This window comes from Macaca thibetana, chromosome 9 (genome assembly GCF_024542745.1).
Source record: "Macaca thibetana thibetana isolate TM-01 chromosome 9, ASM2454274v1, whole genome shotgun sequence".
NCBI lineage: Eukaryota > Metazoa > Chordata > Mammalia > Primates > Cercopithecidae > Macaca > Macaca thibetana.
In genome coordinates, this window is record NC_065586.1 from 82,673,307 (window position 1) to 82,733,742 (window position 60,436).

The 60,436-nt window shown below is 38.1% G+C and overlaps 1 pseudogene; it reads left to right on the forward strand.

The window, feature by feature from the left end:
- Positions 1 to 14,353: 14,353 nt before the first annotated feature.
- Positions 14,354 to 38,848, forward strand: LOC126962266 (protein MIX23-like; annotated as a pseudogene).
- Positions 38,849 to 60,436: the final 21,588 nt, after the last annotated feature.

The window sequence follows — 60,436 nt, forward strand, 5'->3', positions numbered from 1 at the left end:
GATATATGTAAAATACATGCATATGTATTGAAATAACCAAACTCAACAGTGTTACCAGAGGGAAGGAGAGTAGGAGTGAGGAGAGGTGGATAACTGTCAAGTTTGGTAAGATATACACTGTTTGAACTTCCTACAGTGAGAATGTACTAATGTATACTGTATACAATTTTTACAATGTTATTGAGGAAAATTACATACAATAAACTGCACACATTTAAATTGTTAAATCTTATCAGTTTAGACAGATATATATATATATGTATACATATATATACACCCATGAAATTACCACTGCAATCAAGATAACAAATCATGAAAATTTTTTAAGTCATTGAATTCCTATGATCTCTTAAATATATAGATATCACAATAAAATGACTTAGCTTTACTAATAAACAGTATCCAGAAAGAGCAAAAAACATCCTTCCCTTTGGCTTTCCCTTACCCTCAAACTCGATTCTATTTACAGAGTTTGGAGACCACCAAAAGCTGTCCTCTCACTGATGCCATATGTCATTCTAAGATGTGTTCTAAAAAGCATTAACCTTCATATTTGCTGGATTTCTATAATTCCATGGCCCTCTTCTGGATAACAGTCTCCAAAAGAGTAAAATAAATGGGTAGCCTAGGACCTTACAGTTCAACGGATTATAGAAATAGCCTAATTTCCTGTGCACCCGCACAAACACAAACACAAATCTTTTCTAAAACATGCCTGAAAGATAGCCATGTATACCAATGGCTAGACGGCTTAAGCAATTAGAGCTAGTGCAATTTTGTTTATGTAAATCAGGGTTATATCAGCCTCAGCACTATTCACATTTGGGGCCATATAATTTTCTCTTGTAGGGGACTGTGCTGTGCCTTGTAGGATGTTTAGTAACATCTTTGGCCTCTAACCACTAGACGCCAGTAGCCAGCCCTCATCCTGGATTGTTACAACCAAAAATATCTCCAGATGTTGTCAAATTACAATCCTCCCCCACCCAGTTGAGACCCATTTGTACAAATTGATGCTGAAAGCTAATCCTCAAAATTAATTCTTATGTGGAATATTTCAAATCAGGTTTATTCATATTTTTACCTTTAACCAGCATTCACTTTCAATCAGTACATGGGAATAGTAGAGAAGTAGTTTATGCCATGTTGCAACACAAAAGATACTGACTGTTGAGTGAGGTATAAATCCAAAGGCAGCATTGAAAACTAACACCAATTTGACTCCTGGTCAGGGATGCCCGTTCTGCACTTCCCTGCCATTTTGGCCTTAACAGAGTATTAACGAACTAACCTGGAGAACTCCAGTCCTTATACTCTCTCTGCCTATTCTGTCTTTGATTTCAAGTTAATTATAAGAGAACAGAGCAACCGAAGAATTAATGAGTCATTTACACTTAACTTTGATATGAAAATTATCATTCAATGACTAGATGTTGGCATTTAGTATTTTCTTGGATTCCATTCAGGAAAATGGAAGAATGTTATCAAGTGTAGCATAAACCTGTTTCACATTTCCTTAAGGTATCCTTTAAAGATTATTTTTAAGGCTGAGTGAGGTGGCTCACGCCTGTAATCCCAGCACTTGGGGAGGCCAAGGTGGGTGTATCACCTGAGGTCAGGAGTTCGAGACCAGCTTGACCAACATGGTGAAACACAGTCTCTACTAAAAAGTACAAAAAATTACTGGGCATGGTGGTAGGTGCCTGTAATTCCAGCTACTCAGGAGGCTGAGGCAGGAGAATCGCTTGAACCCAGGAGGCAGAGGTTGCAGTGAGCCAAGATCGTGCCATTGCACTCCAGCCTGGGCGACAGAGCAAGACGTCATCTCAAAAAAATAAATAAATAAGTAAAAAATAAAATAAAAAGATTCTTTTTAAAACAGGATTTCCAGTTCTATTCTTTTCTTACCATGTGACTAATGCAGAGGGTAGAGGTGATATATATACATATATATCATATATATATCATATGTGTATATGTATGTGTGTGTATATGTGTGTATATATATACACACACAATATGTGGAATTTAACATCCTTCCTTCAAATAAGCCCTTCTACTTTTAACCAAAATGAATAATAAATGGCATCCATAAAGATTTGATAATGTAATCATTGAAGGAATAAAGAGTAGCTAGCCAATTATTTAGTGTTTGGGTAATGTAGCTGCAGATTTAATGACATAGCTTAATGAGGGGTGCTTGAAAAGTTTGATTGTTTCCTAGTGAGCTGAGTTACATGACTTCCCTGAAAACTAGAGTTTATATTGGATTTATAGTCAGTTCCAGTTAAAGCAAAATACAGAACCAATAATACATATGTCCATAATGGGAAATATATGTTAGTGAGTTCTTAGTTTTATAGCTATATATGACCTGACTTTTAAAATAAATTAAAATAATCTCTCATACTCAACTATTATGAATAATATTATAATATAAATATAGCATCCATATACTCTTTGAACACTCTGTGGAAGGCACCATGTTAAGTTCCTCATATATATTAAATTAGTATATCCTTAAAGTTTCTCAAATGTTATTCCCTCAGCTATGGTGACATTGGAGAGATCTACAATTTCTCTAAGTCTGAATCTCCTCATGTGTAAAATGGGAATAACAGTAGTACCTTTATCATTTGGATGATTATGAAAGTTAAATATTTTTGGTAGTAGGGATAAGGTTAAGAGCAATGGTTTAGTATAGTATTTAATTGAAATAATAATATTAATTGTCTTCAGGTAATTTCTAAGTATAATTATTATATTACAATAGCCTTTTCTGTAAAATTATGTGAATATAAGCATATTGTTTCATTACCACACATTATTATTTTGAAACAGTGTCCCTGTGGTAAGTTGTTTAGAAAAATATTATAATAATTTATTTTTCTTTCTTTCTTTCTTTCTTTTTTTTTTTTTTTTTTTTTTTTTGAGAAGGAGTTTTGCTCTTGTCACCCAGGTTGGAGTACAGTGGCACCATCTCAGCTCACTGCAACCTCTGCCTCCCAGGTTCAAACAATTCTCCTGCCTCAGCCTCCCAAGTAGCTGGAACTACAGGTGCACACTGCCACACCTGACTAATTTTTTGTATTTTAGTAGAGACGGGATTTCACTGTGTTGCCCGTGCTGATCACAAACTCCTGAGCTCAGGCAATCTGCCCACCTCAGCCTCCCAAAGTGCTGGGATTACAGGTGTGAGCCTCAGTGCCCGGCAATAATTTCTTCTCATATTTATGCCTTTGGGAAATACCGTCTCACACTGACTCTCGGCTTAACCGTGTACCTTGCTTTGGCCAATGGGAAAATAGCAAGTCTGACACAAACTGAGAAAAGAATTTTCCCAAGAGCAGCAAGAGAGGGCAAGCCCCAGATGCTCAAGCAAATGCTCTCTTGTTGCTCTTAGGAAAATTCTGACCACCTCCATGATAATAAGCCCTGTCCAGCCTCTGGATGATAAGTGGGACATGCTGCAGTTACTTCAATTGTCCCTGCCAACAGGCAGCCAACTATTAGACATGTGGATGAGATCACCAGCCCCTAGTTGACTGCAGGAACCAAGACCCATCACAACAGGACTGAGGCCAAATTGCTGACCCTCAGAATAATAAACAAATAAAATTATTGTTGTTTTCTGTCACTCAAATTTGGAATGGTTTGTTACACAGCAAAATGGGATACTATTCCCATAGACAACATAAATAAGGGTTTTAAAAAATCATAATTCAGGATGTAGCTAATAGTCTAAATTTACAGTTCCAAATAAAAATTCTGGCTTACTAATACAATATTGTCAATAACATTATATAATAATTCAGCCAATAAAATGAAACCAGTTCCATTTGGCTTTATACTCAGTGGTAAACATTGGACAGCGATATGACATAGAAAGGTAGGATCCTCCTCTTCACAGAATAACAATGCTAGCAAAGCTCTATCTTTTGTACTAACTTCAATATAGTAAATGACGGCATTTTTCAGTGCTGTGTTTAGAGATTCTAAGGCCATCTCTGATTTTGATGGGGTGGGAAGTACATACATGTCATGCATTTGCAAGCCTTCCATAGATTAGATGTATCCCTGGAACTTTTTTGCTCGTAAAAAAGTATTCACTGTTTACTTTGCATTGTCCATCTCTCTACAGAGTTCACAGGTAAGACATATTTTTCATGTACTGGCAACTTTTTAAACAATTTTAATTCAAGTTGTGAAACTATTATGGAAATACTGCATACTTGTCCTCATTGAAAAAGTAGGCTTTGTTTTTAAGAGTGCAGCCCTGTGGCAATCTAATCCCACTAGCACAGCTAGGCAGGCCACTACGGTGGCCTTGTTCCCTCACCAAGTAGAAGTGTTACCGCCACAAGAATTAACAGCCAGAAAGAAGGCTCATGATGAAGCCTGCTAATGTCTGTTAGTTCACTCAGACCAAATTGCCTGGGGGATGCTTGCACTCTCTACAGGATGGCCAGAGCCAAGGCAAGAAAATAAATGCACCAAAGAGGTGAAGAAGTAAAATGAATCCTGACCTATGTACTCTAAACCACGAGTTTCTTCCCTTTCCCCAGAACTCTTTAATTCCAATGTCTGTTCTAACCAGCCAGTATGTGATTGTTTTCTGTTACTATTATAAGCATCTTAACTAAAGGTACCACATACAAAACTTCTCTTGTGTTCTCTCATAGTTCCGAATAATCCCCTTCAGAATAGCTTTTATGATAACTATTAAGTCTTCATTAGGTACCAAACACTATGGTAGTACTCTACATAAATTGACATAAAATTAAACATTATAATAATTCCAAGGTAGGTAGAATCCCCTTTTCACAGATTTAGGAACTGAATCTTAAAGAGCTAGAGTCATTTGCCGAATGTTCTACTGCAACTAGGTTGTGGAGCCCATTTTGGAGCCCAGATCTTTGTGACTGCAATGGTAATGTGCTTATCTGCTGTGCATCACCGCCGCCCAGCATTCAAATGCAGTTCCATGTGTGCATGATGTGTTCATTAAAGACATGGACTTGGATACGAACTCCCACATTAGCACCTTTAGTATAGTGATCTTAAGGAATTTTCTTAATCTCTGTGGGCCTCAGTTACCTCATTAGCAACATGCTTTCCACACAGAGTCCCAGAGAGATAAGGATGACTTTCTCAAAATAATATAATTAGAGAAGTGTTTATCAAACTGATTATCTACAAAAGCGTGGTATAAGTGTAAAGGACAGCACTATATGTGGTGAAGGAGCCTGAGCGTGGTAGTATCGGGCTGTTACCACTCCTAGTATAAAGGGAAAAGGGAGTGAGCATGAGAGATCCTGAGACTAAAGCCATCTTGAGAAGACCTGTAACTTTCAGGAGAAGGTCCCAACCTGACCCAGGCAACATCACAATGAAGGGATCAGGAAGTGATCAGCCCCCATTCCTCTCTCCTGTCTCCCTCTGATCTCCAATCTGTGCCTCCCAATAGCCAAACCCACACAAACCACAGGGAGAGAAGCCCCACTGTGGTAGTTCACATGGGCCCACCTCCTGCAACAGAGAGAAGGAGAAGGGTTGAGATCAGAATTACAGGGGCAAATGGAAGGTATTGGGTCACATACTGGAATAATAATACTGCTTTATGGAGTTTTAATAATGATTAAACAAGCTAATGAATATAAAACACAAGAAATTGCATCTAGTACTTAATAAATATTAGCTATTATTTTAATTAATTTATTCATCTATTTAATAGAAGTTTATTGAGAACTTACTATGTTCTAGGCACTGTGGACATGAGCTCTGTCCAAAGGAAGCTTATAATGTAGTCAGGTTCATATGAGTTAAGCAAAGAGGAGAAATCTCAGAAGGAGCCTTCATCATCTCTACAGCTGTTTTCAAGGCATGTCTGGAAAGGTCAGGAAAACTAGTGTAATAAAGAGGTTTTTTTTAAAAAAAAATTTAAACTGTATTTTTTATAGAGATGGGGTCTCACTTTATTTCCCAGGCTGATCTCAAACTCCTGGCCTCAAGCAATCCTCCCGCCTCAGCCTCCCAAAGTGCTGGGATCACAGGCGTGAGCCCCTGCATCCGGCCAGAGAGGTTTTATTTTTTAAGTGGCCCTTAGAATCTTGTTGGACAATGAAACATTCTAATGGGAAAAGTAGCAGGCCCACAAAGGTTTAATCAGTAACAAAATTGCAGCTGTCAGAAGAAGGTGTGGTGTGGAGTACAGCATGGTGTTTGCCAGGACAATTTATCTTCTGGCCCAGCCTTCAAGAACTTTGGACTGCGTCCTGCAGTGATGAAGATGGGAAAGCTGTAAGGAAACAAAAGCTAAAGCCTCATAGGTGCTGGAGTCTTAAGAGTAACTGAAAATAGAGACAGACATTCATCTCCATTTTGCAGAGATAACCTACCATGTTTCAGCTGTGGCAAATGTGGTGCTGGAAAGTCCACAATAAGAGCGTAGCAGAGGCACAAGCCACAGAGCCTTGTTCCCCCACCAAGTGGAAGGAGCAAAGGATGACAGTGAGGGACTCCATGGTACTCACCAATGTAGGACTAATAAAGAAACACACTGCCAAAGCTACATGCTGACAGACCAGATGTGTTTGTTGGTTCCTACTGATCTTCAGGGGAACTCCCAGAAATACATAGGACATATAGGCTACTGCAAGGGTCTGGGGATGGTCTGATGAGCATGCAAGAGAATTACATAGAGAGAGTTTAGAGGAGAGAGTAAACAATCCACTTTGATTGCCAGAGGTCTGAGAAAACCAGCCTTGGGAATGTGGTGTTTATGCCATAAGCAACTGAAAATTTTCAAGGGGGAAATGATGAAGGGGAGAAGTGAGCTTGATGAATATACAGTGCCAAAGTGAAGCAAGAAGGAACCAAAGCAAGGGAAATTACTCCGGGTTTACTTTAACAGCTCGCTAATAGAAAATAAATGCACATGATGTCAGTTTTAGGTGTCAAACACTCATGAATAACACGGCTATCAGAGCTACCATTTATTTAGCACTAGGCTCAATGAGGCATAGGATGTATATATAGCTTTTTCAGCAGCCCTGTGGAATTGATATTTTTATTTCTGTTTTACACATAAAGACACTACAAATCAAGAGAGATGTGGCCCAAGCTCCACATGTGTGGTTGTTTTGAAGCTAAATCATGCTCTTAATCACTATAGGTCCAAAAATTCTGCCAACAAATAATTAGAGAGAAATTTAAAAAACTTTTAGTGAGGTCATTGCTTCAAAAGAGACCATGCACTCTGAATAAAAACATTTTTTCAATGTGACAGTAGTTATAAAATTTGCCCTTATAATTCTCTTCATCACTGGAGGCTGTTAAGAGCAACCCAGGAAAGAGAATGAAAACCCAAACACCATTCTCATTAGCATGAGAAAGCAAATACATATATTTGAGAGACTGAGTTGAATTATGACCTCAAATTAGTAGGTTTGTGTTGACAAGAGCATTGACAGCAGCATGCTGATGTCGCTATGAGTGCTTACGTGTGTTTCTCCTTCCCAGAGGAGAGCGAGTCTTCTCTAGGCCCAGAACACAGTAGGTGCGCAGTCAGTTTTCATAAGGGAATAAGTGAAGACATTAATAAGTAAATGATCTTTCGTCAAGTTTAGAAGTAAATCACCAAAAGGAATGCTAGCAGCCTTTTTCCCAGAATAAACACTCAAAATCCTTATTGATTAGATTTAAATCATAGTGGGTCATCAGAAATACCACTGGGAAACATACTTGTCTGTGATGTTCCTGTGCCCCCACACCATCTCCCACCCCTTCCGTGTCCCCCCAGTGCTATCACACTGACCTCTGGGTCCTTGGATTTGGGGCAGATGGTTTTTCTTAACCACACATTTTTTTCCTCACCTGCTGACAGGCTCACTCAGTGCTGAACAACACAATCAGAACTATTTGATACTGACTGTGTGCTCAGAAACAGTTCAAATCAAAGCTATTTTATCCACTAGGCACTGTAGTGCCACAGAGGCTATGAATTTTTCAAGAGCTAAATATGCATGAGAAAATGTGTTGGCTTTACCTGTTAAATTAATGTATAAATGTACAAATATAAAATGTAGCATTCTATTAATTTTACTTCTTATTAAATTTAGTGGTTTTATATTGTTCAACTTATGGGCCTGTTTTTAGATGTAAAAAGAAGAAGAGAGAAATAATACCAACTAATACATATAGAGGGAATCATAACAGAAGATCACCCTTTTGGATTCCCTAATGTAATAAACAACTCAGGCAAGGATCATCCATGAATGCTACAATCATCAGATAAAAGATTATTAGGATAACCTCGGTATATTTTTTCATATTTTTTCCAATGTACTGACCCCGGCTATCCATCACTGCCCATTACTTAATGATTGCAAAAGGGAAAAATGTACCTTTATAATGGAGAGAGCTGGGGTTACCATGCTTGGCAAGTAGTCAAGCCATTGGTCTCTGATACAACCTGCAATGAGCTTTTGTCTACTGTGATACAATATGAAATTCACATCACTGTGATGTAGTATCCCAGAAATGTTGAAACTGAACTTAGTCAAGGATCTAGACCTAACTACCAGTTGATAAGATATATAAAGGAGATGGAGGCCATCACCATGAAGAAATAAACGAACTCAGAATGGAAGCATCCTAAAAGACTTGAGCAAGTCAATGTCATGAAGAGAAAAATGGTTTTATATTAAAAGATAAAAATGGTCATGCTCAACACAATACTAAAATTTCATTAATCCTGGTTCAAGAAATCAGCTGCAAAAGACATCTGAAAATGGACCGGATATGAGATATATTTAAAGAATTTTCATTAATTTTCTTAAATGTAATAAAGGGACTATGATTATGTAGGAGATGCCTGCTGATGATTTAGGGATTATGCATTATTATATTGGCAAGTTTCAAATATTTCAGCCCAAAAAGAAAAATATATTCATATTTGTTGGTATGGATAAATATAAAAACAAATATGGAAAAATATAAACAACCCTTCACCTCCAGGTGAAGGGCATAAAGGTGTAAATTAAACTATTTTATCAGTATATGTGTTAAAAAAATTCATAATAAAAAGTTGGAGAAAACTTTCTTTGCTTATACGAAGCCTCACCAAAACATTAATATTTATAAAAATGTTATTGCCTTGGAAAGAATGTATAAATTTGACTATTACTTCAAACAGATTTCAATGTAAGCATAGTGATTTCTGAGATACCACAAGCAATGTAAGTTCAATAAGTTATTAATACTAATTTTAAAAGCACAGTCATAAAAATCTTTTCAATATTTTACAGCATAAAAGGATATTTAGTGGAGAACATGTGAGATTGAACCTATAAATTAAAAGGTTCTTTTGTCCTGTGATTTTCTTAAAATGCATCTGGTTCATATTGGACTTGATTATGCAGCACTACTTCCAACCAATTGAAGCCTATCACACTCCTGTCCTTTGGATTTCCAAGATATTAATATCACATCTATTACTAGTACTTATAATATCTATATGCTAGGCACTGTTCTTTACAAGTGTCATCTTGTAAAGTTCTTTACAAGTCAGAAGTTCTTTACAAGTGTCATCTCACCTAAACCTCATAAAATCTCTGTGAGTTCAGTACAACTGTTGTGCCATTTTACAGGGAAGAAAAACTGTGGCTTCAAGTGTAATCAAGTTGCTCAACATCACACTGATAGTCCATAGTAGAGCTGGAAGGAAGGTCTGCATCTACCTGACCCTAAGGCAACTATGCATTGCCACTGGAGGGCAGAGAGAGTCAAAGACACCTGGTGTGTTCACCAGCATACAGAAACTACTAATAGTTGGAATTTTCAGGTAAGAAGGAGAGTCTGTGGTCAGTGAGAAAGATGGACATTTTGGAGCTGGTATCTTTTCATCATGCCACTTGATTCATACCTTGGGACACACTGACACTTCACAACAGAGAGCTGGCCCAGATCAAAAATAGCACAGAGGAAAATGCAATCTAAATTTAGAGCTCTTCAAAAGCATCCCATTTTGTGAGTGTTGAAGGAGGAGTTGTTCCCAAAAGAAATGACCAACATTCTACAAACATAGACGCATGGCACTAATCTTGTCATTTCCCTGTTCATGTTACTTAGTGAATTATTATAGCCTGTAGAAAAACAAAAATTTAAGTAGAATTGCCAGAAAGTTTGGAATCAATGGAGACAAGCTATGGCCAAGAGGCTGCCAGAGTTTGTTTCTGATGCCATCGCCACTGGCCCTGGCATTGGCATCCCCTGGACCCTGGATGCTTGACTGCTGGGTTCCTCTGTAGCGGGTCACTCAGCCATATGCCACTGGACTCTCAATTCTGCTGCAATCACTGCAAGATCATCACTGTCTCTTAGGCTTTTGCCTTGATTAGTCAAGAATCCCAAGTCTCAGTGGGAACATTAAATCACGATCCCAATTTCTATCTGCTAGGGAACAGGGAGAAGGTTCATCTGTTTAAATGTGGTATGTGGGTGTATTAGTCAGGGTTCTTTAAAGAAATAGAACCAACAGGAGATGTGTGTGTGTGTGTGTGTGTGTGTGTGTGTGTGTGTGTGTGTGTAGAGATTTATTACAAGGAATTGGCTCATGTCTTTCCTTGTAATATTTCACCTTTCAATATTATGAAAGGTGAGAAGTCCCAAGCTTGGCAGTCCCCAAGCTAGGGATCCAGGAGAGTCGGTGGTACAGTTGTGTCTAAGTCTGAAGGCCTGGGAACCACGAGAGCTAATGGTGTAAGTTCCAGTTCCAGGGAAGAAGACTAATCTCTCAACTCAGGCAGTCAGTCAGGAGACTTTCCCTCTTACTCAGCCCTTTTTGTTCTATTCAAGTCTACACTTGATTAGATCAAGTCCACCCACATTAAGGATGGCAAATTGCTTCATTCATTCTACTAATTCAAATGCTATTCTCAGCTAAAAACATCCTCACAGACACACCGAGAATAATGTTTGACCAAATGTCTGGGCACTCCATGGCACAATCAAGTTGACATAACCCTCATAATAGGCCTAGAGTTATTTATTTTTGACTACTTGTCAAAATTTTCTGTTCATCCACATAGACTTTATGCATCCTTGCTTTTTTTTTTTATTATTTTGCCAGAAAAGTTCTTTAATTGTGCACACCCAGGAGTGTGTGTGTGATTCTTTTGTTTGCTAGAGGGCGTAAGGGGTGGAGGTGTCAGTTCCAGCTTCTCCACCCATCAAGTGTCCCAATCTGGCTACTATATCTCCAACCTTTACGGCTATAACTGGGACAAGCATCTGAGTGGAACTCCAGGACTTCCCACCTGCTCACCACTCTGCCTTTGATTTCTCTGTTTTTACTGTGATCTAAAGAGTTCTCTGTATTTTGAGTTCAGAAAGGTATTGTTGAAACTTTAGCAACTGTTACCTTTTATCTAGCATATTCTTTGTATTAGAACTTTGGTACCTCATAATTGGATTTTGTTGCTAAAAATCTTCACCTTATATTTTAAAAACTTTTTTTATATTTAAGGCAAATATTAGTGATACTTTATTTATATAAAATAATATTTACTTTTTAAATAAACTTATTTTTAAAAACAGAAACTAATCGTCAAAACAGGTGTTACCTAGACATGACAAATATCAGAAGACTAACAGATAAGGGGGAAACACCTATCTAACACACTGGCTGAAACACAGCAAGCCCACAGTAAGTATTTGATGAATGAGAAAAGAAGAAAAACTACTACTCGCTTATCAAAAGTTTTTCTTTCTTCATCAATTGTATATGCCTTAAGACCAGTGCTATCTAACAGAAGAATTTTCTGTAATGTTAGAAAAGTTATTCTGTGCTGTCCAAGATGGTAAGTACCAACCCAGCCACATGTGACAGTTGAGCATTGGAAATGTGCCTACCGTTACTAGGCAACTAAATTCTTAATACTATTTAATTAGTTTAAATTTAAATGTATATAGCCACATGTCACTAGTGGCTACCATACTGGACAGTGTAGTTCCAGAAGATCACATTTCCACCTACACATTAAATCACCTAAAGAGTTTCAAAATATGTCAAAGCCCAGATGCCATTCTAGACCTACTAAATTAGGACCTCAAGCTGCTGTACCCAGGCATTGGGCTTTTTTGTTGTTGTTGCTTTTGTTTGTTTACCTTTTAATTATGGGAAGTTTACTTTTTCTTTCTTTAAGTTGTCTTTTATATTTAAAAAAAATAAACAAATAAGAAAAATATTGTCTACTAGGTGCGGAATCCAGTCTTATCTCCTTGGTAAAATCCATGGAAAATCTGATTTCTTACTCAAGACCTATGCCCTTGTGGTAAATCAATTGACTAGATTAAACATATTTCCAAATGAACTTCTTATGATTTCAGTTTTTTCACTTGATCAATTTGAATACTGATGGTTTTGCTTCTTGTAGGTCATTTAACTCTCACATATCCTCTGTGAGATAGGCAGAGCAGAACAAAATATTCTATGGAGGAAGATTCATGTGGCAGGTGAGGGGCAAAATTAAAAGTCAGGCCTTCTGGTGGCTAGTGCAGTGTTATTTTTATTCCACAGTGAGGCAAACAGCTATTAGAGCAAAATAAATTAATACAGTGTTAAGGCTGGAAGTTCTTTCCTTTCTTCTGTTTACATTTACCATTCTAAATATGGAGACTGGAAAACACATTTCCAAATCTATTTAAGGGTAATGTTTTATAAATAGAACACTGGTGTCTAATGTTATATGTTTAGTTAAACTTGATTTTACTCAGTCAAAAGTAGGAAATCCTGGATCTATCAAAAATAAACAGGTATACATTGAAAATGTATATCAAAAGCTATAAACATGGCCATTCCCTTTGATCCAGTAATCCTGGGTCTTGAAATCTGTCATAAGATGCAACCAGAGATCAATTAGTAAAATAGTATATATAATTAATGATTTAATTACAGAGTTATCTAAAGTCTTAGAAGCATAGTTATGTTCAACAATAGGGGAAGAATTAAATACATGATAATGTATCCTTACAATGAAATATTATGCTGTAATTCAAAAAATCTCACGTTTTAATACCAACTAATGACACTAGAAATTGTATTAATGTTAAATGTTAAAAAGATACAAAATTTTATATAGTACAATAACACACATGCGTGTAGAATTTAAAAGGACCAAAAGTAAAGTTTTAGAGCAACAGAATTTCTTCATCCATTCTTAGTAGGTACAAGTTAAAATAACAACTTTAAAAATAGCATGGTATTTTGAGAAAAACATGAGCATACTCTTTGATCCAATAATTCCACTACTAGGTATGCCCTGCAGATTTTTGCTTTTTAAACTGAGTTTTGATGAATGAATAGGTTTTGAAAATCAATTTAGTATGTAGCAAGTAGCATTATTTTTTAATAAATCAGTGTGCATAAAAACATACTAAGGGATAATATTTTCTCATGAATTACTTGTTTCAGTTATCCACACACATATGTGTGTTTCAGCGTTGTGACATAAAATGTATTACTTTGGCCATGATTAAGAGAGCTTTTAAGCCTTTGAAACTCTTGTACATATGCCCTAAGAAAGTAATCTTACCAGCATACAAGTATGGAATGTTCATAATGACTCAAAACAAACTTCAAATTCCACTAATAGTGGAAGAGTTTATACAATATTTAGTATATTTGTCCCCCAACTCGCTAAACGCCAATAAAGACAGTAATTGTAACAACAACAATGACAAATGTGCCCAAACATTTTCAAACACCCCTCTGGGGAAAAGGGGATGTTACCATCCTCTACTGACAATTTCAGGCTAATATTTTGTAAGCACTCAACTATTACTTGTTGAATAAATTATTAACTAATACATAGATAAATAAAATAGTTTGTGCCTGTGCTGATAAGAACTACTGGTTTCTAATGATTAACAGGATTGAATTAGACTAAAGTGTGATTGGACCCTGAGTTTTACAATGAAACTTATGGCATTATTTGTTTAATTTCTGGAAGAGTTCTTTATTCAACCACCTTTTCAGTTGTTATTCAAAAAATATTTATCTAGCGTTCACCATGGATTAGCTCTTCCAAAGGATAGTCAAGGTTCTTGGCCTCAAGAAGTTTACATTCTACAGAAAACCTATTAACTGAGGAGCACATGTATGGTAGGATTTTCCTCTTCTGCATATAGTAAATAGTGCTCTTCACATACTATTCTATACCCAGCCTCACTTCATCCTTTCCAGTTGCTCATGTAGAAGAAGAAATCAGAGAACCTGTCTTTTCCAAGGTCTACAAGTAGGAAATCAATGTAAGCTAAGCAGTTTAAAGCATCTCATTTTTTCTGGTCCAACATGGCGGCACCCAGCGGTGATGTGAATTGTGAGGTGTTTCGTAAGTTCCAGGAATTATTCAAGGTGATGAGGAACATTGATAACAGAACAGTACATGAGTTAAACACTATGGTTCCCACAGCTTCCTTTGCAGGGAAAAAATTGATGCCAGCCAAACCTATAAACAATTTTATGAGTTTTTGATAGCAGCTCATGCCAGTAGGGAAAGAGCCATAAAACAATTGTCTAGTCCAGACCTCAGCAGTAGTAAAAAACTTCCAAGAGGAGAAAGATAAAAATTTGGATGATTTAACATTACTAAAGCAACTTAGAAAAGAGCAGAAAAAGTTGAAATGGATGCAGTGAGAACCGAATGTTGAAGAGTGGTAAATGAAAAGATCTGGAAGGTGTTTAACAAATACTGCCAAATTCACTTCAAGCCTCCAAATGTGTCTGGAATTGGTGGGTTCTAGGTCTGACTTCAAGAATGAAGCTGCGGACCCTTGCGGCGAGTGTTACAGTTCTTAAAGATGGTGTGTCCAGAGTTTGTTCCTTCAGATGTGTCTGGAGCTTCTTCCTTCTGGTGGGCTCGTGGTCTCGCTGTCAGGAGTGAAGCTGCAGACCTTCGTGGTGAGTGTTACCGCTCTTAAAGGCAGCGCGTCTGGAATTGTTCGTTCTTCCCAGTGGATTCGTGGTCTGGTTGGCTTCAGGAGTGAAGCTGCAGACCGTCGCTGTCTCGTTCGCTTCAAGAGTAAAGCTGCAGACCTTCCCGGTGAGTGCTACAGCTCATAAAGGCAGCATGGACCCAAAGAGTGAGCAGCAGCAAGATTTATTGCAAAGAGCAAAAGAACCAAGCTTCCACAGTGTGGAAGGAGACCCTAGCGGGTTGCCACTGCTGACTCCCCCAGCCTGCTTTTATTCCCCTTATCTGACCCCACCCACATCGTGCTGATTGGCCCATTTTACAGAGTGCTGATTGGTCTCTTTTACAGAGAGCTGATTGGTCTGTTTTGACAGAGTGCTAATTAGTGCGTTTACAATTCTTGAGCTAGACACAGAGGTGCTGCTAGACAGAAAAGTTCTCCAAGTCCCCACTAGGTTAGCTAGACACAGAGTTAGCTAGATACAGAGTACCCATTGTTGTATTTACAAACCCTGAGCTAGACACAGAGTGCTAATTGGTACGTTTACAATCCTTGAGCTAGACATAGAGTGCTGCTAGACAGAAAAGTTCTCCAAGTCCCCACTACGTTAGCTAGACACAGAGTTAGCTAGATACAGAGTACCAATTGTTGTATTTACAAACCCTGAGCTAGACACAGAGTACTGATTGGTGTATTTACAAACCTTGAACTAGACAGAGTGCTGATTGGTGTATTTACGATTCTCTAGCTAGACATAAAAGTTCTCCAAGTCCCCACCAGATTAGCTAGATACAGAGTGCTGATTGGTGCACATACAATCCTCCCGCTAGATATAAAAGTTTTCCAAGCCCCATCCGGCTCAAGAGCCCAGCTGGCTTCACCTAGTGGATCCTGCACCCTGGGTGCAGGCGGAGCTGCCCTCCAGTCCCGAGCCACGCCTGCACTCCTCAGCCCTTGGGCTGTGATGGGACCGGGCGCCACGGAGCAGGGAGCAGTGCCCATCAGGGAGGCTGGGGCCGCCCTGGAGCCCACAGCAGGGCAGGAGCTTAGACATAGTGGGCTGCAGGTCCCAAGCCCCGCCCCGCAGGGAGGCAGCTAAGGCTCAGCAAGAATTGGAGCACAGCGCCAGCGAGCCGGCACTGCTGGGGGACCCGATGCACCCTCTGCAGCTGCTGGCCCGGGTGCTAAGCCCCTCGCTGTGCTGGGCCAGCGGCGACAGCTGGCCGCTCCGTGTGCGGGGCCAGGGGAGCCCGTGCCTGCACCCGCATCCACTGGAACTCACACTGGCCCACTAGCGCCGCGTGCAGCCCCAGTTCCAGCCTGCGCCTCTCCCTCCACACCTCCCCGCAGCAGAGGGAGGCAGCTCCAGCCTCAGCCAGCCCAGAGAGGGGCTCCCATGGTGCCGTGGCGGACTGAAGGGCTCCTCAAGCGCCGCCAGAGTGGACGCCGAGGCCGAGAAGGCGCTGAGAGTGAGGGCTGCTAGCACATTGTCACCTCTCACAAAGAATGAAGAAAGAGATACTTTTTTAAAAAGGACCAGATCATCTCATAAGAGCTAAGTATGACATATAATCAATAAGACAAGCTTCCTGGGATGATTTCTGAGCCAACAGTGTGAGACCTGTTGTTAATTTCAGCCCTACTTAGTCAAGACCTCAAGTATAAATAATTTTGATAATTATGGAGAAATCAACTGCTAGTTTATACTGATCCTGTTAAAAATTGTTTGAAACTATTAAAATAATTTTCTCTCAGTGTACATTTTTAAAAATCTCATCTCAAATAATCAGAAAATTGTATTTCCCAAATTCCTTTCATACTTACAAACACTAAAGCAGCATAGATTCAGAAATAGCACAACTGTAATTTTGGATGGGCAAATTGCTGTATATGTACTAAAGAAATGAAATAACAAAATCAATGAAGATCATTCATAGCTCTCGACTGTGATGTGGTGATGATCTAAATAGCCTAACTCTAGGTTATAATGAAGGATAAATGTCAATAAGGCAAATACAACACATGAACTGCATTTTAAAACTCCAGCCCTTGGCAAAGGAATCTCTTCACCCTCCCTCCCATACCCTCTCTCATATGTATAAGAACATAGTCACACAATTAAATTTTGGGTGTTATTGTCGATAAGGTGTACTTCAAGTAATTACAAAGCAACAGAAAAAAAATAGTTTATCTTACTGAACATTAAATCACAAGCTGTTGCAGAATTATGAACAATTTATTTCAATAGTAAGGCAAGAATACATATTTGGAACTTCATAGAAGTCCATACTACCCCAGATTCACTCAACATTCAACAAATTTTCTTTTTACTGAGCTTCTCCCTGTTTTGGGCTCCTAACACTCAGACCTCATGAGTAAGGATGCAGAATCCTGAGCAGGAAATTTTCTTTTTTCTTTTTTTTTTCAGACCAAGTCTCGCTCTGTCACCAGGCTGGCGCGCAGTAGCACGATCTCAGCTCACTGCCAGCTCCGCCTCCCAGGTTCACGCCATTCTCCTGCCTCAGCCTCGCGAGTAGCTGGGACTACAGGTGCCCGCCACCACACTCAGCTAATTTTTTTTTTTTTTTTTTTTTTTTTTTTAGTAGAGATAGGGTTTGACCGTGTTAGCCAGCATGGTCTTGATCTCCTGCCCTTGTGATCCACCTGCCTCGGCCTCCCAAAATGTCGGGATTATAGGTGTGAGCCACTGCACCCGGCCCTGAGCAGGAAATTTTCAAATCTTGTACCTGGGGCTACACTAGCTCAATGTCCCTGGCTCAAAGTTCTGAAACTAGAAGTGATTAAGCATGAAATAGGTCTGTACTGGATACTGGATACGGGAGTATCTTACTTTTCTTATTTAAATAACTGTTTATCCACATGAGGTAAAAGTCCCTATTTCATAAACAGTTGATAAAGAAAATCTAACTCAAACTGGTTTAAGCAGAAGAGGGAATCTTCTGAAAAGTCCACAAACAAATAAATTTGACTTCTGACTTGACAGGGTTCAGGGTCTGAAAAGACGTCTTCGGTTCCCTGTGTCTGATATGTCAACTCTGTTAGTTTCCTTCTTAGATGCTACATGGTGAGCAAGATAGCTGCCCGCAATGCAGTTTCTTATATTTTCCCCTACACAATGAAAGTTCTGGACCTGACTCTCATTGGCCTATATTGGACCACAGACCAGAGGAATGCCCTTTCTGATTGGCCAGTCTGAATCACATGTTCTCCAGAGTTCTCATGACTCTGGATTCGATAGAGTCAACTTTAGTTAGGCTGAGAGTGGCAGAAAGGGTGGTTCTCCCAGAAGTTCGGATTAGCATTAACTAAAAGAAAGTAAAATACATACTAGGTATCAAAAAAAAAAGCACATATTCACTACAGATGACAAGCTTAGGTCTCCCAGGCAGTAAGAATTTCCATTTGTAAATGAGGTACTGCAGAGAAAGAGGTGTGGATTTGAAGTCAAAATTTCTTAATTCTAATGTTAGTTAGCTCAACTGGTTTTAGCTACATGACAGGGGTCTTGTAAGAATTAAATAAGTATTTAGTGAAAGTGTTTCATTAACATTTGAATATTAATTTATAGTTAAATACTGTCATCATTACTCAAGAAGCTAAGAATATGTCCTTTGGAAAGGTATTTTTCAAATACCTGAGTTGACTGACAGAACCTCACTTTTGTTTAAGAAACCCAATCCCCTCAATAGTGTCATGTGCTTCATTAAGCTACAGTGGCAATGGCATCTTGTGGTGTTGCCATCTGCTAGATCCTTGGAGTCTTCTGGTCCAGCCAATAGACATGATTCAAGAAAGTAGGAAAAAAACACACTCTTAAGTGCTTTCCCTGAGAAGTAACACATGTCAATTTTGCTCATATTTCATTGGTCAGAACTGGACATACACGATCAAGATGAAAGTGATGGGAAATGTAGCCCCTGTCTGGACAACTACTTCTAAAAGATAAGTTTATTCCATGGAAGGTGGAACACACAACCAGCCATGTCTATTGCTACAGCCATGTTAACTGAAATGGCCGTCAACACTGACACAAACTCTTATCAAGGGAAAGGAAAGAAGGTGGAAATTCTTTAAGTCAAAACCATCAATTTCCTAGAGCTTCTATAGCAAATTGTTACAAACTTAGTGGCTTAAAAACGACAGAAATTAATACCTTCTCAGTTTTGGAGGCCAGAAGTCTAAAATCAATGTGCTGGCAGGGCTGTTCTCCTTCTGAAGGCTCCAAGGGAGACTCCTACCTTGCCTCTTCCAGGTTTTGATGGTTTCAAGTATTGCTTGGCTTATAACTATACAACTTCAGTCTCTGCCTCCATCTTCAGATGGTCTTCTCTTTGCGACTTCTTTTGCTCTTCTCTGTGTCTATGTCTTCTCTTCTAAAGACACTTTTCATTGGATACTTTGCATTTAACATTCATTAAGGCCTACCCTAGTCTAGGATGATCTAATTTGAAGATCCTTACCTTAATTACATCCTCAAATACAATTTTTCTAAGTTAAGTTAGATTGATAAATTCTGGGTGAACACACTTTTTCCACCCAGGAAAAAAAAATGGGAGGGGAAAAGGGGGGCACAATTCAAGCCACTACTTGTTTTTTGAGAGCCCTAGAATAGTTTAGGTTTAAGTGTATATTCTCCATCTTGGCCAAATAGGATGAGTTCACACAGTTTTATGTGTCACTGAGATGCTAAAAAAACTAATTCTTTACATGGAAAGGTAAAATTATTTTGTACAAAAACAATAGACATAATTGCTAGAAAACTACCTGCATTTTGTACAAGAGCAATAGACATCATTGCTAGAGAACTATCTGCATATGGGAATTGATAACAATTATCAGTGCTACTTGTTCTGGTTTTTATTAATTTATTATACATCTTCATGTATGAGAGGCAGTGATAAAATATGCAAATAATTCAGAGAGACCTGGATTCAGATATTAGCTCAGATACTTCGTAGATAAGTGATCTTTGGAAAGTTACTTAAGCTTTGTATATGAGAAACTTTTGTATATGAGAAACCTTTGCTTTCTCATATACAACAGGGATGGCTGAATTGTATCACACAAGATGTGGCACGTCATCAGTCGTAACAAATGTAACACTGTGGTGCTAGATGTTGATAGTGGGAGAGGTTGAACATATGTGGAAATGGGGGTATTTGGAAACTCTTCATACTTTCTGATGAACTTTGCATAAACTTAAAAGTGCTCTAAAAGCCAAAGTTTACTAATTTTAAAAAATCACAGTGAATTGCAGTGCATGATATACACAAAGTTTATATACACAAAAATATGCAATATTTAATCAGACCCTACTCACTGTCTATATAAATCATATTTTTCCTTTAAGTTCCATCTTAACAGTTACCCTCTAGAAATCCCTTTTATTCTGCCTTCCTATGTAGATCTTTCCTGTACCTGAAATCCCGTGTGTGTAACCCATAGGAAAAACAAATAATGTGTCCTCCGAAGATCTATTATTGTTTCAGGTTTTCACATAAAATGTCTTCAAAACTGTAAGTTTTTCTTTGAAGAATGGGATTATATTTTTCAGATGTTCTTGGTCTTTTTTAGCAGCTTGATGGTTTGCTTAATAAATGAGGCCTAACTAATCCCTAAAGTAAAAAAAAAAAAAAAAAATACAATGTATCCAAACTATTTAAACTCATGTGAAAAGAATCTTCCCCTTGAAAATAATGTCAGAATTAATCTTTAGATTTCTCACCATGTAAAGTGTAAATACTACAGCATCTGTGTGTGTGTTGATAGTATTTTATGCTTACATAAATATTTGTATACACAATTTAAATCTAAGGTTCCCCTTCCTAACCCACATCTTATTTTCTGTGCCAAATGATCAGTGTGTGGGATTAAATTTTCTAGGAGTAGCACACAGCTGTTAGGTGCCACAAATATATTGAGCTACAAAAGTCTATTTGAAGGCAACATTTCTGAAAAAGGCTCACCACCTCATCTGCGATAAGTCATAGAGCCTTTCATTCATTATAATTAGGTTCAACAGCCAAATAAAATTACTACATTTAAGCCTGACAATTGAAGGTCATGTTCAAAGCTGGAGAGAGGACACAGTGGAACATATGAGAAGGAGTTTCTATAAAAACTTTCCCTTACTCTGTGGTGTTTTAACACACGTAGTCCATGGTTTGCTGCTGGTTATTTGTTTGAGTCCTACAGATGAAGAAAATAAAAATTCATTCCAGGTTGGGAGAATCTTACATTAGGAAAAACAATTAGCATTTTAAAATTATAAATAATTGTAACTATTAGACTTTATCGAATACCCACAAGTAGGGTAGTTTTAAAATATTCATAGGCAATAGGCAGGAGGCAGGCTTCTCTTTGAGACTTCAAATCTTCATTACATTAAATATATTAACCAGGCACACTGACTCATGCCTGTAATCCCAACACTTTGGGAGGCTAAGGTAGGAGGATTGCTTGAGGGCAGGAGTTCAAGACCAGCCTGGTCAACATAGTGAGACTCCATTTCTATTAAACAAACAAAATGACATTGAAACATACAACTGTGGCCAGGCACGGTGGCTCACACCTGTAATCCCAGCACTTTGGGAGGCCTAGGCAGGCGGATCATGAGGTCAGGAGACTGAGACCATCCTGGCTAACACGGTGAAACCCTGTCTCTACTAAAAATACAAAAATTAGCCTGGCGTGGTGGTGGGTGCCTGTAGTACCAGCTACTCGGGAGGATGAGGCAGGAGAATGGCATGAACCCAGGACGCAGAGCTTGCAGTTAGCGGAGATTGCGCCACTGCACTCCAGCCTGGGCGACAGAGCAAGACTTTGTCCCACAAAAAAAAAAAAAAAAAAAAACCTCTCAATAAATCAAAATTTTGAATTTTAAAAGGGGTTTTATAATTTTTATTAACACATTTATTCTAGATAAGCCCATGGAAATCTAGTAGGCTGTGAGCACTCAGCTTATATCACTAAATGAATAAATGCCTTGTTTACATCAGGTGATTTGCCAACATTGTCTCCTTTTAACACCCTTTAAGGTAGAAATTTTTTTCCCTTTTCCAAATGAGGAAACTGAGCTGGAAGAGTCTAATGAGCATTCCTAGGATCATGAGAGCAGTAAGGAGCAGAGTCAAGGTTCAAATCCAACTTAATCTGCCCTCTGTGCCCAGACTCTTTCCTGCCATCCTCTGCCCATCCAAATAATGTGGGTCTTGACATACCTCCTTAACTTTTATTGGACGCAAAACAATTTAATCAATATTTATTGTCTATAACTCAAGAGTAAATTAATTATCTGCCTTGGGACCACCCTGATTCATATGTAGGTATCTAACTTTTGACACAAGTGTCACATTTTTTCCTAACTACAACTGCAAACAACATGAGGGCACCTCCACCCTTATTGTCCCCTCCCCAGCATCTGGCCTGTATGGCATATATATGGGAAGCTTGGTAACATTGTTGAGGAACACACAACTTTCACTAACAATCAATGTCAAGTCCCTATGTGAAAGCCAAGTGAAGTCCCAGTTTTCTGTAAATATAATTCTACTGAGTTAAAACCAAAATTGTTATATAACAAATTATTCTATGTATCACGTTAAATTGTATACGTATAAATGTTGTCCTGTAGAAGTTATCAGTACAGACTACTCTTTCTTCCCTTGAGGCTTGGGTAGAAGGGACCAATCTCATTAACAACTAAAGACAGATTGTATTTGAACATAGAGGGATAGAAGAAAGAGGAATGCTTTTCTGAGGAAGAGGATAATCCTCTGGCAGGTGGGAAAATCTTGATTTAAAGAGACTATGTCCCCCAAATATTCTAATATAGAGACAAATGTAGAGTCTATTTTTCCTTTAATTTTTTACAAATTAGTATTTTGACATAACTTCAGATTTAAGATGAAATTGCAAGAATTGTACAAAAAATCCATGAATCCCTTACCCAGATTAGCCAAGTGTTAACATTTTACCATATTTGCTTTTACTTTCTCTCTCTCTCTCTCTCTCTCTCTGGGTGTATATATACATATGTATACACACACACATATACTTTTCTCTGAGTCTGAGGTTAAGTGTGAACATGATATTCCTTCATGCCTAAATATATCAGTGCAAAGCATTCTTAGATAACCACAATATAATTTTCACAGCTAGGAAATTAATATTAAAGCAATACCATTATCTAAACTACAAACTTTACTCAGATTTTGCCAATTGTCCCAATTAAATCCTTTATAGGAAAAAAAAAAAGGCCCAGATCAATCATTGTATTTGGTTATATGTCTTAACCTGAAACTGTTTCTTGGTCTTTTTTTGTGTTTTATGACATTCACATTTTTAAGAGTACAAGTGGACAATTTGACCTTGTCTGATATTTCTTCGTGATTTGATTCAGTTTTGCACTATGGGCAGGACTCAAAAATGTCACGTTTTTCTCAATGCATCATATTAGAAGGCATTTGATGCCAATTTTCCCCATTAGTGGTGATGTTTACTCTAATAGGTATTAAGGTGATGATTGTGAGGTGTCTCTAGTAAAAAGTTACCATTTTTGCTTTGTAATTAATTGGGGTGTTGTGGGGAAATATAATGTCATTTTTAAAATATTATTTTAATTCTAGTATTATAAAGCAAGTGTTTTTGTCCTATTTGATCTTATTAGCATCGTATAAGCTATCCATAATCCTGAATTTTCAAGAGACTAAAAAAGTTGTATCTGGAACACACATGTGTTTTGAATGAGATGAATTACAGTGTATATATTCTATCCAAAACATGGACTTTTCTACATATTTTGAGGGCAAAAATGTTCTCATGGTTATAGGTTAATAGTTATTTAACCTATGTGGCATATGTTTTATGATAAAACATAAAACATTGCCACTTTTATAATCATTCTTATTGTTCTTGAATCTAGGACCTTATTCACCCAAAACAATTTAGTTGACAACTAATTTTAATTTAATGTAAGGCAATATTTGTTAATATTTTCTAAGAAATGTTTATTTTGAAAAGGTGTCCATTAACAATCTTCTCCTAAAGACTTCAGTATAATCTAATTGTTGGGAGATAAATTCAGGATTGGGGATAGTTCATAATTATTGTGACCTCCAGTTGGATGAAGTAGCAAAATATTTGCCTTCAGATAGACGCTTCAGGAATCTTGTTACCTAATAAATAAATGTATGAGTTTGGCAAAGATCACCCTGGCTGCTCTATGGAAAATGAGTTAGAGAGGGAGAAGTGGTGGAAACAAGGAGACCACACAGGAGACTGTTCAATAATCCAATGAAGAGACTACAATTACACCAACTCAAGATATAAATCAGAGGCTGGATCAATAGGAATTCATGATCATGTGGATACAGGGACTAAGATACACGGAGATATCAGGACAACTGTCTGAATTAAATTTGAACAACAGTGTGAGGGTGGACAAGTTGCCAGTTACTAAGAAGGGACTACTAGGGAAGTAAAAGGAGTTTTGCACATGTTGCTTTTGAGATGTCATTGAGGCATCCCAGTGGACATAATCAAGAGGTCTTTGGAGGTACAAGGCTGGAGCACAGAAGAGACATTAAGGTGGAACAACTGTGCTTAGTGCTTCATTTATTAAGATTAATCTAGTACCATTTTTTGATCAGCTTCCATCAAATGTGATTTTTGTTTAAAACTCAAAACCACCATCTGAAACAGATGAAGTAAGCATTAACCAGTTTTATAGTGAGCTTGTACTCTTGTGATGGCAGAGCCAAATCAAGCAATAATAATCATATGTTTAGTTAGGCACTGTGCAAGCACTTTAAGTACACTCTCTCATTTAAATAAAATTTTTAAAGTAAAAAAGGGAGTCCTGTACTCACCATAGTAAAATATCACATGACTTTTCCATCATGAAAAATTTATTGACCTTTCTGTCCATGCACCAGCTTCTTTCTCTGAAAATGATCTATGTTCATACCACCATGCTGTCCTCCTCACCACCTCAAGCTTCCTTTTCCTGCCCTCCATCCATGTTGGTAAACACGGCCCAATTTGCTGTCCAGAATTGATTGTTCATGGAAAGGCAGGATGGAACCAAGCCAAAGTGGGACCAAAGTTTTTCTCCAGAGATTTATGATCAGAGTCAAAGATTCCAACTCAGTCTAGGTGCTCTCTGAAACCAAGGAACATAAACCGAGGAAAAGGTTGCATGTCTTTGTTCTACACTGTGGGCAAAGAACATCATAAAAAACTGCTCAGCAAGAGAGGCCACACGAAGCTGATCCAAAGAGATCAGTGAGGATGAGATTGCGGGGGTTCTGACTCCTGAGGGACAGTCATATTTCCATCCTCTGACCCACGCAATAGCCCAGTATCCTTACCTTGCTCAATTGGAGCTGAATTTCCATTACTTGCACTTGCCAAGGCTGATCTGGCTACTCTACTGCTGAGTGCCCAATCTGTCAGTAGCAGAAATCCACACTGAGTCCTCAATATGGACCATTTCCTAGGTTGATCAGCCAGCTTCCTGATGGCAAGTGGATTACACTGGAGCATTTATTTTATGGAAAGGGCAGTGTTTTGTTCTCACTGGAATAAACATTTAATCTGGAGTTGGATTTGCCTTCTCAGCTTCTTCCAAAACTACCAACCATAACCTTATCCACCATCATAGTATTTCACACAGCATTGCTTCTGATCAAGGAAATCACTTCACAGCTAATGAAGTGCAGTAATGGGCCCACGCCTATAGGATTCACTGGTTTCACCAGGTTCCCCACCATCCTGAAGCAGCTAGCTTGATAGAATAGTGGAATACTTTGGCCAGGCATGGTGGCTCACACCTGTAATCCCAGCACTTTGGGAGGCTGAGGTGGGCTGATCACGAGGTCAGGAGATCGAGACCATCCTGGCTAACACGGTGAAACCCTGTCTCTACTGAAAAATAAAAAAAATAAACAAAATTAGCCAGACGTGGTGGCGGGCACCTGTAGTCCCACCTACTCAGGAGGCTGAGACAGGTGAATGGTGTGAACCCAGGAGGTGGAGCCTGCAGTGAACCGAGATCGTACCACTGCACTCCAGCCTGGGCGACAGAGTGAGATTCCGTCTCAAAAAAAAAAAAAAACAGTGGAATGCTTTTTGAAGACTCAATTTCAGTGCCAATTATATGACAATACCTCCAAAAGGCTATCTATGCTCTGAAGCAGCATCCAATATATGATACGGTTTCTCCCATGGCCAGGATTCATGGGTCCCAAGAATCAATTGGTAGAAATGGCACAACTCATATTACCCCTGGTGATATACTAGCACAATGGTTGCTTCCTATCCCTGCAACCTTATGTTCTGCTGGTATAGACGTATTAGCTCCAATGGAAGAAATATTTTTACTAGGAAACACAGCAATAATTTCATTGAAATAGAAGTTAAGACGACCATTAACTAGTCACCTTGGGCTCCTCCTGACTCTGAATTAACAGGCAAGGAAGGGAGCTACTGTGTAGGATGGGGTAATCAGTCCCGGTTACCAAGGGGAAATTGGACTGCTGCTACACATGGGAGGCAAGGAAGAGTATGTCTTAAACATTGGAGATCTTTTAGGGTGTTTCTTAGTACTACCCTGTTCTTTGATTAAAGCCAATGCAAAACCACAACATCACAATTCAGGTAGGACTGCTAAGGGCCCAGACTCTTCAAAAATAATGGGAATTTTACTTGGTTGTGTTTTTCACCTACCAGGCAAAGAACCATGACCAACTGAAGTGATTACTGAGAACAAAGGAAATATGGAATGTATACTAGCAGAAGATAGTTACAAATGACAGCTATAACCATGTGTCTCCTTACAGAAATGAGGACTGTAATTGTTATGAGTATTTCTTCCTTATTTTCTTATAAATATGTTTGTATGTATATGTGTATATATATGTATTCATGTATGTATCTGTATATATATGAAGCAAATATTGTGTTTTCTTCCTCTCTTATTCCCTTATCATCTAACATAAGATGTATTAATAATAGTTGAGTTTATATCACCATATTTAAGTTATATTATGAAGAGTGAACACCATCAATTTGAAAAATCCTGTCAGGCAGGGCACAGAGCCTCACGCCTATAATCCCAGCACTTTGGGAGGCCGAGGCGGGTGGATCACCTGAGATCAAGAGTTCAAGACCAGCCTGACCAACATGGAGAAACTCATCTCTACAAAAACACAAAATTAGCTGGGCATGGTGGCGCATGCCTGTAATCCCAGATACTCAGGAGGCTGAGGCAGGAGAATCACTTGAACTCAGGAGGTGGAGGTTGCCGTGAGCTGAGATCATGCCATTGCACCCCAGCCTTGGGAACAAGAGCAAAAGTCCATCTCAAAAACAAACAAACAAAAACAAAAACAAAAACCTGGCAATATCAAGCGTTAAGAAGTGGATCAGCTTGAGCTCTTATACATTACGATGGAATGTAAAAAAGGTACAGCCACTTGGAGAAGAGTTTGGCATTTATCTATACTTGCCATGTGGCCCAATAATCCCACTCCTAGATATTTATCCTGGAGAAATAAAAGCTTATATTAAGCATAAAAACTCTTCTGCAAATACTTATAATAATAGTATTCATAACTACTCCCACCAGGAAATAACCCAAATGTCCTTCAGTACATGCATGTGTAAACCATAGGTACATGCATGCAATGGAATACTACACAGTAATAAAAAGGAATGATCAATACATTCAGCAATATGAAGGAACCTCACATGCACTGTGATGAGCAAAATGTTATATACTCTATCATTCCATTTATATGGCCTTCTGGAAAAGGCAAAACTATAAAGATGGAGAACAGATTAGTGGTTATCTAGGGTTAGGGTTGGGGAAAGGTTCTGACTACAAAGCAGCAGCATGAGGGAATTTTTTGAAGGTGAAGCTAACTGTTCTATATCCCGATTGTGGCAGCAGTAGTTACAAAACTCTATGGATTCGCTAAAACTCACAGAGCTGTACAACAAGTAAAAAGTGAATTTTAATGACATATTTTAAAAGTATCATTAAAAGGATTTTAAGCAAGGTAATATGTTTTAGAATGAATCAGTGTGAAGAATGGATTAGATCAGATGTATCAAACACCAGAGACATGAAATTTGCCTGGGGCTGTTGCATTAATCCAGTAGCGATTAAGGTTAACTAGGGTAGTGATAGCGAGGATGGAGAGAAGTGGATGGGTTTGAGGGTTTGAGAGACACTACATAGTAAAATTTGCAGACTATGACGATTAAGAGATAATACTCATGTTTTTGACTTAAGCAAGTGTCATTCACCAGGACAAAACTGGATACAGAAAGATTTTAGAGAGAGAACAGTTGCTCAGTTTGGAATACATTAAGGTTTGTGATATAATTGTGTGTTTCTAGGCAGATAGTTACACAGTACCATGGCTGAACTAAAATACTTCTCTTCTATCCAAGTAATGGTGCTGAGGAGTGACGTAATATACTATAATTATATAACTGACATTTCCAGGAACCCAAAGCAGTTCATGAAAAATGCAACGTGTATCTTCTCAGTTCATTGAATTATTCCTCCTGGAAACATTTTCAGCTTGGGACCTGGAGCCTGTTCACATCAATTTGTTGTCCACACAAAGGTGCAAAAACTGATGAGTAGAGTTTGAATAACAAGGGCAATTACTTAGCCCCCTACAGTAGCTTGAATCTCTAGCTCGTGCCAGTTTTCAGCTCCACTGAGAGCATGCTCTTCTGCCTAAAGAAACAAAAAATGCTGAGAGGAGGACAGATGTTTTCAAAAGTCCTTGAAAGCCTTTCTCCAATAATGTGGCTAAGGTAGCCTTTAATTTTACAGCTCAAGGACAATGAGGGAAAACATATTTGCCTCTTGTCACATAATATTTCTCAGTAGGATTAATTATGGTTGTGGTACTTAATACTTCAAATCACTGGTTGGGTTTTTGTTCTCATTAGTGCTGAAAGAATTGATATGATGCCTGCCCTGCAGATCTAGATGTTGTCATTTTCCCACCACCCCTCCCAACAAAGCAAAAAATGAGCCAGTTAAGTATAGGGGTTCTCAAAGCCACAGATGACAATACTTGGTCCTATGTTGTTTTGAATTATTTTAATTGTTCATTTGTATAGATCTGGTCTTCAAGAAAATCATGTCCTTTAAGAAGCATGTTTGCTCTTTCTGTTGACTCCTTCCCTGTCCTTTGTGCAGTGCTAGACACGCATTCTGAATTCAAAAAGTACCAAAAAAGTACTGTGATACACAGTAATGAACCTTAAAATGTTCTTGGTTGAGCTTTACTTTGAGTTAATGTTTAAGTCTCCTTCTTTCCCCATCTTATCGCCTGTTCCTATCATGCTCTACCCCGGACCCCAACTCACATACAAACTATTTTTTTTTACTTCTACATCTCTTTGTCTCACTCTTTCCCAGGTTCCTAAAGGCAAGGGGGAGCCTGTTACAAATCTTAGAGAATGAGTTAATTTCCTTATGACAGATGTTTTCAATATGTCTCAGAGCTCCAGCTGATCCTAATTGGGATTTAGAGTTTGCCTGATTGTGAGGAACTAGTGGTTTCACTGAGAGTTGTCCTTTTTAGAGAAGTAGGGGAAGGATAACAGGACCCAGAGGATAAAATTTTATGTGTGCATAGGCTTATGGCAGAGGGGAAAGTGAAGCAATAAAGAGAACAGGATGGCATTGGTTCCCTAGGCCAGAGCCTAGACTAGGTCTGATTCCTGGGAAGATGGGAAGTTATAGTAGTTGTGCCATTAAACACAACTACTTATAATAATTCTTGAATGACTTTATGAGTCATAGAACCCAAACAGAGATGTTTTGTGGGAAAAGTAATCAATTCTAAACCTTCCTTTAATACCCTAACAGCTTTCCACAAACATCACAAAAGGAGCTTCTAGGGTATGACTCTAGGAATTCCATCCTCATGAAAACATGAGACTGAATAAGTAGGAGATAATCAGGTAAAGACTTGGAGGGTCAGGAGGACATTTCAGGCAAAACAGACATCTTGAGCAAAAGCACAAGATACAGCTCAATGTTTGGGAGAATCTCAAATAACTCATTATTGATGGAGCTTGATGTTACAAGACATGGAGTAGCAAGTGTAAGAATAAAGAATAGGCAAGTCCTGCTTGCGATGCCTAAAAGCTGGGATTCCATCTTATAAAACAGGGATTGCCAACTCTAGTCCAGTGGTTGTGGCTGCCTGAAGGTCTGAGTGAAGAAGTCTGGGGTAGCATTTAGACTCAACAGGATCAGAGGCAAGAGAGGCAAGTGATAGCACATATGCGAGGTTTTGATGTTCCTGTTTTGGCAATGAGGAGCCATTGATAGTTCTTTGCCCCCAGAAAATGAGACCTCAAAGGCATATATTATACAACATCAGAGTATACTTATTGTTTAATAAATTTGGCCTTTTTTTAAGATCCTGAGAGATCACTGATTATTTTAATCACATATATTGTACTCTCCTCATTCTGTCAAGGTCTTCTGGTAAGGTTGAAACATATGCTGATTTAGCCAATAATATCAGCCCTTTCTGAGTCTTTAAAAATTGATCTGTACAAAGTTTAGATGAGGTCTATAGTCCTTAATCCTTCCATTTCAGTGTGACCTGCAAACTAATGAGTCTCTCAAAAGTTGCTTTGAGTAGATCTGCCATTAGCAAATCACTTTATTATCTTAGGTGCTAACCCCAGATTAATTCCATCAACTTGACTTCTCATCTTTTCTGTTTTTACTTGGGTTCTCCTGAGATTTTAAGTCAAGGAAGAATCTCCACTTAAATATACTCAATAATAAACTAGCCAAACTAAAAGAGAATGACTTAAAACATTCTATTACTTTAAAAGTTACCTTTAATACTATTATATAATGCAGATGTTAGAGGGAGGAGAGGGCATCACTAAACCTGACTTTTGCAGGTTTGAGGTACACAGTCTGGAGATCTCACTGAGCAATGGCATATTGAACCATAACAGAAATTCAGAGGACAAAGTATGTAAGAGGAACAGACAACTGACTTAGATTAGCAAAATGTGGCTCTGGACATGTGAAGCTCAGCTTGTATTATATCATTCTAAAAGTATATATTCAGAACTGATCGATTGCCTGTCCATAATAGCTTCTTTTTAACTACATTATAAATAAAATTTTAAGATTTTATCATATAGTAAATAATCACAAATTTTTAATATTATGGTAGGCTTTCCTTTCCAGCCATATTTTTATCTTTATTGCTCACCACTGAGTTTCCTGTTTTTCTTACATTTTAGTGCATAACATTGGATATAAGTGTCAAGGCTGGCAAATTTTAATTTTTTGACTTTTTAATTTTTCTCAATTATTTAGATACTCTCACGCTGCCAGCAGTTTTCTAGAGTTTTCCATTTGGGTACTCCACCCTCAGCTCACAGATTGCACTTGATTCCTCTATACCAGCATCCTCATCATATTGGCTTTCATTCTAAGACTTTTTGCTCACTGTAGCAAGATAGCTGCCATAGTCCAAGCATCATTATCTCACATGACAGTATCCCAAAGAGGAAGAAAGGGGACAAGGACAAAGTGTAATTTCACCCAATTTTGTCTAGGGGAAAAAGCTCTTTAAGAGGTCACACAGGTGACATTCCATTACTTTTCATAGGCCAGAAATGAGTCAAATGGCCATGCGGTGCAGAAGAATATAGATAAATGAGTATGTGGCAGAAATGGATGGGATTGCCAAGACTAAAATAACCAATTCATAGCTCTTCCTTTTGAACTAGACACATGGCTCCTCCAAACAATTTCTAGATATTATTTATCAAGAAAAAAATTAGGAATGGCTTTTGGCCAGGCAATCAAAAATTTCTGACACATTACTCCATTAAAGGAATGGATATAATGTGGAGGTGAAGGGTTTTCTTGATTTAGAAATTTGGTAGATAATAGAGAATGGTGGAAGATGAGCAAGTTGAGTTGAGAGAAGAGAGATGATTTTCATTTGGGGCTCATCAAATTTGAAATGCCTGTGGTGCATTGAGGTGGATGTGTCCAAGAAGATGGGGGACACAAGGAACCAGATCTTAGGAAAAAGTTGTGTGCAGAAGAGAGACTTGAGATCCAGCAGTATAACTAATGATAGTTGAAGCGCTAGGTTTGAATGTAACCAGTGAGGGGAAGTATAAAGAGACAGATGACAGAGGAACTAGTATGAAATGCCAATCAATAATTTAAGAATGGGAAAAGAAATTCAGATATGGAACGCAGCTTGGAAAGATATGACAGAGATAAGAGAAAAACCAGATGGGGGTAATGTCATGAAAATCCACAAAGACTTCCAAAAAAGGACTGAAAAAGAGAGTCAAATGCTGCAGAAAAGTCAAACAAGATGAAAGTAGAAAACAATGAGACGACTTGGGCAATTAGGGCATGTTGTTGCATAGCAGTATTTTCAACAGAATGATTAAGAAAATAGCCAAATCATAGTGGGTTGAATAGCAAATGAGAATCAAGGAAAAGGAGAAAAGTATTTAACTAGTTACCACACATACACTCCAGTTGTCACTAAGGTTTATGATATCTTAATTTTTAAAAAGAATGAAAACGGTAGAAATGTTAGTCACTATGATTTTTTCTGCATGCCTTTTCAGCATAATCATCGATAGTATCTAATCTGTCTACCCACAGACAGATGTATGTATTTAGTATGTATGTATGTATTTAGTATGAATTTTTCAATTTCATAAATACTATCATTCAACTTGAGATCTAATCCTAATTTCAATCCTTACTAGCTTTGTGACTTATGTGGTTCGTCCAAAGGTCACACATCTAGTCTGTAAGATAATTCAAAATCCATATTCTTCACAATAGAGAATTCTGGTGAGCCTATTGAAGTGAGTCAGTTCCCACTTAATAAGTGACAATGTGACTTTAATTTTTCCACATGAATCTATCTACCTCCCCTTCCACAGTGCAACAGACAAAATAAGGGCTATGAGAGAAGATATTGAATATATATACACACACACACACACACACACACACACACACACACATATATTCATAATATATGTAGTTATATTCAATGTTATTCATATATATCCAGAATTCTACCAGAGATAGAAGTAAAGAGGGTAGTCTCCATATTCCTGAGGATGAGAAACTCATTCCCTCCTCCCATCCAGCTATCCCCTCTCCTAGAATTTCCAGCCAGTTATAGCTGAGAAACAGATAAACTATTAAACAGAGAAGCTCTCCAACAAAGGGCTGTGTGAGAGAGGAGTGTAACTCAGTGGTGCCAATAATATAAATCCATCACATAAGGCCAAGCATGGTGGCACATGCCTGTAATCCCAGCATCTTGGGAGGCCAAGGCAGGTAAACTCCTTGAGCCCAGGAGTTCAAGGCTAGCCTGGGCAGCATGGTAAAACCCTGTCCCTACAAAAAGTACAAAAAACTAGCTAGGTGTGCTGGCACCTGCCTGTGGTCCCAGCTACTCAGGAGGCTGAGGTGGGAGGATCCCTTGAGCCCAGGAAACAGAGGTTGCAGTGAGCTGAGTTGCATGCCACTGTACTCCAGCCTTGGCAATAGAGCAAGGTCCTGTCTCAAAAAAAAAATAATAATAATAATAATAAATTAATTAATCATATGCAGACTTCACTGGTTGTGATACATTCATTGTTAAGGCTTTCAAAATAACATCATCTTAGATAATAAGCAGTATGTTAATTATGTCATTAAAGTAAAAAATGTGGGGGGAAAGTTCTACACATTCATTTGAAGTCAATCATTTATATTTTAAATGGTTGAGATGTGTAACTTAGGAAACTTTTGCATTGAAATAGAGCAAACAAATTATTACAAAGCATTTCAAAAGGAAAAAGATTGTTATCTGAAATTTTGGCTACTCTTTATTGGTTTTCCATAGCAATTGGCTTGTCCTTGCATTTTACTTTCTCTCTTCTACTAGTGAAGAAACAAAAATGACAGCAGCTAATGCCAGGTCCTTTGAGCTGTTGCTCTATAACAAAGTAATTTAGGGAGGCAGAAAGGGGATGGAGTCAACTTTTATGAGAAAACTGCTCATGTTTTCCTCTCATAGAACTTTTCCATTCAGATGTTTTATGACAACTACAGTCTCTAAGGACTAACTCTACAAAGACTGATACTTTAAAATAAGATTTCCCTTATTACTTAATCATTGCAATCTGACAATAAAACCATCCGCCTGTAATGAGCCAGCTCTGCAAACCACTCAAGTCCAAAGAACTGAATGTCTGAAAGAACTCATTGTGTTATCCTGGGATGCCAAATTTGACTTTCAGACAGAAACTTAGTGTCTGACTTTTCTTATACCATCAGTGGGATAAGACACTTTCCTACTTTTTTTCTCTACTATGGGCATCTAATTTTTTTAATCTGGTTTATTTTACATTAAATGATGAAATAATCATGTTCAGAAGCCCTTAGGGTAATATAGGTTTTCACATGTGCTAAACTGTTGCTGTTCTACAGCCACAATAGCAATTATTTCTGAGATTTATTGGGCTGTTATGCTAGGTAGTATGCTTCATATGCAGTTTACTCTTGAATACATGCAAGAATCTTACAGAGTAGGAAATATTATTTTCTTTATTTTACAGAAAAGAAAACTGAGGCTTAAAGCCATTGAATAAGCTGCCCAAGTCAGAGTTATTAAGTGGCAGTAGTAGGACTCAAACTCAGGTATTTTGAGGTCAGAGTTTAACAGTCCCCAACCCTTATTACAAATAAAACATACAAACATAAATTACTATAATCAATGAGAACTCTCACTTAGAAGGCCACATAAATAGTTAATAAGTTAATGCAGGCCGGGCGCGAGTGGCTCACGCCTGTAATCCCAGCATTTTTGGGAGGCCAAGGTGGGCAGATCATGAGGTCAGGAGATCGAGACCATCCTGGCTAACATGGTGAAACCCTGTCTCTACTAAAAATACAAAAAAAATTAGCTGGGCGTGGTGGCGGGCGCCTGTAGTCCCAGCTACTCAGGAGGCTGAGGCAGGAGAATGGTGTGAACCTGGGAGGTGGAGCTTGCAGTGAGCCTAGATCGTGCCACTGCACTCCAGCCTGGGCAACAGAGCGAGACTCCGTCTCAAAAAAAAAAAAAAAAAACCAAAACAAAGGTTAATGCAACATCAAAAAGAAGACTAATTAATATTTATTTAAACAATATAGAGCATTCAAGATATCTGTAAATATGAACTTTTTTCATTTTTAATATATGTTGAAAAATAAACAAGAAATTAAGCAGATGACTTTAGGTCAGGACTATTTTAAAGGAACCAAATCTTGGTAAGTAGAGCCTGTTATACTAAGTACTAGGGAAGTTTTCAAACACTTTTGCAAAGGAGAAGTATTTATGCCCAGTTCATTTAGTTTTTAAAGACTCAATTAAAAAATAAAAATATTCATTTTGTTATTAGTGACAGACTTTCTAAATAAAACATCTGTTTCCTGAGCTGATGCTTCATAACCAGGTTAACAGGATCCTTGTGTCACACATGGTTATAAAATGACCAAGTGAAGGTCTATCATTGGCCCATCCATAATGGAACAACACAGTAAGACCAAAGTCATGGTCTCTGTAGTGCAGAACTTCATAAGTTTGATTTTGTTTAAATTTGAATAAACAACGTGTTTCCAGTCGCTCTTATCTTCAAGTCAGTGATTAGCAATACATTTGAACTTTTGCCAATTTTACACATAGAATCCAGTATAAAGTTTATGGTTATAGTCATAATGAGCTTCCTGTCTTACCTAAACTAATAATTAAAAGTTGTCCCCAAAATAATTTTCATCAGGCCATTTTATTTTTTCTTCTAGATCATTCTCAAGATGGTTCTCCTCCTAGGGGAAGGTAATTCCTTCTTTTGGGAAGATTGGGGTATGAAATATCCACCATGCAAGAAAATACTTCAATTAGTATCACTTGACTCAGAAGAAATTGCTCTGATCCAGTGGTCAACCATACCTCTGTTATTCCTCTTTCCCTGTATGTTCCCTTAGGAATGCCAAGCAACTAACTAATATTGAGGCTCTAAAGATATGCACCTGAAGCGGGCAATGACAAGACACTTTCCATCTGTACCAAAGCTCTGACCTGGCCAGGCATAGTGGTTCATGCCTGTAATTCTAACATTTTGAGAGGCTGAGGTGGTGGGTCACTTGAGCCCAGAAGTTTGAGACCAGCCTGGGCAACATAGCAAGACCCAGTCTCTACAAATCTACAAAAATTAGCTGGGTGTAGTGGTGCACGCCTGTAGTCCTAGCTACTCAGGAGGCCGAAGTGGGAGGATCACCTGAGCCTGGGAGGTTGAGCCTACAGTGAGCCATGATCGTGCCACTGCACTCTAGCCTGGTGACAGAGCGAGATCCTGTTTAAAAAAAAAAAAAAAAAAAATCTGACTGGGGCAGGAGTAAAGACTAATTCAACACAAAATTGTAAGAGAAGAGACCAATAGTCTATTGTAATTGAAAATATAGTAAAACATAAGAGCTAAATCATGAATTTTTAATCAGAAAGGCCTAGATTTTCATCCTGGCTCTACAGCTTAGCCGTGGGGGTTGCTAATAAACGAAAGAGGAAAGGGGACTATGACCAGTGAACTGAGTCACATCCTCACTTTGTATATCTGAGAATATTAATTCCTGGTGTGGCAAAGATATGAAGGTGAAAGAAGTCTCAGTGGGCATAGAATCATGAAGCCAAAGTGCTTAGGGGATGGAAACCAGGTTCAGAAAAGTCCCTGGGAATGAGAAAAACAATATGCCTGTGTTCAAGTCTTCAGGGAAAGGCCAAATAGGAGGATGTTAAATGAGGGCAGGTGACATCAGTGCTAATTTGAAGATGGTGGTTTTAAAAGAGGATGAACTTCTAGCATGGAAATGGATAATAATACTAATATCCAACATATAATTAGCATTTGAAACCTACTAGAAACGAAGTGCTTTATATGTATCATCATGTTTAAGCTTTGCAGTCTTGAAAGGCATATACTCTCCTTACACATACTGTACTGATGCAGACAGGAAAATCCTAAGAGTGGAAGTACTTAGCCCAACGGCACAGAGGTTGTAAATGGTGGAACTGGGATTCACACCCAGGCTGATTCCAGATCCTTTTCTTTCACCCACAGCCATACTGATGCCTCCATATAATAAATCCGGGGAACAATGAGAGAGGCATGCTCTAGTCATTGAGGAAGGGGCTTTCTCTCTAATGACAGTAATGAGCTGCCAAGCTTTAGGAAGGATAGGAAGAGATGGGAAGATAAAAATGTAGAGGATAAGAGGAATGTGACAGGATAAAGTTATTAATTTGTGAGGGTTCACAGCTTTCCTCCTTTTCTTTCCTCTGATCTCTGAGGAGAGCAAGCACAAGTCATCAGAGAAGAATTATATTCACTAAAGGGACTTTAATGTGAGCAAAGAAAATCTGGGGGCTATAAGTATCATACAAGAAGAGAGCTTAGATTATATGTTTACTTTTGGGGAAGGTTGATGGAAATTGGGATCAGGAGAGAGGAGAGGGGGAGTAAGTGAGAGTGACCACAAAGTTTACAACCCAAGCTAAGGCACTTTTGCAAGTGGAAAGGGGTGGCATTAATTTTTATGATGAACCAACAGGTACAAAGCCCTGGACATTTGATCACTCTAGCCAAAGTCCCCTCTAGTCACCTCTTGGTGCTTCCACTGTCTGTTGAAATTAAAACAGTAAGACCCATCCTGAGGTTAGACATGCTACAGAATCCAATGGGGAAGAAAGTTTGATCAGAGTTGGTGTGGACAACCTTGGCCCCACTAAAGAGAAAAGATTGAAATTCGTTTTCTGGCCATGTTTGTGTGTGTGTGTGTGTGTGTGTGAGGAAGAACATCTTTATTTATTATTTGTATAAATGTGTGGGCTATAAGTGCAATTTTGTTACATGCATAGATTGCATAGTAGTCAAGTCAGAGTTCTTAGAGTATCCATCATCCAAATAAGGCATGTAATATCCATTAGTAATTTCTCATCATCCAACCCCATCCCACTCCCTCACACTTCTGAGACTCCATTTCACTAGTATTTCCCTCTCTAAGTTCATGTCAGACCATGATTTTTTAAAATGCAAAACCACTTCAGAGCTGCATTAGTGGGTAATGGTTTATGGGTTTTACAGGAGTTTGTACTTAAAAGAGTCCATATAAAACATGAGGACATAATCAAAGTGAGGCTGGTAGAGGGCAAGGGGATAAAGTTCTTGTGAGAACAAGAATGAAAAATAAAAGTACATGGGTGGACCAGAAGGAGGGTGAGGGAACAGTTTAAATTGTAAGAAACAGATTTAGGTTCCCCTGCAGTAAGTTTTCTTGTAAAATACATGCTGGAATAAAAACGATGAGATGGATCTCTAAGTAGCTTCTGCTTATAAAAACTTACAAATAGCCATGCCGTTTGGCTTTGCATGGAGTGAAATATAATTCAGAGACTGGAAGCTTGTTTACAACTCAGCATAACTCTAGACACTGGGTTGTCTGCTCCCCCTGGGCAGCAGGGACTTCTTGTTTCCTACTTTGCCGTGATTGTAACTCAGCTACCCTCTCTGCCTCTGCTCCTTTCTGTAAAGTCATTGGCTTCCGCTCTTCCACTCAGGATGTCCTCCTTTTATGGGTCTGGCATGCAACATCTCCAAGGCAGAGGATCCAATTTGTTCATTCACCCACTATCCAGTAGACAGCCCTGCTGGGAAGATTATCTGTGTTGGAAAGCTTCATGTGCTTCTGATTAGCCTGCAGACTAGCTGTACTTAGTTCCAATGCCTACCCTTCATCCAGTATCTATGATCAAGGTCATGCGATCACAGCAAATAGAATGTGGTTACCCATGAGATGGGGACACCACACTCTCCTAGATGTCCTACCACCTCTCCAGATACTTGTCTGTGTAGTCATTAAATGTTGGCTATCCTTGAGGTTGAGGCTTAGGCCTTTTTCTCTTTTCCCACTATCTTTCTCCTTACATAATGTCTACCATGCCCATCACTTCAGTTCACACACATGGGTCAATGATTCCCAAATGTATATCACTTGCCTTCATCTCTCATTTGAATACCAGAGATGATATCTAATTGCCAACTTGACATTTCCCCTTTTATGTCTCCAAGGCATCTCAAATGCAATATATTCTGGACTTCACTTATGCTATTCTCCCTCTAACCTATCTGTCCATCACTGTCTATTTAGTTACAAAAGCCTCAAGGAGCCATCCTTGACATATCCTTCTGCCTCAAACCTCTTTTCAATCTACCTCCTGGCTCCATCAATCTCACTTTCTCAATGCCTCTAAAATCTATCCACATCTCATGCTCTTTGCAGCCACCACCATAGTTCGCAGTACCACCATTGCTCTCTTGGGCCACTGCAGGGGCCCTCATATTGTTTCCTGTCATCTACTCTGGCCCCCTTTCAGTTAATTCCCAATACCACAGTCACGGTGAGCTTTACAAAAGATAGCTCCTATCAGGTCACCTCCCCACCTTCCCACTTAAAATCCTTCCATGATTTCCTATTACTCTTGGAATTGTGAATGGCATCTTTAATGTGGCTCTGCATGTCTAGTCTAGCCCCTGTCTACCTCCCAACCTTCGTTTTGCATAATGTTTCTTTGTTCCAATCATTGGCCTCATTTCAGACCCTTGAGTATGCCAAGAACTTTCCTGCTACAAGTCCTTTCAATGAAATAATCTCTTGCATGAACAGCTGGACACTGTCTCTTCATCTGGATAACTTCTATCCAATCTTCAGGACTCTGCTTTTCCTGATCCCTGTCCATGTTAGGATCCTTTGCTATACAGTCTCATAGGTCCATATTTCTGCTTTTGAAAGGTTACATTAAGGATGTGATTGTTACATTTTTTATATTTTCTCACATATCTCTAGACTTTAATATTCATATTAACTAAGATCATATCTATTGTTATTTACCATCATATCCCCAGAGCCTGGCACCTAGTAAGTACTGAAGAATATATTTTGAATGGATAGATGAATGAACAAATCCTCAAGAAACTACCAAGGGTCATTTCCTTTAATACAGGACTCTAGGAATGATGCACTTTCTCGTTGAAGAGTGTCTTAGTCCACTTGGGCTGCTATAACAAAATATCATAGACTGTGTGACTTTAAAACAATAGATGTTTGTTTCTCATTGTTCTGGAGGCTGGGAAATCCTAGTTTAAGGTGCTAGCAGATGTGGTACCTAGTTCACAGATGGTTATATTCTCATTGTGTCCTCCTATGGTAGAAGGGGCAAGTGAACTCTCTGGGGTCTCTTTTTTGAAATCAGTAATCCCATTCATAAAGGTTCCCCTCTCATGACCTAATCACCTCCTAAAATTCCCACCTCCAAATATCACCATATTGGGAGTTAAATTTCAACATATGAATTTGGGGGAAGGGAGACACAAACGTCAATCCATAGCAAAAGGATTTTCAGCATGTTTCTCACTCAAGTTAGTCTAGATTTCTCTTAAGATAAGGTAAAAACAAAAACAAAAAACCTTTAGGTCTTACCCACTAGAACATTACTGTGGTATTAACAAAGTTAGATTCTTATATTCAAAAATGTTATTAACCTGAGAGGGGGTGAAGGGCAGCCTAAGCTTCAACTTGAACAGAAATTTATTTTTAAAAGCATGAGGGAAGCAATCTAAACAAAAAGGAAGTCAATAATTAGAGACTTTGGTTAGAGGTAGACCCTTTAGTTGTAATTTTAAGGGCTTCTGTGTAGGGAAGACAATAGCAGAGAAGAGATTTGAAAATTTTCAATCCTAACTGGAGGCTGGAAGTACAATATGCTGTGAACAACATTTTCCAATACCAAAGACAATAAACCAAAGACAATAAACTAAGCAGATTATATAGCAAAAATATAAGTGAATTTAGGAAGATTTAAATATATTAATATATGACAAATTCGTAATTGGCTGACAAAAGTAAACACATTGTAACTATAACTTTTGTTCCAGTATTTTACTCTATAAAGAGCACATATGTCTCTTACTCAGAGCCAAGTTCTTTTACAGTGTTGATATGGTATGTAAGCACAGCATCAAAAACAAAAAGCACCAAAGAAAAGATTAGTAGCGTTGATGCTGTAAAAATGTCAAACTTCTGCAAGTCACACACAAATGCACACAAGCGAAACAACAGAAATATTATTAGCATGGAAAAGAAAACTACAAAGTAATCAAAAATTGGCAACACAAAAAACATGAAGAGTCAGAGTTACAATATAAAATAACCTTTTAACAATCTATTGAAAAAGACAAATATCCCAAAGGAGCAGTCACCAGATCATACAAGCATATGTTTCAACAAGGAAGAAATAGAAATGGTAAAAGAAACAAATGTGTAACCTCACTAATAATTTTTTTAGCCTGCAAAATAAAACAATACAATATTAATTGTTCAATTCTCGTACTGAAAAACACTCAAAAAAATAAAAATACCCAATGTCGGCAAAAATGCTGAGAAAATGGGATTCTCAAGCACTCCAGGCAGCAATAGAAATAAATCGATTTAATAATTTTGGTGAATAATCTAACAGTAAGGGTCAGATGGCCGTCTTCACATTTTGTCCTTGCATGGTGTAAGGGGCGAGTGAACTCTTTGGGATCACTTTTATAAGATAAAATAAGTCAAATATAAACATGCATAACACTTTACCTAGAAATTTAATCTGAGGAAATAATTGGAAAAGTATAAAGAGGTGTTAAGAATAAGGATGCTAATTTCAGCAATGTTATAATAGCAAAAATTCTAAAACAACCTGAAGTTACAATGATAAATTGGCTAAATAAATAATTATGACGCGTGTGTGTGTGTGTGTGTGTGTGTGTATATATATATATATATATATTTTTTTTTTTTTTTTTTTTTTTTTTTTTTGAGACAGGGTCTCACTCTGTTACCCAGGCTGGAGTGCAGTGGCACGATCATAGCTCAACTGCAGCCTCGACCTCCCAGGCTCAAGCGATCCTCCCATGTCAGCCTCCTGAGTAATTGGGACTACAATTTTGTAGAGACAGGGTCTTGCACTTTCTTGCTATTACAAGTGTGAGCCACTACTCCTGCCCATGATAAATATAGTCTATGTAAAACACTGCAACTATAACTATTTTTATGATAATTTATATACAGTGACATGAAAAATGTCTTTCATTTATTTGATAGAATGCATTTTACAAAATGGCAATTTCCAAATATATATCTATATATCTCTATAAATATGCATATTATAAAATGTCATTTTCCAAACATCTATCTATATCTATCTATCTATAAATGTTTACATATGCATCAAGGAGTCTCAAAATCTCAAGAAAATTTACCAAAAGGTTAACTTAGATATTTCTAGGTAATGAGATTATAAGTCATTTTCTACTTTTATTTCTTTCTATATTATTTAAGGGTTTTTTTAAAAAAAGCATTATTACTCTTATAATTAAGTTAGAAAAGGGGAGTGTAATATATACTCAGTTAATAGTTTTTAAAAGTGTGAAGATAAGTCATGCTTGTTCCTATAGCAAGCTACATTTTGTTACTTCGGTCATTTATTTTTCAGTCATTTATTTTTCCCAAAGCAGAGAATTTCCATGCTTTGGAGTGCACTTTCTTTTCCAAGAATAGTGTGATAACTCTACCGTGCCATCTAGTGTTCAGAACTTGGAATGTCTTGAGAAAGGTTTGCAACCAAAAAGAACCATTCCAATTCACAATTCTATAGGCAATTTGAGCAAAACAAATACATCTTTTTTAAAAAGGTCACAGAGATTCATTATGAGTGTATATCTAGATCAAAGCCCAGGTTGCAAAGCCTAACAGCAACTCTGTCCTTTCAATTTAGTAGTAATTGAAGAAATCACAAAAGTATCCAAAGCCTAAGTGATTAGATACTAATTTAAACTGATAGTGGGAAGGGGAAATCTCTGCCCACATCCTTATCATACACAACACCCACACAGACACATACATCCACACACCTCTACCACTACTACCATCACTGTCATCACCTGCAAAAGTTGAGAATCAACCAATTTTTTAAAAAAAGATTACAAAACCAAAGATTCCATTTGAAGATATACCCAGAGCCTACTTACTTTTGCTTAAGGGTTGAAAAACACAAAAGGTAGATAGCAGATTTATTTCCTCCTGTCTCATCTTCACACTTTAGTACACAAAGTTGATGTTTTGTTGATAGCTTCGTTCTAGGTTCATCTGGGAATAACTTAATCAGTACAACTAAAGTAGAGTCATAAATCAGTCAGGCAAAAATATTTATTTTATACCTATATGCCAGGCTTTTTTAGGTGTTAGGAAACTACTTGAGGTATCAGGAAATAATTGTTTAAAAAGATAAAATATCTGCTGTCAGGGAACTTATAGAGTAGTGTTAAGTTTATAAACTTAGGAAGACTTTTCCAATTTGAAACCATGTATCAAGTTCCTTACAAATGTTCCTACCATGTGAGTGATAATTTGATTTCTGTGATTTTATCCTAAATAAATAATACAAGAAACTTATTTCAGCAGTATATTATAGTTGTACATTGTAAACAACCTAAATGATCAAGATTAGAAGGTTGATTAAGAAATGAAAAATATTCAAGGAATGGAATAATATGTAGTTATCTAAAATGATTTATCAAAGATATTGAATAGATTTTACAAATATCCATAATCTCGAATGAAAGAAGAATAAAATGATGATATGCAAAAGATCAGAAGTTCTTCTGCAGACAAGGTAATAATGAATGATTCAACCTGTCAGATTTCAGTGACTGTCGTCAACACTGGGCATGGCAAAGTCCCAAGGCAAGGATAGATAGTGGAGCTATTCATGATTCACAAGATTCTCTAAAGCGAGTCACTAATACTGTGACAGACACATAGACGAACAAGTTCCTTCATATTCTTTAGAGTGAAAGTTGGTACAGACTAGGTGTAACTGCACCTTATCAAACCTTCATCACTCAGAATGAGGCAGAACTGGGTAAGTTTGAAGAATGTGAGAATACTTCATGTTAATAGCTGCCTGGAAACCACATATTGGGGCAATAATAGACCTCCCTCCCAACACCATTTTTCTGAATATTTTAATATATTGGGCTACTGATATGGTTTGGCTCTGTGTCCCCACCCAAATTTCACCTTGAATTATGAATTCACCTTGAATCCCCATAGGCCAAGGTGGGTCCAGGTGGAGGTAATTGAATTATGGGGGCAGTTTCTCCCATGCTGTCCTGGTGATAATGAGTGATTCTCATAAGATATGATGGTTTTATAAACCTATGGTATTTCTCCTATTTGCACTCGTTCTTTCTCCTGCTGTCCTGTGAAGAGGTGCCTTCTGCCATGATTGTAAGTTTCCTGAGGCCCCCCAGCCATGCAGAACTAACCTCTTTTGTTTGTAAACTACCCAGTCTTGGGATTTCTTCATAGCGGCATGAGAATGAACTAATACAGTGGCCAAGAAAATCTTGTTTCCTATCCTATAAAATGGAGTAGTTGTGATAACTGCTAGCCATATGCAGAAGACTGAAACTAAACCCCTTCCTTATACCATATACAAAAATTGAGTTAAGATTGGTTAAAGACTTAAGTGTAAAACATAAAACTATAAAAGCCCTGGAAGATAACAGTGGAAATACTATCCTGGACATAGGTCTTGGCAAAGATATCATGATGTGAAGGGATGGCCTGCCCCTCCACACCTGTGGGCATTTCTCGTTAGGTGGAATGAGAGACTTGAGAAAAGAAATGAGACACAGAGACAAAGTATAAAGAAAGAAAAAGTGGGCCTAGGGGACCGGTGCTCAGTATACAGAGGACCCACGCCGGCACCAGTCTCTGAGTTCCCTCAGTATTTATTGATCATTATCTTTACCATCTTAGAAAAAGGGAAGCGGCAGGATAATAGGATCATCGTAGGGAGAAGGTCAGCAGTAAGATATATGAATAAAGATCTCTGTGACATGAATAAGTTTAAGGAAAACTGCTGTGCCTTGATATGCATATGCAAACATCTCCATAAACCTTTTTAGAGCATAAAGAGCAGCATTGCCGCTAGTACATCTCACCTTCAGCCCTAAGGCGGTTTTCTCCTTTCTTAGTAAACAGAACATACAATCGGGTTTTACACCGAGATGTTCCATTGCCTAGGGATGGGCAGGAGACAGATGCTTTTCTCTATCTCAACTGCCAAGAGGCCTTCTTTCCTCTTATACTAGTCCTCCTCAGCACAGACCCTTCATGGGTGTCAGGCTGGGGGATGAGCAGGTCTTTCCTTTCCTACGAGGCCATATTTCAGACTATCACATGGGGAGAAACCTTGGACAATAGCTTTCCTAGGCAGAGGTCCCTGCGACCTTTGGCAGTGTTCGTGTCCTTGGGTACTTGAGATTAAGAGAATGGTGATGACTTTTCACAAGCATACTGCCTTCAGGCACTTGTTTAACAAAGCACACCTTGCACAGCCTAAAATCTGTTAAACCTTGAGTCACCACAGCACATGTCTCTTGCAAGGACAAGGTTGGGGGTAGGGTCACAGATTAACAGCATCTCAAATACCAAACAAAATGAAGTCTCTTATCTCTACTTCTTTCTATATAGACACAGTAACAGTCTGATCTTAAGGTGGTTTGATGATGATGAAGAAATCAAAAGCAATTGCAACGAAAACAAAAATTGGCAAATTGAAACTAATTAAACTGAAGAGCTTCTTCACAGTAAAAGAAAATATCAACAGAGTAAACAGACAACCTACAAAATGGGAGAAAATATTTGCAAATTATGCATCTAACAAAGATCTAATATCCACAATCTTTAAGGAACTTAAATAAACTAGCGAGCAAAAAACAACCAACCATATTAAAAAGTTGGCAAAGGACATGAACAGATACTTTTCAAAAGAAGACATATAAATGGACAACAAGCATATGAGAAAGTGCCCAATATTACTAATCATTAGAGAAATTGAAATAAAATTCATAATGAGATACCACCTCACACCAGTCAGAATGGCTACTATTAAAAAGAAAAAAAAAAAAAAAAAGATGCTAGCAAGGTTGTGGAGAAAAGGGAACACTTATACACTGCTGGTGAAAATGTAAATTAGTTCAGCCATTGTGGAAATCAGTTTGGTGATTTCTCAAATAACTTAAAACAGAATTACCATTTGACTCAGCAATCCCATTATTGGGTATATACCCAAAGGAATATAAATCGGTAGACTGGATAAGGAAAATGTGACACACACACACAATACACACCATGGTATATACCCAACAAAATATAAATCGGTAGACTGGATAAGGAAAATGTGATACACACACACAATACACACCATGGAATACTACACAGCCATAAAAAGAATGAGATCATGTCCTTTGCAGTAACATGTATGGAGCTGGAGGCCATTATCCTAAGCAAACTATCAAAGGAACAGAAAAAAAAAAAAGCCACATGTTCTCACTTATAAGTGGGAGCAAAACATTGAGTACACATGAACACAAAGAAGGTAAGAACAGACATTGGGGACTACTTGAAGGTGGAAGGTGAGAGGAGGGCAAGGATTGAAAAACTACCTATCTGGTGCTTATTAACTACATGAATAAGTATGAAAAAATCTGTACACCAAACCCCTGTGACACGCAATTTACCTATATAATGAACCTGCACATATACCCCTGAACCTAAAATAAAAGTTAAAAATAAAATAAAATGGAGCATTTAAGCAGGAGTTTTATAATGCCTTTTTCAGCTTCAATAGTCTATTGTATTGGCCCTTTTGTATCTACATTAGTTAAAGTTACATGTGTCCTTACAAAAGAACTGGGGAATGATCCATCTGTGATGGAACCAATTATCACAGAATTTAAACTGGCAATCAGTAGGGACATTGAGCTAAACAGGAAATAGAAAAAGTTTGTCTTCCTAGCAAAAATCCTTTTGTTTGTTCTTTCTGCATCCTCTTGGTAACTCAGCTTATCCACAACTTCAGCCTCACCAAACCTGCCTCAATGGAAGTAATATATCCATCCACAGCATTCATTCACTTAACAATACATATTGAATATGTTCTGTGTATCAGTCACTATGCTGACGACAGAATGGGAATGAAAAATGAAAGGACAGTCCACAGGGGGCATGGTGAATATTAATTTAATAAGCAAATAAATGTAAGTATGAAAACACGATGAGAAGGCAAGAGATAGGAAAACATGCTGGAGGAGGTAATAAAGCATTAGTAAAAGCTGATGGTTGAGTAGGTATTAACTAGGGGAAACCTGTGGGAAAAGTAGTCCAGCCAGAGACAGCAGCAGTTTGGAAATCCGTGATCTAGGAAGAGGCTGGTGCATTTGAGGAAGTGGAAAGGGCCGGAGAAGAGTAAAAGGAGCCTCTGATGAGAGACAGAGGCAGCCAGCACATAGGGCCAGGCTCAAAGTTGTGGTCATTATCCCAAGAGTCAGAAGCTCCAGTGTCCACAGGGAGTTTTGTTTCTGCTTCTGGCTTCTCCCTCACTTTATGACAAACATACTGTTTTAACACTCACAGTCTGGATGATCTTCTCCTCCCTTGTAAAAGGAAAAGGTTGAATTAAATGAGCACTAAGGTTTATTCAAACCATGAATGTGTACCTTTTACACACTCTGCATTTTGCTTATACTTAAGTTGCGAGAGTATGATGAAGATTCCCAAGGATTTATTGTGATCGTGAAGCCATTTGCCCAAGTAAAAACTGTCTTTTGAGGGGCTTAAAATATTTGTGAACTGCAAAGTAAGTATTCATGATCATCTTACAAAGCAAACTGATCCGCAATAGCGTGTATCAATCACTTTAGCTATCAGTGTTTGTTTCCTTAGTATGGAACACAACATAGTCAAATGCAGGACACTTTTCAGCCACACCACCAATAAACTCTGAGATCCCTTACAGTAAAGCCAATTTGGAATGATGTTAACGCTATTCAAGTATTTTCTATTCCTTTTTTCTAGTCATAGCCTCTACCTTAGCAAAACAGGCTCTAAGGAACAGAGATCGTTCTTTAGAATCCTGTGCCATGTAGTGTTATGTACCTGCAACTTAGATGTTTAATCTTGCTTTGGTTCTAACTCCAGTCTAACACAATCTTTTTGTATGGGTTTGAAGAGGGCTCAGTCTTGTTTTCCTCTCAGTGTATTTCTAAATTCACCTTCTAGTGTTTTACTATTGTCAGGAATGGGAAAGCCTGAGTATCAAATGGCAGCTAAGAAGAAAGTAATTAAACATCTTTACAAAGCCAATTGAACATACGTAATAGTACTTATTATCTGCTTAGTTTTAAGACATTCTTGCTACCAAATTCTACTGAATCCTTTCAGAATGTTGCGAGTGACAGAAACGTGTTATACGTAGACAATGGATTGGCTTCGGTAAAATAACACTAAATGTCTTTCTTCCTGCACAGTGAGCTTATTATATTTCAAACAAGAAGTTATTATTTAAGACTTGAAATTGAGGCAAAACAATTTTCTCAGATTTTTCAGTTTTGTCTAACTGGTTGCTTCAACTCTTACCTACTGCTTTTATTTGGCAGAGGAGAAGGGCTGTTTTCTCTGTGTAAAGAATCTGGAATTTAAAGTTCAGAAAGTGGTGACTTTTTCAGATGTCATAAAAGGCAGATATATGTGGAATGGAATGAAAATGTCCTTTCAGAAAAAAGCCTGAATGATGTTGCAAATATGTGAGAAAGGCTTTAAACATGAAGAGGAGACAATAGAACATTTTGGCTGTTGTATTCTAAACTGTTACAATTCTTTACCTCTAGTGTGTGTGTGCGTGTGTGTGCGTGCATGTGTGTGTGTGTGTGTCTGATATCTGTGGCCTTACAGGAGAGGGTGGGGAAAAACAGCAGGTGGCAGACTAGTGGGATAGCAAACACCAGCAGGCTGGCCATGATGGTGTTTCTACAGGAAGGAACTACATAATGAAGGTTATGGATGCTCAAGTTAGCCAGCCAGCTCTATCATCCACTTGTCTGAGTTATTCAGGCTATAGCCATTTTAAATAAATATCTCTGTGCTCAGACTCTTCCCCTAGGAATTAGATTTAACAGTACTTACCTTCTAGAATTGTTGTGAGGTTGAAATGAGATAATTCATGTGGAATGCTCAGAACAGTGTCTGTACATTATCTTATATTATAGCAATGCCACATATGACCCCAGCTATTGTATGTCATGAATAATAAATTTTAACAGTGATCACCACCACATCTGAGAGATTAAATCAGGCTGTTCATCACAAAGTTTATCATATATAAGTGAAATAAGTGGTGTCAAATAGAAATCACAGATCAATGAGAAACTCTTTGAGTAATCTTTATGCTTCCAGGGAGATAACATCTTACATTTTAATGTAGAATAATGACTGTGTAGTCAAAAATTCAATATTTCATAGTGAAAGTTTCTAATAATCAAAAGATATATTACTCCGCTATAATAACTTGTAACCTACTGAGCTATTAGCTTTATAAACATTTTCATTTAACTTTCATGCCTTAAACGTATTGTGAGTCTGACTCATCCTATAAAGTTGGCCTCTTTTCTGGAATACTTAGCTCAGATAATTTCACCTAAGTAAATTGCTACCATGTTAAGAAAATATTTTCAAAACATCAGCATTTCAATGATGTGGGCGCTCCTTTAAGAGAAAAATCCAATATGTATTACTCCTTTAAATTATCTCTTAACTATGTCAGAAGAAAAATAAAGTTCTTATTTTAGAATTGGGTGATTGATGTGAGCATTAAAGTATAGCAATTTAATAGATCCTGGTCTCAGCTAAAGAGTCTATAATATATAATTCATTAACCTAGGTCTGCCATACAGATTTATAGATAGTGAAAACAACCTGAGCTAGGAAGTTGGTAAGTATTCAAATCATCTCTGGTGTCATAGCATGTTGGAGATTTTGAAGATTCATTGTCTCTTTAAAATCCAGGAACTTCCTTGGATACCTAGTGCCAGGGTAAAAAAAAAAAAAAAAAAAAAAATCTAAATTGAAACATTAGAAAGAAAGTGTAGAGATAATATAAGTGCTACTTTTTAAAAAGTTCAGTAGTCTAAAAGTAAGTTAAAGAGTGTTAATTTAAATAGTTTTGAAAAATTTGTAACAAAAATGGTTTTAACTCCTTTTAATATTAATTTTATTCCTTCAACAATATGAAATTAGGATAAATTTTTGTGTTTCTTAGTACTAAGACTAAATGTTGGTATTTCTTACTACTAAGACTGACAAATATTTACCCATATTTATGACTCTGCCCATCAACTATCATCTGATTTTGAACTTTTAAAAAGTTACTATTATGAAACTGAAAAATAACTAATTTCCAGAAGAAAGAGGGACCTGAATTGTAGGGTATTTTTTGTTGCTGCTTCAGCTGCTGCTACTACTTTTTGAGAATAAAGCTTTAAAAAAAGTATTCATTCCCCTATGTTTTTAGAGGGACTGATTTTTAAAAATCACTTACTATACCCATCAAAAAGAAAATGCTAAATAGAAAAATAGTAGATGAAAAATATGAACAGGAAATTCACAAGAAAATAAATACAATCAACATGTTGACCAATTTTAGCCTCATTCACAATTATAGAGACATAATTCTAAAATTCTCTTGGTATACAGACATGTAGATATTTCACTTGTATCATATTCAGGATACGGAGAACCAGGTACTGTGATACACTACAGGTAAGAATCTAAGACTAGTGAAGCCACATTGGAGGACAAATTCTTGGATCTGGTCATTCCACTGCTAGAAATTTCCTTTCAAAGACTTCTACAAAATTATGCCAAGCTATCTATGTACAAGAATATTTACTGAAGCATTGCATGTGCTAGAAAAAAAAACTAAATACAACCTGAAAGCTCTTTAAGAAGGAGCTGGTTATATGAATAACAGTCCATCCATCCAACATATTATGACACAGCCTTGCATTGAGCGTCCCTGGGAAAAACAGTCTTTTGTGGAATCTGAACCACATTAAACAAATGCCTAGTTTATAACAAGACTCTCTGCTTTTGAACAACAGGCCACTCCCTAAATTAGTTAAAACCTGCAAGTCTTTAAAAGATGAAATTCAGTTGAAATTAAATTATAATGTAGTCATTTAAATACTGATGCAAATGAAGTGTCTTCTTATGAAATGATACATGCATTAAAAGATTGATAAGATAGTTGGTTAGGGGAAGCTTAGCCTCTGAATTCCTAGCTGCTCAATAATAGGGGCTCTGATAACCTGTAATGATCTCCATAAAAGAGCAGGCTCCCAAGTTCTCTAGAATGGCCAGAGGTAATAGGCTGTATTGTAGTTGGGGACACTGCTGTAACAATGGCTGGAACCGTCATCTGCTGGAGAGTCTGTAGACTCTGTTTGAAGACCCCCTTGGTTATAGAAAAGAAATAAGTTGCTCCTAATTCCAGCATTGAGCAAGAAAGTAGCCTTTAACTTAACTTAAAAAGTCGCTAAAGACAAGGTTCCTTTGTATGGAATTAATTATCCCTTATTTCATTCATTTAATGAACAAATATTTATTAAGTACCTACTACCTTTCAGGCAATGTCCTGTGTGCTGGGGATACAGCCCAACCTAGCAAAATCTTTGTACTCTTAGAGCTAACATTCTCATAGGGGAGGACAAATAAATATACTATATATATGCACACACACATATAAATATATATATATATATAGAAACAATATATTTAATGGGAGAGAGTAGTGAGACAAAGGAGAGGAAAGAAATAGAGTGACAGGGGTAGGTATTAGATAGGAAAAGTCTCTCTGCGGAGGTGATGTTTGAGCAGAGACTTGAGGGTGAGGGAGTGAACCATGCAGTTCTCCGGGAGATTAGCCTTCTTGGCAGATATGAAAGGAGAGCCAAGCAGCATGCTTCATGTGTGCAGAAGATGATCCTTTCTGGTCAAATAGAAAGCAATACCAATCATACACTGCTGTATAGATAAGCTTTGTTTCTGGATGGATACTCAGGCAGTTTTTGATAGTACAGTACTTATCTCTGGAAGAGAAAGAAATGGGACCCAAGGATGGGGGTACAAAAATTTTACTTAATATTTTTTACTTTTAGTAGTTTTTTTTATTGTTTCTACTATGTGCATTCTAAAAACGGTTTACCTAGATGTTAGGATTATAGGCTATTTCCATTTTATTTGTATATTTATATGTATTTTTAAAAGACAATCATCCAATAACATCTTTTTAAAGGAATAAGCAATAACTTCTACAAGTATTCATTTATGGAATATTATTGCATATGTACTATGTAACAGACCCATAACAGGCTTTTTTTTTTTTTTTTTAAGAGAGTCTTGCTCTGTTGCTCAGGCTGGAGAGCAGTAGCATGATCTTGGCTCACTGCAACCTCTGCCTCCTGGGTTCAAGCAATTCTCTTGCCTCAGTCTCGCAGGTAACTGGGACTACAGGCTCATGCCACCACACTTGGCTAGTTTTTGCATTTTGGTAGAGATAGGGTTTCACCATGTTGGCCAGGCTAATCTTGAACTCCTGATCTAAAGTGATCTGCCCGCCTAGGCTCCCGAAGTGCCACGTCTACAGCACACCTGAACTTTACCTACGACTGTATCAGACACTTTCCTGCATGCTGAGCATCCTGCCCCAAATGCCAGACTCTGTTTCTAAGGCCTTTCTCTGGCACCATAGGAACAGGTACTTCCAGGAAGGGAGGGGCCCCACACCCCTGGAGACAAGCATCAGTCAACACCACTGGATTCATGCCACAGCCCTTGTCATCCAGTGGGAAGATTCTGAGGTATGTTGAACAGGTATGTTCTCAGAGGGTCCCCGGGGGGACTCAGCCCCTAGTGCCAGCACTAGCAATCTAGTAATTAATGCACCTTTCCTGACTGACTTTCTTTACTTGTACTTCCTGGGATCAACTCAGATCAATTTTCTGTACCCAAGTCTTTGTTTCAACATCTGGTTTGGAAAGACTCCAGAAAGATAAGGCCACAGAACAGTGTGTGGCAGAGTGGGTGCTCTGTAAATGTTATTGAATTTATTTTCCAAGTCCTGCCGTGTACCCCATCACCAGCCAAAAGGGAAGCCTAACATGTAAACTCATATAAGTGTATGATTACTTACCCTGTTGGTGCATAGTTTGTTCTAGAAGCAATAAGAAAACCACGTTATCTTTGAAATTCAAAAAAGAAAAAAAACTACTCAAGGAAAGTGACATTTTAGATATGTATTGAAAGATGAAGAGGAGTTTTCCAAGGAAAATCTAAGTGAAAAGCATTCCAGAAGAGAGAATAACATGGAGAGGCACGCAGTTATGGGAATCTCATGATGTTACTCAGAGAATGACAATGAGCTGCCCAACAAACCCTAGAGCCAACATTTTAAAACTTTGTAAATGAGATAAATCAAATTAAATGTAATAATAGATGTACAACTGCCTAAGACTTAATGCATAGCATGTACAAGTATTCACACTGTTCAATTAACTTAAAACACACATTTGAAAAACAGTGGTACCTTCTGTACTACTGTGAAACTTATCATTTATTCAGCTTAGAGATAATGATTGGATTGTGAATATAAGGACTTTTGCAATGATGTGCAGCTTGCCATGGCTGTGATCAAATAGAAGAAGTTGTGGCATGCTCGATCTATGCATTCAGATGGGTGGTGTAGAGGAGAGACCAAAGGAAGGCCATGCAGGAAACAAGCAAGAGGGTAATATCTCATCAGTCTTTATGGTTATGGGGTCTCATAAAAATAACTTCCAGCTCTATTATTTGGAAAAGCTCACAGAATTTAAATTTTAACACTAAGAGTGAAAAGGAGAGCCTTATGACAGTAAGCATGAGAGGATAGTTTGTGGCCATAAGAAGTTGTAGATCTAGGAAGTCAGAGACCAAGAGTCATCTGGTCCCATCTTACTCCTTTTCCACTTGACAATAAGGTAACTGAGATTGATAATAGTTAGATTATTTGGTCTAAGATCATGAAGGAGGAAAAAGGATGAGGAATCACTAATTATTGTACAGGGTTTACTTTTTCTGTTACATCTGAATAGAGAGGAACTGAGACAAAAATCAAATAGTGCTGCAGATTTGCCATTACTAAAGTGTAAGAAATATTAGTTGTCTTGGTCCAAAATTAGTTCCATCTTGTTTGGTGGGGCACTATGCCTGTTGCAGTGCAGATGACAGAACAATGGTGAAAATATGTCCAGAAAAGCTGCCTTTTAGAAGATGTAGGTTATGTCTATATGTTTCTAACATTACTGGCTAAATTATCTTGAATTCAAACTAGACAAAGCTACAAGAACAGCAGTGAAGTAATTTTTTAGACCCAATTTGGGTCTTTTCTGGTCTCAATTCCTTTGAACTTGAAGCTGCACTCCCAACATCCACATTATGCCCCCCCCCCCTCCACAGACAATACTGCAGCATGTAGAGTGGCCAACCTTCCCAGTCACCCAGGATACAGGACTTCCATTACTAAAGTAGGACAATCCCAGGCAAACATGACAGTTGATCATGCAAAGTACTTATTTCTCATGGAGGGAAAGGCTGTAGCAATGTGACCACAAACAAAGACCTGCTCTCCTGGAAGCCTGATGCACTTAGCTTGATCCCATTGCTGAGAACTTGGCAGACCTTCAGCAAAAAAAAAAAAAAAAAAAAAAAAAGTGATGAGGAAAGGAGGGGGAAAAACTACCTGCGTTCCTAACGGTTTTCTAATTCCTGATTCCAGTGGCACCCAAGAACCACCAGCAACTTTATCCTCTTAGTTACATAACACATTTGTATAACAAATTGCGTATTTTATTGTTATTGTTGTTGTTTAGATCAGTGCAGGTTGGTTTCTGTAACACAGAACAAAAATAACTTTGATTATTATATTATCCATCAGCATCACTGTCCAAACAATTTTTTAAAAATTTTAAATCTCATGCCTTATTGATGGAAGGTCAGTAGTATAGTATTTGGGGAGGTTTATAGAAGTAGTATTTTCAAGGGGAGAATTATTAATAGTTTGTAGAGCAGTAGCAAAGTTCATTAATGCATCAGAAAGCAAAGCACTAATGGAAAAATGCTGCTCAGTTTCCAATTTTCTTTGTTAATGAGCACATTTCATTCTCAGGCCAACAATGACTAGTTCAGATTCCCTGGTGCCGGGAAAGTTCTAATCTCAGTACTATCTTGGTCTATTTTGAAATCACAGTGCAAATAAAGGCTGATATGTCTAGGCCTTAAAACATTTTTGGAAGCTAAAATTATATAAACAACACATTTTAAAAAAATATTATTACATAAAGTCTCAAGTCAAGGGTGCAGCAATTAACAATCCAATGAAGGATAATAAAAAGACAATGTATGAAAACACCATGATCTGTTTGAGCCCTGAATTGCTTCATCTTCACAAGGGATAAAGTCCCTATCCCCAGCCTGGGACTAGTTGGTCATCTACTTTGATCTCTCCCACTAGGTCTGAGGATAGAGAAGTATAAGCCACAAAAAGACAAAGAGAAAGTCCAAAGTGGGTTGAAAGAGCTCTCCCCTGCCTAAAAGAAAGTAATAAAAGAAGCACAATCTTGAAGTGATGATCTATTATGAATCTCACCACTTCTCACCACTTCCCCAGCACCAACCTTGTCCACGCTACTGCCATCTCTCAATTTCATGGCTAACTTTCATGGCTGCTCCTCTTTTGTATCCCAAGAGTCAACCACCCGCAAAACAGCGAGGCTGTATCTTTTGAAAATGGGAAGCCAGACTGTAGCTCTCTTTGCTGAAAACATTCTGATTTCCCATCATACTCAGAACAAAATGCAAACTCCTTACATTAGCTTATAAGGTCTTACATAATCTGACTGACAATATCAGTCTTCACAAATATTGTTTGTCCTCCTCACTACAATGTAAAGTTCATAAGCACAAAATCTTGCTTTCTCATGCACTGCTGTGTCCCCACTTTCTGGCATATAGTAAGTCAGTGAGAGAATGATGGAACAAATGAACAAACAAAGATATAAAACACATCAGTTTCAAGTCTCAGCCCTTTCACGTCCAGGCTCTATTAATTTAACAAGTTACTTTACTTTCCTAGACCACAATTTTTTTTCATCTCTAAAACAAGCAAAGCTACCTTCTCCCTCCAGAAGCTGCCATGAATAATAATTGAGATACATTATGTAAATCCCCTAGACCAATGCTAGAACTTAGTAAGTGATATGGTTTGGCTGTGGCCCCACTCAAATCTCAGGTTGAACTGTAGCTCCTATAATCTCCACATGTTGTGGGAAGGACCCAGTGGGAGGTAATGGAATCATGGGGAGGAATTTTCCCATGCTGTTCTCATGATAGTGAGTAAGTCTCACAAGAGCTGATAGTTTTATAAAAGCCAGTTTTCTGGCACATGTTCTCTTCCCTGCCACAATATAAGACATGTCTTTGCTCCTCCTTTGCCTTCCACCATGATTGTGAGGTCTCCCCAGCCATGTGGAACTGTGAATTCATTAAATCTCTTCCTTCATAAATTGCCTAGTCTTGGGTATTTCTTCACAGCAGTATGAAAGTGAACTAATACAGTAAATTGGTACCAGTAGAATGAGGTGCTGCTGTAAAGATACCCAAAAATGTGGAAGCAACTTTGGAACTGGGTAACAGGCAGAGGTTGGAACACTTTGGAGCGCTCAGAAGAAGACAGGAAAATGTGGGAAAGTTGGGAACTTCTTAGAGACTTGGAGAGCTCAGAAGACAGGAAGATGTGGGAAAATTTGGAACTTCCTAGAGACTCGTTGGATGGCTTTGACAAAAATGCTGAGAGTGATATGGCCAATAAAGTCCAGGATGAGGTGGTCTCAGATGAAAATGAGGAACTTGTTGGGAACTGGAGTAAAGGTCACTCTTGCTATGCAGAGACTGCTGGCATTTTCCCCTGCCCTAGAGATCTGTGGAACTTTGAACTTGAGAGAGAGGATTTAGGGAATTTGGTGGAAAAAATTTCTAAGCAGCAAAGCATTCAAAATGTGACTTGGGTGCTCTCAAAAGCATTTAATTTTATTCATTCATGAAGATATGGCTTGGAATTGAAACTTATATTCAAAAGGGAAGCAGAGCATAAAAGTTCAGAGAATTTGCAGCCTGATGATGTGATAGAAAAGAAAAACCCATTTTCTGGGGAGAAATTCAAGCCTGATGCAGAAATTTGCATAAATAATGAGGAGCCAAATATTAATGCCAAGACAATGGGGAAAATGTCTCCAGGGCATGTCAGAGGTCTTCAAGTCAGGCCCTCCCATCAGAGGCCCAGAGGCCTAGGAGGAAAAAATGGTGTCACGGGCTGGGCCCAGGGCCTTGCTGTTTGTGCAGTCTTGGGACTTGGTGTCCTGTGTCTCAGGCTAAAAGTGGACAACATATAGCTCAGACCATTGCTTCAGAGGGTGCAAGCCCCAAGCCTTGGCAGCTTACACATGGTATTGGGTCTGTGGGGTCACAGAAGTCAAGAACTGAGACTTGGGTACCTCCATCTAGATTTCAGAGGCTTTATGAAAATGCCAGAATGTCCAGGCAGAGGTGTGCTGCAGGGGTGGAGCCTTCATGGAGAAACTCTGCTAGGGCAGTATGGAAGGGAAATGTGGGGTGGGAGCCCCCACACAGTGTACCTACTGGGGCAGTGCCTAGTGGAGCTGTGAGGAGAAGGCCACTGTCCTCCAGACCCAAGAATGGTAGATCCATCAACAACTTGCACTGTGTGCCTGTAAAAGCTGCAGGTAGTCAATGCCAGCCCATGAAAACAGCCAGGAAGGGGGTTGTATCCTGCAAAATCACAGCGGCAGAGCTGCCCATGACCATGGGAACCTACCTCTTGCATCAGTGTGACCTGGACTTCAGACATGGAGTCAAAGGAGATCATTTTGGAGTTTTAAAATTTGACTGCACCGCTAAATTTCAGACTTGCATGGGGCCTGTAGCCCCTTCATTTTGGCCAATTTCTCCCATTTGGAATAGGTGTATTTACCCAATATCTGTACCCCCATTGTATCTATGAAGTAACTAACTTGCTTTTGATTTTACAGGCTCATAGGCAGAAGGGACTTGCCATGTCTCAGATGAGACTTTTGGACTGTGGACTTTTGAGTAAATGTTGAAATGAGTTAAGACTTTGGGGGACTGTTGGGAAAACATGATTGGTCTTGAAATATGATGACATGAGATTTGGGAGGGACGAAGGAAGGAATGATATGGTTTGGCTGTGTTCCCACCCAAATCTCATGTTGAAATGTAGCTCCTATAATCCCCACGTGTTGCAAGAGGGACCCAGTGGGAGGTAACTGAACTATGGCAGTGAGTTTTCCTGTGCTGTTCTCGTAATAGTGAATAAGTATTATGAGATTTGCTAGTCTTATAAAGGGCAATTCCTCTGCACATGACTCTTGCCTGCCACCATGTAAGATGTGCCTTTTCTCCTCCTTTGCCTTCTACCATGATTGTGAGGCCTCCCCAGCCATGTGAAACTGAGTCCATTAAACCTCTTTCCTTTATCAATTACCCAGTATTGGATATGTCTTTACTAGCAGCATGAGAACAGACTAATACAGTAAGTGTTTAACAAATTTTCTTTCCCCTTAGTTGTTCCTCCACCCTCCCAAGAAAACCAATAGCAACATAAAGGGAGCTTCACAGGTTATCAGAGCAGCTGTTGGGTTATATATGCCATGAATTCATGAACTCGCATGAGTTTGAAATTCTCTTTATTCAATTAGATTTCTTTGTGCCTGTACATTTATTAAAGATTCAAATATTCCCAGAAGAAAACATCCATAAAGTCATCCTTCATCTTGGTAAAAGTGATTTTTCAAGTGAATTCTTTTTGTGACTAAAAGTCCTATAGAAGATATCAAAAGCAAAAACCAAAGATGCCAAAGAGGAGCTTCATAGATGTCTACAGAGTTTTTGTAATCTAAAATCAAAGCCTGACATCAGAGTCACAACTAAATCATGAGATGAAACAGCTCGTTCTTGAACAAGAGTAACTGAAGATACGTGCCTTTAGTGTGGACATCACTCAGTGTCAGCAGGTTTGTTGCTACATGACCAACGTGTACACATGCTGAGAAATTCCCCAGTGGCTAAGCCAAAAACAAAGCGTGAATTTTTTCATTAGCTACAGAAATTATTGTATTAAAATTAAGCTACTGATATGATAATTCCAAAAAGCCTTAAGATTTCTGTATAGTTCAGCTAAGATGACCAGATGGTCCAAATCCTGCTACAATTCAGCCTAATATATCTATGTCTTCCATTCTCCTTTTACTCTTGGGGTAGAAAAAGGAGGAACTAGCCATGATCAGCTACCCTTCTTTTCTTTCCACCATCCTTCCACAAAGAATAGATGTACTGAAACAAACTCACCTAAGCTGCTCACACTACTATCCTAGCCTTTGAAGTAGTCTGAACCTCTGATGTTGCTACCCTATCATCTCACATCTCTTTAGTGGCCCTGAAATAAATCACCAATTCTGTCTCTTCTGTCCCCATAGACAGTGTAGCCTAAAAATGCCTGGGCTCCCTGGATCACAGAGAATTTGGAATCAGGAAAAAGTCTCTGGAAGCTGAAGAGCTTGAGGGCCTGTAACACTGAGGGATTTCAAAGACTATCCTTTTATCCATTTTATCTTCTTCAATGACATGCTTCCTTTCCCCATACCTCCATCGCCATCCCCAAACTAGATATATTTTTGAAGTTGAAATCACCTTTGAAAAATCAATAAAATTCTATCATTTATAAAATATATTCTCTTTTTTTGGCCCAGATGTGTTTTTAATAGTATATCACACCCAAACTTCTGAAGTCATGTGTGTAATCATGGGGTAGATTGTTAATAATCAACCTGGTTTGGCTGAAGTATTGTAGCTTTATTTTATTTCCTCACATATTCCTTCATGTAATTTTGAGCTCACATTCTCAAAATGAATGGCTCCAGTTCAGTAAACAGATATAAATAAGACTGATCTTTGGACAGACATAAACGTTATTTTTATAGAAAGAGCTCATTTCTTGCACACTCATACCTGAAGTTCAGCCAAAAATGTCTTCTTTCTTCAGAAATCTGTGCTGCTGGTATTTCTTAAAGAAAGAATTCTAAATCAGGGAGGGAAGAATGACCTGAAATCTCATCAGTGTCCTAAATTCTGTACTAGTAATTTTAGAACCATAATTTTAGAACATGAGATTGCACTGAGGAGCTAATAATAATACTAAAACTTGTTGCTATCTTTTCTCAGCCTAGATCAAAGGTT